The sequence below is a fragment of the Pongo abelii genome, chromosome 1 (genome assembly GCF_028885655.2).
Source record: "Pongo abelii isolate AG06213 chromosome 1, NHGRI_mPonAbe1-v2.0_pri, whole genome shotgun sequence".
Taxonomy (NCBI): Eukaryota; Metazoa; Chordata; class Mammalia; order Primates; family Hominidae; genus Pongo; species Pongo abelii.
The window spans coordinates 97169100-97222894 of NC_071985.2; the positions used below are offsets into that span (position 1 = coordinate 97169100).

General features: G+C 45.6%; 4 protein-coding genes and 1 pseudogene across 8 annotated transcripts in view; 4 read left to right on the forward strand and 1 right to left on the reverse strand.

The window, feature by feature from the left end:
- Window positions 1–8165, reverse strand: part of LOC103889141 (protein S100-A7) — a 15124-nt gene extending 6959 nt beyond the window's left edge. The window contains exons 1-3 of one of the 5 annotated variants that reach the window (XR_008512158.1): window positions 7724–8165; window positions 7531–7635; window positions 4015–5813 (exon numbers count right to left, since the gene is read on the reverse strand). The gene's annotated coding sequence lies outside the window, so the exon portion shown is untranslated. Of the gene's footprint in view, window positions 1–4014; window positions 5814–7405; window positions 7636–7723 lie in introns of those variants that run through there. The other 4 variants (XR_008512151.2, XR_008512163.2, XM_024237413.3 and 1 more) reach the window with 4 other exon arrangements.
- A 12457-nt stretch (window positions 8166–20622) lies between these two features.
- S100A15A (Protein S100-A15A) lies at window positions 20623–23360 on the forward strand. Its single transcript, NM_001135536.1, has 2 exons — window positions 20623–20772; window positions 23184–23360. Exons 1-2 carry the CDS (start codon window positions 20623–20625, stop codon window positions 23358–23360), a joined length of 327 nt encoding a protein of 108 aa, NP_001129008.1.
- A 5416-nt stretch (window positions 23361–28776) lies between these two features.
- On the forward strand, window positions 28777–29917 carry S100A8 (S100 calcium binding protein A8). The gene is made up of 3 exons (XM_002810162.4): window positions 28777–28908; window positions 29392–29554; window positions 29706–29917. Exons 2-3 carry the CDS (start codon window positions 29414–29416, stop codon window positions 29844–29846), a joined length of 282 nt encoding a protein of 93 aa, XP_002810208.1. The 5' UTR covers window positions 28777–28908; window positions 29392–29413; the 3' UTR covers window positions 29847–29917.
- Window positions 29918–32098: 2181 nt separating this feature from the next.
- On the forward strand, window positions 32099–40070 carry LOC100454242 (lysosomal-associated transmembrane protein 4B-like; annotated as a pseudogene).
- Window positions 40071–44264: 4194 nt separating this feature from the next.
- Window positions 44265–46254, forward strand: S100A12 (S100 calcium binding protein A12). The gene is made up of 3 exons (XM_002810164.4): window positions 44265–44402; window positions 45345–45502; window positions 45990–46254. Exons 2-3 carry the CDS (start codon window positions 45365–45367, stop codon window positions 46128–46130), a joined length of 279 nt encoding a protein of 92 aa, XP_002810210.1. The 5' UTR covers window positions 44265–44402; window positions 45345–45364; the 3' UTR covers window positions 46131–46254.
- The last annotated feature ends 7541 nt before the right edge of the window (window positions 46255–53795 follow it).

The following is a 53795-nucleotide window of genomic DNA, read 5'->3' on the forward strand; positions in this document are numbered from 1 at the left end:
AACTCATTGTGGTTTTGATTTGCATTTCTCTGATGGCCAGTGATGATGAGCATTTTTTCATGTGTCTGTTGGCTGCATAAATGCTTCTTTTGAAAAGTGTCTGTTCATATTCTTTGCCCACTTTTTGATGGGGTTGTTTGTTTTTTTCTTGTAAATTTGTTTGCATTATTTGTAGATTCTGGATATTAGCCCTTTGTCAGATTAGTAGATTGCAAAAATTTTCTCCCATTCTGTAGGTTTCCTGTTCAGTCTGATGGTAGTTTCTTTTGCTGTGCACAAGCTCTTTAGTTTAATTAGATCCCATTTGTCAATTTTGGCTTTTGTTGCCATTGCTTTTGGTGTTTTAGACATGAAGTCTTTGCCCATGCCTATGTCCTGAATGGTATTGCCTAGGTTTCCTTCTAGGGTTTTTATGGTTTTAGGTCTAACATTTAAGTCTTTAATCCATCTTGAATTAATTTTTGTATAAGGTGTAAGGAAAGGATCCAATTTCAGCTTTCTACATATGGCTAGCAAGTTTTCCCGGCACCATTTATTAAATAGGGAATCCTTTCCCTGTTTCTTGTTTTTGTCAGGTTTGTCAAAGATCAGATGGTTGTAGATGTGTGGTATTATTTCTGAGGGCTCTGTTCTGTTCCATTGGTCTATATCTGTGTTTTGGTACCAGTACCATGCTGTTTTGGTTACTGTAGCCTTGTAGTATAGTTTGAAGTCAGGTAGTGTGATGCCTCCAGCTTTGTTCTTTTGGCTTAGGATTGTCTTGGCAATGTGGGCTCTTTTTTGGTGCCATATGAACTTTAAAGTAGTTTTTTTTCCCCAATTCTGTGAAGAAAGTCATTGGTAGCTTGATGGGGATGGCATTGAATGTATAAATTACCTTGGGCAGTATGGCCATTTTCACAATATTGATTCTTCCTATCCATGAGCATGGAATGTTCTTCCATTTGTTTGTGTCCTCTTTTATTTCGTTGAACAGTGATTTGTAGTTCTCCTAGAAGAGGTCCTTCACATCCCTCGTAAGTTGGATTCTTAGGTATTTTATTCTCTTTGAAGCAACTGTGAATGGGAATTCACTCATGATTTGGCTCTCTGTTTGTCTGTTGTTGGTGTATAAGAATGCTTGTGATTTTTGTACATTGATTTTGTATCCTGAGACTTTGCTGAAGTTGCTTATCAGCTTAAGGAGATTTTGGGCTGAGACGATGGGGTTTTCTAGATATACAATCATATCATCTGCAAACAGGGACAATTTGACTTCCTCTTTTCCTAATTGAATACCCTTTATTTCTTTCTCCTGCCTGATTGCCCTGGCCAGAACTTCCAACATTATATTGAATAGGAGTGGTGAGAGAGGGCATCCCTGTCTTGTGCCAGTTTTCAAAGGGAATGCTTCCAGTTTTCGCCAATTTAGTATGATATTGGCTGTGGGCTTGTCATAAATAGCTCTTATTATTTTGAGATGCGTCCCATCAATAACTAATTTATTGAGAGTTTTTAGCATGAAGGGCTGTTGAATTTTGTCAAAGGCCTTTTCTGCGTCTATTGAGATAATCATGTGGATTTTGTCTTTGGTTCTGTTTATATGATGGATTACATTTAATGATTTGTGTATGTTGAACCAGCCTTGCATCCCAGGGATGAAGCCCACTTGATTATGGTGGGTAAGCTTTTTGATGTGCTGCTGGATTCGGTTTGCCAGTATTTTATTGAGGATTTTTCCATCGATGTTCATCAGGGATATTGGCCTAATATTCTCCTTTTTTTTTTGTTGTGTCTCTGCCAGGCTTTGGTATCAGGATGATGCTGGCCTCATAAAATGAGTTAGGGAGGATTCCCTCTTTTTCTATTGATTGGAATAGTTTCAGAAGGAATGGTACCAGCTCCTCTTTGTAGCTCTGGTAGAATTCAGTTGTGAATCTGTCTGGTCATGGACTTTTTTTGGTTGGTAGGCTATTAATTATTGCCTCAATTTCAGAGCCTGTTATTGGTCTATTCAGGAATCCACCTTCTTCCTGGTTTAGTCTTGGGAGGCTATATGTGTCCAGGAATTTATCCATTTCTTCTAGATTTTCTAGTTTATTTGCATAGAGGTGTTTATAGTATTCTCTAATGGTAGTTTGTATTTTTGTGGGATCGGTGGTGATATCCCCTTTATCATTTTTTATTGCGTCTATTTGATTCTTCTCTCTTTTCTTCTTCATTAGTCTTGCTAGTGGTCTATCAATTTTGTTGATTTTTTCAAAAAACCAGCTCCTGGATCCATTGATTTTTTGAAGGGTTTTTTGTGTCTCTGTTTCCTTCAGTTCTGCTCTGATCTTAGTTATTTCTTGCCTTCTGCTAGCTTTTGAATGTGTTTGCTCTTGCTTCTCTAGTTCTTTTAATTGTGATGTTAGGGTGTCAATTTTAGAACTTTCCTGCTTTCTCTTCTGGGCATTTAGTGCTCTAAATTTCCCTCTACACACTGCTTTAAATGCGTCCCAGTGATTCTGGTGTGTTGTGTCTTTGTTCTCATTGGTTTCAAAGAACATCTTTATTTCTGCCTTCATTTGATTATGTACCCAGTAGTCATTCAGGAGCAGGTTGTTCAGTTTCCATGTAGTTGAGTGGTTCTGAGTGAGATTGTTAGTCCTGAGTTCTAGTTTGATTGCACTGTGCTCTGAGAGACAGTTTGTTATAATTTCTGTTCTTTTACATTTGCTGAGGAGTGCTTTACTTGCAACTATGTGGTCATTTTTGGAATAAATATGATGTGGTGCTGAGAAGAATGCATATTCTGTTGATGTGGGGTGGAGAGTTCTGTAGATGTCTATTAGGTCCGTTTGGTGCAGAGCTGAGTTCAACTCCTGGATATCCTTGCTAACTTTCTGTCTCATTGATCTGTCTAATGTTGACAGTGGGGTATTAAATCTCCCATTATTATTGTGTGGAAGTCCAAGTCTCTTTGTAGGTCTCTAAGAACTTGCTTTATGAATCTGGGTGCTCCTGTATTGGGTGCATATATATTTAGGATAGTTAGCTCTTCTTGATGAATTGATCCCTTTACCATTATGTAATGGTCTTCTTTTTGGCTTCTGATGTTTGTTGGTTTAAAGTCTGTTTTATCAGAGACTAGGATTGCAACTCCTGCTTTTTTTTGCTTTCCTTTTGCTTGGTAGGTCTTTCTTCATCCCTTTATTTTGAGCCTATATGTATCTCTGCACGTGAGATGGGTCTCCTGAATACAGCACACTGATGGGTCTTGACTCTTTATCCAATTTGCCAGTCTGTGTCTTTTAATTGGAGCATTTAGCCCATTTACATTTAAGGTTAATATTGTTATGTGTGAATTTGATCCTGTCATTATGATGTTAGCTGGTTATGTTGCTCGTTAGTTGATGCAGTTTCTTCCTAGCATTGATGGTCTTTACAATTTGTCATGTTTTTTCAGTGGCTGGTACTGGTTGTTCCTTTCCATGTTTAGTGTGTCCTTTAGGAGGTCTTGTAAGGCAGGCCTGGTGGTGACAAAATCTCTCAGCATTTGCTTGTCTGTAAAGGATTTTATTTCTCCTTCACATATAAAGCTAAGTTTGGCTGGATATGAAATTGTGGGTTGAAAATTCTTTTCTTTAAGAATGTTGAATATTGGTCCCCACTCTCTTCTGGCTTGTAGAGTTTCTGCCAAGAGATCCGCTGTTAGTCTGATGGGCTTCCCTTTGTGGGTACCCTGACCTTTCTCTCTGGCTGCCCTTAAGATATTTTCCTTCATTTCAACTTTGGTGAATCTGACAATTATGTGTCTTGGAGTTGCTCTTTTTGAGGAGTATCTTTGTGGCACTGTCTGTATTTCCTGAATTTGAATGTTGGCCTGCCTTGCTAGGTTGGGGAAGTTCTCCTGGATAATATCCTGCAGAGTGTTTTCCAACTTGGTTCCATTCTCCCCGTCACTTTCATATACACCAATCAGATGTAGATTTGGTCTTTTCACATAGTCCCATATTTCTTGGAGGTTTTGTTTGTTTCTTTTTACTCTTTTTTCTGTAAACTTCTCTTCTCGCTTCATTTCATTCATTTGATCTGCAATCACTGCTACCCTTTCTTCCTGTTGATTGAATTGGCTACTGAAGCTTGTGCATGAGTCATGTGGTTCTCGTGCCATGGTTTTCAGCTCCATCAGGTCATTTAAGGTCTTCTCTATGCTGTTTATTCTAGTAAGCCATTCGTTTAATCTTTTTTCAAAGTTTTTAGCTTCTTTGCAATGGGTTTGAACATCCTCCTTTAGCTCGGAGAAGTTTGTTATTACTGATCATCTGAAGCCTTCTTCTCTCAACTCGTCAAAGTCATTCTCTGTCCAACTTTGTTCCGTTGCTGGTGAGGAGCCGCGTTCCTTTGGAGGAGAAGAGGTGCTCTGATTTTTAGAGTTTTCAGCTTTTCTGCTCCGGTTTCTCCCCATCTTTGTGGTTTTATCTACCTTTGGTCTTTGATGATGGTGACGTACAGATGGAGTTTTGGCGTGGATGTCCTTTCTGTTTGTTAGTTTTCCTTCTAACAGTCAGGACCCTCAGCTGCAGGTCTGTTGGAATTTGCTGGAGGTCCACTCCAGACGCTGTTTGCCTGGGTATCACCAGTGGAGGCTGCAGAACAGCAAATATTGCAGAACGGCAAATGTTGGTGCCTGATTGTTCCTCTGGAAGCTTTGTCTCAGAGGGGCACCTGGCTGTATGAGGTGTCAGTTGGCCCCTGCTGGGAGGTGCCTCCCAGTTAGGCTACTTGGGGGTCAAGGACCCACTTGAGGAGGCAGTCTGTCAGTTCTCAGATCTCAAACTCCGTGCTTGGAGAACCACTACTCTCTTCAAAGCTGGCATACAGAGACGTTTAAGCCTGCAGAAGTTTCTGCTGCCTTTTGTTCAGCTATGCCCTGCGCGCAGAGGTGGAATCTACCGAGGCAGGCAGGACTCCTTGAGCTGTGGTGGGCTCCACCCAGTTCGAGCTTCCCGGCCCCTTTGTTTACCTACTCAAGCCTCAGCAATGGCAGGCGTCCTGCCCTCAGCTTCACTGCCGCCTTGCAGTTCGATATCAGTCTGCTGTGCTAGCAGTGAGCAAGGCTCCGTGGGTGTGGGACTATCCGAGCCAAGCGCAGGATATGATCTCCTGGTGTGCCGTTTGCTAAGACCACTGGAAAAGCACAGTATTAGGGTTGGAGTGACCTGATTTTCCAGGTGCCACCTGTCATGCCTTCCCTTGGCTATGAAAAGTATTCCCCGGCCCCTTGTGCTTCCTGGGTGAGGCGATGCCTCGCCCTGCTTCAGCTCATGCTCCATGGGCTGCACCCACTGTCTTGCTCCCACTGTCTGACAAGCCCCAGTGAGATGAACCAGGTACTTCAGTTGGAAATGCAGAAATCACCTGTCTTCTGCTTCGCTGGGAGCTGTAGACTGGAGCTGTTCCTATTCGGCCATCTTGGAACCTCTCCATAAATTTCAAACATATTTGAGACATCCAAAAAACTGATCATTTGTTTTTGCTAAAATCAAAATCTTAGCAAATTAGCTTTAATAGGGGTCTTATCTTTTGCACCTGCTCATCAGGTTGAACACTGTGAGCCTTTCCCCTGTGTCATGTCTGGAACAAACACTCTCCATAAACCCACCCCATCCTATCACACATCCAACCTCCCAGCCACTGCTGATCCTCTAGGAGAGCTCACAACAGGCTGGTCGTGAACAGGAATTTGGCTGGTTGATATCTTCATCTCCTCCATCTTTTTGGGGAGCTCCCCTCTCCCCAGTCTGAGGTAGAAGCAACGTACTCCTGGGTCTCTAGAAGATCTCAAGTTGCTGGGGGAAGAGGACAGAAAGCAATTTGTTCTTTTTGCTGTATTTTATCCATTCATTTATGCTGTGAGTGCTGACTCTGTTCTGGGTGTGCGGGTGTCAGGGAGGCAGGGAGATGGAGTGGATGTGGACCATGCTTTGAGCAATGCTCTGGCCCCAGGAGAGAACTCCAATATAAGGCACTGGGTGGTGACAGAGTGGAGTGGGACAGAGCCCGGAAGCCCCCAGGTCCCCAAGCAGTTCAGTGGTCACTTTCTCTGTGAAACCTTCTCCAGGCAGAGCCATCATCCCCATGTCCCTGCGTGTCTCAGTGACAGCCCTGGCCACACATATGCTATGTTTGCTGCCGCCTAGCCATGTCTTATATGTGCCCCCAGCCTCCAGTGCAGAGTACTCCATAAACATTGGCCGAACTAGCGAGTGTGGCAGGTGTCTTCAGAAAGGTTCAGGTAAAGTGTGTGGGAATTCGGAAGAGGAGAAATCACTTTTCAGGTGGGGGAACCCGGGGAAGCTTTGTCAGGGCATCCTTTCAATAGGCCATAGAGCACTTCCAGGAGCCACGGTGAGAGGGACAGGGCAGAGGGAGCCACGGGAATGTTCCGACACAGCCAGCTGTTCTGTTTGGGGTCCTTCTGGGTGGTGTTGGCCGGCTGCATCTCTGGACTCGAGCAGCAGTTGGGGGAGTGGGACAGAGAGACAGAGAGTGAGTTCCACAGCATTCACAAGAGATTATTAGGACTCAGTTCTGCTGTGAGCCATCCACACTGGAGGATGAGAACACCCAGCTGCAGCCCAGAGCCTGTGATCCCACTGTTAGATTTTGAAGGGAAGGCAAGGGTTAAAGAAAGACATACAGAGAGTCGGCAGCTCTATGGAAATGCACGTTTTATATCCAGCACAACACCTGAGGAGGTGGGGGACAAGCTTAATGCCAGAGCCCCCTGCCGCTTACAGGCTGGGGTAATTTATAGGTCTAGGTGGGGGTCTGGGCAGTATGGCTAGCTCACTGGGAGCATATTGATAAGATGTTCCTATGATCAGGTGGTTTGGACCTTTTTCCAGCGGGATGTGATAGGCTGTTTCTTGGACCTTTGACCCGCAGGATATGATAGGGATGTTCCTCCAGTTGGGCCTTTGCCTGGCAGGGTATGATAAGGATGCTCTTGTGCCTTGTGGTCAGGTGGTTAGGCAGGATGTTTCTCGTGGCCCGAATCCACATGGAATGTTTCACTTTGACCAGGGTCTGCAAAATGGCAGGGGGCTTACAAAATGGTGCAGTTTGGACTAACGCCCACCATCCTGTCGAATGGGTTTGCTGGGAGGATTTACTGTCAATTCTGTTAGCCTGATAAAGGAGGTTGCTTTCTCGGAGGCCACATACACAGACAGTGCTGGGAAGTGACCCATGCGTACCCTGAGAAATTTATCTGTTCAACCAAATTTCAAGTTGGCAATGATCGTTCCTCATCTCGCCCAATTTTAAGACGAGGCCGGGCAGTGTAGGTTAAAACTGGCAAGCTGGAGAAAGCAGTGCGGGGGAGGGGGGACTCCAGGAAGGCTCCCTGGCCAAGGGGGACTGTAGGATTCTGACTTACAGTCAGGACTGTTCCTGTTACAATTGGCCCCAGTCAGAGGCCCAGGACAAAACTCTGGCCCTGAGCGCAGAGAATTGGTTTTCTGTTTCCCAAGCTTCCACACGGTGGCGCCACCGAGCACCCACCTCGCCCTGTTTGTCGCTGGAGGCAGTACCACGTGGCTGGGTCCTTCGTGGTTCCTGCCCTTCTTCAGGTTGTGAGTCCCACGTCGGGCACCAATCTTGCACCTGCTGAAAAAAGAGATCTTCACCAAAAGCTTCTGAAAGGCAGAGGGCTTTTCTTACTTAATTTGTATTCTTTTCTCTCTCCAATGCTTACCAGAGGACACGGCATAAAATAGTATATTGGGGATACAATTGTTAATCAAGTTGGTAGAAACAGGAACAAATTAAAATAATTAAATTTTTAGTAATGGTGGGTTATGTAAATCTTGATGCCTATACACATGGAATCCCTGTGATGATACGAAATGGACATTTGGTCTTTGTCCCTGTTCCTGACACTGAGCGTCTGAAATCCTTGGAATCTCCTGAACCACAGGGGTGAGGGAGCATCCTTCATTATTCATAACAATCCCCTTCCAGCCATACTGAGTGTGTGCTAATGAGGTGGCTCTTGGTGGACCCCTAGATAGCTTCAGGATGGGGCTGGTTGCCAGAGGAAACAACCATGTGATTAGAGGGTTGGAGCTTTCAGCCCCACGCTGGGCCTCCAGAGAGCTGGGGAAGGACTTCAATTACCAGTGGCCAATTATTTAATCAACCATGACTAAATAAAGTGACTGCCATAGAAACCCCAAACAATGGGGCTCAGAGAGCTGTCAGGCTGCTGAGCGGGTGGGGTGCCAGAAGGGTGGGTGCCTGGAGTGGGCCTGGGAGCTCGGTGCTGCCCCTCATACATGGCCCTGTGTGTCTCTTCCACGTGGCTTTTCCTGAGTTGTATTCTTTGTAATAAACCAGTAATCATGAGTAAAGTGCCTCCTGGAGTCCCGTGAACTCTTGTAGCAGATTATCTAACCTGAGGAGGGGGTTTGTAGGAACCTCCAGTATTAGCCAGTCAGTCAGAAGTATGGGCGGTCAGGTGCTGCGACTGGCATCTGAAGTGGGGGCAGTGTTGTGGGGCTGAGCCTTCACCTTGTGGGGTCTGTGCTAACTCTGGGTAGTTAGGATCAGAATGGAATTGCACGACACCCCAATGGTGTTCAGAGTGTTGGAGAATTGGTTGGTGTGGGGATTTTTAAAAAAAGGAAATATAACCCCCACACATTTGGCGTCAGAAGTGTTGTGAGTCAGAATGGCTCAGGAATTCCATATAATGTAGCTATTTGGAATCAATCACTCAAAAAATATTTAAGAATTGGGGAAATGTTTTAAACATAGTCCTAATTGAAAAAGCAGATGATAAAACAGCTGGGAAAGGGCAGGGCGGTGGCCCACAGGGTGGAGGTGGAGTGGGGGTGGGGAGGGGGTTAATGGGACATGATTACTCCACATGAGACAAGGCCACGGAACTCAGGAAACAAAGCTTGTTTTGAGCAAGAGTCATGTCAGATTTTGACAAGAGGCAGAGCAGAGAGAAGATATCTTTACATGGGTGAAGCTAACAGTTCATGATAAAGTATTCTCAGCCTTCACATTCATAGTCAATTAATTTTCAACAAGCCCACCAAGCCAATTCAATGGAGAAAGAATAGTCTTTCCAACAAATGGTGCTGGGACAAGTGGACAGCCACATGCAAAATAATGAAGCTGGACCCCTTCCTTCCTTCATACACACAAATTAACTCAAAATAGGTCACAGCCCTACACATAAGAGCTAAAACTAAAAATCTTACAAGAAAATATAGAAGTAAATCTTCAAGACTGAAGTCTTGAATATCTTTGCATATGTTATTGAGGCTTTATGACTTTACTTTCCACAGTTAGACCTATAATCCACTTGGAATTGTCATTTTGTCTGCTTGTGTGGTCTAGTTTCATGAGAATGAGCATCCAATTGATCCCATAAAATGTACTGAAAAGCTTGTGCTCAGCAGTGCCACTTTTGTCACCGAATAAATATACCACACATGTGTGTCTTTTTCTCAGGCCTCTATTTAGTTCTGTTGATCTACGTGACTGTCCTTGAACCAGCTTGGCAGTATCTTAGTTACCGGAGCTGTTATGATAAATCTTAACATCTAGTACTGTAGATCCTCCCATGTCTTTTTTTTTCATGATTCTCTTGGCTATTCTTGGCCTGTCTATATACTTTTAGAGTTAATTTGTCAATTTCTACAAAAATTCCAGCAAGGACTTTGGGATTGGGATTGCACTAATCTATAGGTTACGTTTGGGAGAACTCTCAGCTTTACAATAGCATGTAAAGCTGCTATGAACATGGCATATCCCTTACTAAAAACCTTTTAGTGGCTTCCCATCCTGCTTAAAGTCCAAATTTTGCAAAGTCCTTGTTGGCTTGTCCTCTGCTTGCCCCTCAGACCTCATCTCCTGTCTTTCTGGGCTCCATTTACACCACTCCAGCCCTTCTTTCTGCCCCTCTGTCAGCCCAGGATGGCTCCCACCTGAGCACCTCTGTTCCAGCTCTTTCCTCTAACCATGGGGCCCTTCTCCTGCTCTCCCCAAGGTTGGATTCCCTGTTATTTGGGGACAAGGTAATGTAGTGGTTGAGAATGGGTATGTGGGGCCCATGGGCCTGGGTTAGAAATGTGCCTCTGCATTACTAGCTGTGTCCCCAGCATGCTCCTGTAATTGTCATTCCCTGGACTTTTTCAGCAATTGTTAAGAAGATGAGATGAATGGGTGGATGTAAAGCCCATGGAGCAGTGCTCAGCAAAGAGGAAGAACTTAATACCGTTAATCATCTTCTCACTCTCCAGCAGCCTCCTGGTCCTATAGAAGCAGCCTAGGGACTCCCTTTCTTTCTCTTTATCACATTTTCTGTGAGGATTCTAATGCATCTAGCAGTTCCCCTTCAAGCACAGTCCAGCTAACACACATATCAGATATTCTTGAGGCTTTGACTGGGATATCAGGTTGCTCTAATCCTAAAGATAAAAAAGGTCTGGAAAGAAGAAAATAGATATACGCTGGTAAGAACTGGCAAAAATCCCTCAGTATTCCATCAGTATAACCCGATTCATCGTCTCAAGTACCATATGAGATTTCTTTAATTTTTAAGGTAATTACTTGATCCTCTTCACCACCACCTCACCGCCCTCTTAGTCAGAAATTGAATATTATCCTTCTTGAAGTATTTCCAGTCCTTGAGTTGTCTAAAACCCTGGGTGCAGCCGGAGCGGGGATGGGGGTGCTTCAGGGCCAGTTTCGGGTAACCTCCTTTCTCAATTTCACCAGAAAGCGCTACTCCTTTGCTGTACTGGCTTCTGGATGTCACAGGACATTGTTTTCAGTGACTGGTCTGCACACTGGAAAGACATGAAGACTGTGTTTGTCAAGATCACAATCTTAGTTCTGGCTGTGGGTGGTTGGGTTGTGACATGGGAGATGCATACTTGGCACCATGTTTATTGTTCTTTTCTAAGTACAGTACCCTGAAGTTTTGGCTAGATGTCTGCCTCCACCTACAGACTATGAGTTTCTGGAAGGCAGAATGTTATTCAATTCATTTCCATCCCCTTTCTCCACAGCACCTAGCACAGGTGCACCTAGCACCTAACACGTGGCAAAATTCTGATAAACGTTAAGGAAGAGTTGACATTAAAATGTATAAATAAAAGTAATTTAATGTCCAACAATAATGGATTCATAAGACAAAATTTGATAAATGCAAACAGATGATCGCTATGTACTCGCTAAAAATCAGGCTAGCATTGATTAAGCATGTGAGATGTCCACAGCATAACATTAAGCAAAAAGTGCAGTTACAGCGCAGCTGTGCAAGGGATCATCACTGGGTATCGGCATGGTGTAGGGGGTTGTTTTGTCCCAGAGTGAACAAAAGGTAGGGTGAAAAGGAGTGCAGTCTGTCCCTCATCCCCAGCCATAGGTCAGAAATGAAGTTTCTTTTAAACAACAAGCTGTTATCCAGCAATTGTCCAACAGTGAACCATATGGGTATACCAAATTTGTTAATTAGATAGTTTTAAGGTTTTGCTTTTATTTTTGTTTCTTGGTTATGGATATTGCAATGATGGACATTTTCCTGATGATTTTTAAAATATGTTTAATTAATTGTTTTGGGAGAAATTGCCAGGGTGATGATGGCTGAACCAAAGAATTCAATACAATGTTTTGTGGCTCTAGCTTGGCAATGCTGAGAAATTCAAGCCATGTTTTTAGTTTAGAAACAGAAAAATGTATTGATGAACCACTTGTTTGCTGGGGAAATCATTATGTTGAGTAGATGAAGGCTCACCCAGCAAACTGGAAAAGCTGTTGGCTTCAGCATCTACCTATGATTTTCTCTCCAACCTTCAGGGATGCATAGATGGAGTCTCTGGTTTGATGACCTGCCCTTTGGCTCCCCCTTCTGGAAGATTCAGTCATCAGCCTGTGCGGGCCCTCGCAAGGGAGCTGTGTGGGGGTGAAATGGGGCCAAGTAGAAGGGGCCTGCTGGGAGAAATCTTGTGTTGGGGTGAGTTGGCAGAGGGGACCCCACCTGTCATTCACTCAAGGGCCCAGGTAGCATCTATAGGGATGTCGAGCCTGAAGGTCTGGCACTCCTCATAGTAGGGTGACTTCCACATTGCAGTCGGTGATTTACTAATAAACAAATCTGGTTCTACCACTTCTCTTTCACCTCCCATCCATCACCCAACTGATTAAAAAAATCCTCTATTAGCTTCCTCTCTTGTGTGTATATCACAGTCTTGCGCTGGCGATGGGTAGTAGGGGTTGTGAGGTGGGAGATGCATGTTTGGCACCAAGTCTGTGGTGCTTTTCTAAGTAAGGATCTTGGAGTTTTGGCTAGATGTCTGCCTCCACTGACAGACTATGAGCTGGATAGGATAAAGTCACAGCTGTAGCTTGGCACAGGGTCTTCCGGGCTTGTCTCCCTCCTGCCTCTCCAGCCTTGTTTCTTCTAACTTCTCATTGTGCACCCTGTGGACTCCATCCCCTGAACAGGCTGCACTCTTTTACACTCCCAGGCCTTTGCCTGTGCCATATCCTCTGTCTAGAGTGCCTGGTCCTCCTTTCCTCCTTGCAACTCAAAATGTCTCTTCAAGTCGCAGCTGAAATATCACCTCCCTAAGGAAGTCCCCCCTCAACTCCCCAGGCGGAAGGTGTTCCTTTCTGGGTGTCTGGAGCACCTGTCTGTGTCACTTAGTTGGCTTCCACGTGCCTAGTGACAGTGTATGACTGTCCCCTCACACTTCCCCACCCTGTGAGCTGGCCCTGTGTCTGATGCATATTGCCTAGCAGAAGGCCTGGCACACTGTAGGTACTCAAGAATACTTGTTGAATGAGTGAAGGAATGAATGTGCTTCATGACAGTGGAGTTTGGGGGTTCGCTAATGGAGGGAGGACACCCCAGGGAGATGTAGTTAAGTGTGTGTCTGACCCCACCCAAGCCCTGGAGCTGAGAGGACAAGCTCTGAGGCAGGGAGACAGATAATGGGACCTTTTGTGATTCTTAGATGCTTCAGATCCTGCTCCAAGGGATGTGGGCCCCTGAAACTGGTTGAGTTAATCTTAGCAAGTTAAGTGTTGTGATGTCACCTCAGGAATGCAATTAAGGCTCAGTCCTGAAGGACCTGTGAAGCATCACAACACTGGCTGCCATAATTGGAGGCGCTGAGGATGGGTGGGATGTGGGGCTTGGTGGTGGGTTCGCGGCTCACACAGGTGCCTCCTGCCTGAGCGCTGGGGAATCTCTGAGATCAATTACGGACTGGATCTGTGGATTTGGATCCTCACCCCAACAGTGACAGGTCAGTGCCTCTTCCAAGAGAATTGTGGGGGTGAGGGTCTGTGTTGGGTCTGTGCAGATTCTAAAAAGCAGAGTTGGGGACAGCTTACCTGTTTTGGAGAACACGTACAGTGTGGATGGGCATCCCAACAGCACAATCGTGGCCCAAGGTGGGTGTAGGACCTGAACTGAAAGCATGCCTTTGGGCTTGTTCCCAAAGACATGGGTTTGAATGAAGCTCCAGGTGGATCAGTTGTGTGATCTTGGGGAAATTACTTATCCTCTCTGGGTTTCATTTCCCCCTTAGGAAAATGGGGGTAAAGATGCCTGCTTCCTATGGCCCATGTGAGGGTTACTTGGGATATGGGATAATTTGTACAAAGTGCTTACCTGGTGCCTGGCTGGCTCCATGAGTGGTGGAAGCAGCAGTTGTCCTGATTCCTATCTGTAGAGTCCAGGGAGCACCGCTGACCTGACAGGGTGATCTTGTCTCATCTCCAGAGGAAGTGGGGAGTGGGAGGTCACAGGCATCAGAGCACCAGAGAGGAGCTGCACAGAGGCTCTGGGAGGGCCATGGGATGTTAGGGCTGAAGGGATGGTGCTGATGGCATGGGGACTCCCTCTGGAGAGGGTGGCACAGTGTGGTGACAGCAGGAAGAGAGGTGGGATCCATGTGCTGCCTGTGCATTCAACTGGGAAAGAAAACAATAGCTCAGGGGGAGGAGCCAAGATGGCCGAATAGGAACAGCTCCGGTCTACAGCTCCCAGCGCGAGCGACGCAGAAGACGGGTGATTTCTGCATTTCCATCTGAGGTACCGTGTTCATCTCACTAGGGAGTGCCAGACAGTGGGCGCAGGTCAGTGGGTGAGCGCACCGTGCGCCAGCCGAAGCAGGGGCGAGGCATTGCCTCACTCGGGAAGCGCAAGGGGTCAGGGAGTTCCCCTTCCAGGGGTGACAGACGGCACCTGGAAAATCGGGCCACTCCCACCCGAATACTGTGCTTTTCCGACGGGCTTAGGAAACGGTGCCCCAGGAGAGTATAGCCCGCACCTGGCTCAGAGGGTCCTACGCCCACGGAGTCTCGCTGATTGCTAGCACAGCAGTCTGAGATCAAACAGCAAGTCGGCAGCGAGGCTGGGGGAGGGGCGCCCGCCATTGCCCAGGCTCGCTTAGGTAAACAAAGCAGCCTGGAAGCTTGAACTGGGTGGAGCCCACCACAGCTCAAGGAGGCCTGCCTGCCTCTGTAGGCTCCACCTCTGAGGGCAGGGCACAGACAAACAAAAAGACAGCAGTAACCTCTGCAGACTTAAATGTCCCTGTCTGACAGCTGTGAGGAGAGCAGTGGTTCTCCCAGCACGCAGCTGGAGATCTGAGAACCGGCTGACTGCCTCCTCAAGTGGGTTCCTGACCCCTGACCCCCGAGCAGCCTAACTGGGAGGCATCCCCCAGCAGGGGCAGACTGACACCTCACACGGCCGGCCAGGTACTCCAACAGACCTGCAGCTGAGGGTTCTGTCTGTTAGAAGGAAAACTAACAGAAAGGACATCCACACCAAAAACCCATCTGTACATCACCATCATCAAAGACCAAAAGTAGACAAAACCACAAAGATGGGGAAAAAACAGAGCAGAAAAACTGGAAACTCTAAAAACCCGAGTACCTCTCCTCCTCCAAAGGAACGCAGTTCCTCACCAGCAACGGAACAAAGCTGGACGGAGAATGACTTTGACGAGCTGAGAGAAGAAGGCTTCAGACGATCAAATTACTCCGAGCTACGGGAGGATATTCAAACCAAAGGCAAAGAAGTTGAAAACTTTGAAAAAAATTTAGAAGAATGTATAACTAGAATAACCAATACAGAGAAGTGCTTAAAGGAGCTGATGGAGCTGAAAACCAAGGCTCGAGAACTACGTGAAGAATGCAGAAGCCTCAGGAGCCGATGCGATCAAATGGAAGAAAGGGTATCAGCCCTGGAAGATGAAATGAATGAAATGAAGCGAGAAGGGAAGTTTAGAGAAAAAAGAATAAAAAGAAACGAGCAAAGCCTCCAAGAAATGTGGGACTATGTGAAAAGACCAAATCTACGTCTGATTGGTGTACCTGAAAGTGACGGGGAGAATGGAAACAAGTTGGAAAACACTCTGCAGGATATTATCCAGGAGAACTTCCCCAATCTAGCAAGGCAGGCCAACATTCAGATTCAGGAAATACAGAGAACGCCACAAAGATACTCCTCGAGAAGAGCAACTCCAAGACACATAATTGTCAGATTCACCAAAGTTGAAATGAAGGAAAAAATGTTAAGGGCAGCCAGAGAGAAAGGTCGGGTTACCATCAAAGGGAAGCCCATCAGACTAACAGCGGATCTCTCGGCAGAAACCCTACAAGCCAGAAGAGAGTGGGGGCCAATATTCAACATTCTTAAAGAAAAGAATTTTCAACCCAGAATTTCATATCCTGCCAAACTAAGCTTCATAAGTGAAGGAGAAATAAAATACTTTACAGACAAGCAAATGCTGAGAGATTTTGTCACCACCAGGCCTGCCCTAAAAGAGCTCCTGAAGGAAGCGCTAAACATGGAAAGGCACAACCGGTACCAGCCACTGCAAAATCATACCGAAATGTAAAGACCATCGAGACTAGGAAGAGACTGCATCAACTAACGAGAAAAATATCCAGCTAACATCATAATGACAGGATCAGATTCACACATAACAATATTAACTTTAAATGTAAATGGACTAAATGCTCCAATTAAAAGACACAGACTGGCAAATTGGATAAAGACTCAAGACCCATCAGTGTGCTGTATTCAGGAAACCCATCTCACGTGCAGAGACACACATAGGCTCAAAATAAAAGGATGGAGGAAGATCTACCAAGCAAATGGAAAACAAAAAAAGGCAGGGGTTGCAATCCTAGTCTCTGATAAAACAGACTTTAAACCAACAAAGATCAAAAGAGACAAAGAAGGCCATTACATAATGGTAAAGGGATTAATTCAACAAGAAGAGCTAACTATCCTAAATATATATGCACCCAATACAGGAGCACCCAGATTCATAAAGCAAGTCCTGAGTGACCTACAAAGAGACTTAGACTCCCACACATTAATAATGGGAGACTTTAACACCCCACTGTCAACATTAGACAGATCAACGAGACAGAAAGTCAACAAGGATACCCAGGAATTGAACTCAGCTCTGCACCAAGCAGACCTAATAGACATCTACAGAACTCTCCACCCCAAATCAACAGAATATACATTTTTTTCAGCACCACACCACACCTATTCCAAAATTGACCATATACTTGGAAGTAAAGATCTCCTCAATAAATGTAAAAGAACAGAAATTGTAACAAACTGTCTCTCAGATCACAGTGCAATCAAGCTAGAACTCAGGATTAAGAATCTCACTCAAAACCGCTCAACTACGTGGAAACTGAACAACCTGCTCCTGAATGACTACTGGGTACATAACGAAATGAAGGCAGAAATAAAGATGTTCTTTGAAACCAATGAGAACAAAGACACAACATACCAGAATCTCTGGGATGCATTCAAAGCAGTGTGTAGAGGGAAATTTATAGCACTAAATGCCCACAAGAGAAAGCAGGAAAGATCCAAAATTGACACCCTAACATCACAATTAAAAGAACTAGAAAAGCAAGAGCAAACACATTCAAAAGCTAGCAGAAGGCAAGAAATAACTAAAATCAGAGCAGAACTGAAGGAAATAGAGACACAAAAAACCCTTCAAAAAATAAATGAATCCAGGAGCTGGTTTTTTGAAAGGATCAACAAAATTGATAGACCGCTAGCAAGATTAATAAAGAAAAAAAGAGAGAAGAATCAAATAGATGCAATAAAAAATGATAAAGGGGATATCACCACCGATCCCACAGAAATACAAACTACCATCAGAGAATATTACAAACACCTCTATGCAAATAAACTAGAAAATCTAGAAGAAATGGATAAATTCCTCAACACATACACCCTCCCAAGACTAAACCAGGAAGAAGTTGAATCTCTGAATAGACCAATAACAGGAGCTGAAATTGTGGCAATAATCAATAGCTTACCAACCAAAAAAAGTCCAGGACCAGATGGGTTCACAGCCGAATTCTACCAGAGGTACAAGGAGGAGCTGGTACCATTCCTTCTGAAACTATTCCAATCAATAGAAAAAGAGGGAATCCTCCCTAACTCATTTTATGAGGCCAGCATCATCCTGATACCAAAGCCTGGCAGAGACACAACCAAAAAAGAGAATTTTAGACCAATATCCTTGATGAACATTGATGCAAAAATCCTCAATAAGATACTGGCAAACAGAATCCAGCAGCACATCAAAAAGCTTATCCACCATGATCAAGTGGGCTTCATCCCTGGGATGCAAGGCTGGTTCAATATACGCAAATCAATAAATGTAATCCAGCATATAAATAGAACCAAAGACAAAAACCACATGATTATCTCAATAGATGCAGAAAAGGCCTTTGACAAAATTCAACAACCCTTCATGCTAAAAACTCTCAATAAATTAGGAATTGATGGGACGTATCTCAAAATAATAAGAGCAATTTATGACAAACCCACAGCCAATATCGTACTGAATGGGCAAAAACTGGAAGCATTCCCTTTGAAAACTGGCACAAGACAGGGATGCCCTCTCTCGCCACTTCTATTCAACATAGTGTTGGAAGTTCTGGCCAGGGCAATTAGGCAGGAGAAGGAAATCAAGGGTATTCAATTAGGAAAAGAGGAAGTCAAATTGTCCTTGTTTGCAGATGACATGATAGTATATCTAGAAAACCCCATTGTCTCAGCCCAAAATCTCCTTAAGCTGATAAGCAACTTCAGCAAAGTCTCAGGATACAAAATCAATGTGCAAAAATCACAAGCATTCTTATACATCAATAACAGACAAACAGAGAGCCAAATCATGAGTGAACTCCCATTCACAATTGCTTCAAAGAGAATAAAATACCTAGGAATCCAACTTACAAGGGATGTGAAAGACCTCTTCAAGGAGAACTACAAACCACTGCTCAAGGAAATAAAAGAGGATACAAACAAATGGAAGAACATTCCATGCTCATGGGTAGGAAGAATCAATATCATGAAAATGGCCATCCTTCCCAAGGTAATTTACAGATTCAATGCCATCCCCATCAAGCTACCAATGACTTTCTTCACAGAATTGGAAAAAACTACTTTAAAGTTCATATGGAACCAAAAAAGAGCCCGCATCGCCAAGTCAATCCTAAGCCAAAAGAACAAAGCTGGAGGCATCACACTACCTGACTTCAAACTGTACTACAAGGCTACAGTAACCAAAACAGCATGGTACTGGTACCAAAACAGAGATATAGATCAATGGAACAGAACAGAGCCGTCAGAAATAATGCCACATATCTACAAGTATCTGATCTTTGACAAACCTGACAAAAACAAGAAATGGGGAAAGGATTCCCTATTTAATAAATGGTGCTGGGAAAACTGGCTAGCCATATGTAGAAAGCTGAAACTGGATCCCTTCCTTACACCTTATACAAAAATCAATTCAAGATGGATTAAAGACTTAAATGTTAGACCTAAAACCATAAAAACCCTAGAAGAAAACCTAGGCATTACCATTCAGGACATAGGCATGGGCAAGGACTTCATGTCTAAAACACCAAAAGCAATGGCAACAAAAGCCAAAATTGACAAATGGGATCTAATTAAACTAAAGAGCTTCTGCACAGCAAAGGAAACTACCATCAGAGTGAACAGGCAACCTACAAAATGGGAGAAAATTTTCGCAACCTACTCATCTGACAAAGGGCTAATATCCAGAATCTACAATGAACTCCAACAAATTTACAAGAAAAAAACAAACAACCCCATCAAAAAGTGGGCGAAGGACATGAACAGACACTTCTCAAAAGAAGACATTTATGCAGCCAAAAAACACATGAAAAAATGCTCACCATCACTGGCCATCAGAGAAATGCAAATCAAAACCACAATGAGATACCATCTCACACCAGTTAGAATGGCAATCATTAAAAAGTCAGGAAACAACAGGTGCTGGAGAGGATGTGGAGAAATAGGAACACTTTTACACTGTTGGTGGGCGTGTAAACTAGTTCAACCCTTGTGGAAGTCAGTGTGGCGATTCCTCAGGGATCTAGAACTAGAAATTCCATTCGACCCAGCCATCCCATTACTGGGTATATACCCAAAGGACTATAAATCATGCTGCTATAAAGACACATGCACACGTATGTTTATTGCTGCATTATTCACAATAGCAAAGACTTGGAACCAACCCAAATGTCCAGCAATGATAGACTGGATTAAGAAAATGTGGCACATATACACCATGGAATACTATGCAGCCATAAAAAATGATGAGTTCACGTCCTTTGTAGGGACATGGATGAAACTGGAAATCATCATTCTCAGTAAACTATCGCAAGAACAAAAAACCAAACACCGCATATTCTCACTCATAGGTGGGAATTGAACAATGAGAACACATGGACACAGGAAGGGGAACATCACACTTTGGGGACTGTTGTGGGGTGGGGGGAGGGGGGAGGGATAGCATTGGGAGATATACCTAATGCTAGATGACAAGTTGGTGGGTGCAGCGCACCAGCATGGCACATGTATACATATGTAACTTACCTGCACATTGTGCACATGTACCATAAAACCTAAAGTATAATAATAATAATAATAAAAGAAAAAAAAAAAAAAAAAAAAAAAAAAAAAAAAAAAAAAAAAAGAAAACAATAGCTCAAGAGCAGGACCCAGTTTTCTGCATAGTGTGGTTATTCTAATATTCTGTTTGTCGCACAAGACAGTTTACAGTAGTGCAGATTCTGCCTTTTCAAGCGTTTAAAAATATTTCTATTGGAAAGCAACACAAACACTGGCTTGCTTCAGAGTCTTTAGTTTCTCCTTATTCTTGACTTGAGGCATCTGCTAAACTGGGGTAGGTTGGAGGGAGGAGGATGCAGCTCCTGTGCCCAGGAAGCCCTCAGTCCCAGCGAATGGACAGAGTCCTGTCTTGAGAATTTTCAGGAAAGCTTCTTGCAGGGCAGCGACTTTGAGTCACGTTTGCAAAGGGTCAGATGAGTGCAGGGACCCTGGGGGCCTGAGACAGGGTGCAGGAATGTGGGCAGGTACAAGAGGGTGGAAGGTTCTTGGAGGAAGCACCATCTGTGGACTGGCTGGGACAAGGTGCTATTCTCTTCTCCCAGATTCTCCATCCACTGCCCCTGGCTGCTGCACCCCTGCACCTCCAGGTCTGTCTGCCCCCTGCCTGGGGCCAGGGCCCAGCAGTCATGACAGACACCCCAGTGGAGGAATCCCTCTTCCAAATCATCCACTGCTTCCACCAGTATGCAGCCCGGCAAGGCGATATGGAGACCCTGTCCCTGCAGGAGTTGCAGGCCCTGCTCATGGACAACATGCCCCGCTTCATGGACAGCTTGGTGCGCAGGGTCTGGGATCAGGGTAGGGGTTGAAGTGGGGCCAGGGCACCAGTACAGGGTGGATTCTGGGGTGGCAAGTGAGTGTTGAAAGCAAATGCTGAGGTTATTACAGAGGGCGCTGTCTCCCATGAGAATCTTTTTTTTTATTTTGGAGATGGAGCCTGACTCTGTCACCCAGGCTGGAGTGCAATGGCGCAATCTCTGCTCACTGCAACCTCCGCTTCCCAGGTTCAAGTGATTCTCGTGCCTCAGCCTCCTGAGTAGCTGGGATTATAGGCGGACACCATCACGCCTAGCTAATTTTTGTGTTTTTATTAGAGATGGGGTTTCACCATGTTGGCAAGGCTGGTCTCGAACTCCTGGCCTCAAGCAATCCACCCATCTCAGCCTCCCAAAGTGCCAGGATTACAGGTGCCTGGCTCTGAGAATCTTTAATTCATGGGACGGCAGGATCTGTGGCCACAGTGTGGTGGCCCCAGCACAGCTGTGTTTCTTGTCCTTCCCTCTCCCAGAATTCCCTGCCTGGCCTCACTCCAGCCCAAACTTAGCTGATTTCCTGGAACTCAGTCCTAACCCCAAATCTGTTTATGCCTTGGCCCATCCTGCTTCCTGAGTACAGGCCCTCCATCTCCCCTCTGCCCACAGGCCCATCCAGGCAGCACCTCTGCCCCTCACCCCATGCCACCTTCCAAGCCCTTTGAGCTCAGCCCCTTCTCCTGGGCTGCACAAGCCTGGCCCTCCTGCCCCCATGCCTGGGGGAAGGATAGCAGGGGCTGCGGTGGCCCCCCTAACCAGGGGAGGAGTAGGGTGGGGTGGGGTTAGGAAACATTGCTTCCCCTTCCACCTCTTATCCCCAGAGTCTCTCAGACCTGGACAGGCCCAGCTCCCAAATCCGGGCTTAGACAGCCCTCAGGCCTTGCCCATCTTCTTTGTCATCAGACCTAGACCCATGATTACTGGGCTCCTTGGGGCCTGCAAGGGTGTCTGTGGGGTGCTGCTCTCTATCCATGCCCCGGGGTGTCTGGACTGTCATCTCCAGAGGACTTCTGGTCCATCCTGACTCAAGGCCACTCCATCCAGGAAAAGGCTCTTCTTCAGTCACTTCCCATCTCCCCAGCCTTGCCTCTGCTTACTGGAGTGTTACTCTGAGGGTTGTAGAGAGGGACGGAGCGAGGGGGAAGTGATTGTGGGTGGTCCTGTTTCCAGGAAACCTTGTCCTTTCCAGGGCAAACTGTACCAGCATGGCCCAGACCCTGTACTTATGGGGGTCACAGCCCCACCCGGGTACGGGGCCCTTGCGGGGATAGAACCTGGACACAGAAGGCAGCCCTGGGGAAGGTGGGCCGAGGTGAGGGAAGCTGGGAGAGCCTGTCCCGGGCAGGAAGCCTCCAGCTCCTCTCTGGGTAACCAGCTTTGTGGAACAGTTAAGATCACAGGAACAGGTGGTGGGGGTGGGCCCTGAGGGGAGAGAGAGGCTGCAAACCTGTCCACAGCTGCTTCCCCAAGATGGTTTCTAGGGCTTCACACTGGTCCTCATGCCCACCAGCCAAATCTTGCTGAAGCTGCCTCACCCGCCCTGCCCAGTGTTCCCGATGCCCACCTTGTCTCTTTCCGCTCTGTCCCCGTGCTGTGCTCTGGCCCCTGACTTTCTTCATGCTGTTCCTTCCACTTCAAATGCCTCTTTCCTCTCCTCTACCATCCCCATTTCTCAGCCCTCAGGGCCATATCTGGGCCACCTGCCTCGGAACAACCTGGACAGCTCCAGGGCTCCTGGTTTGTCCTTTCCCTTGTTCTGCGCTCTATGTGGGCCCAGCACCCAGGGCGTCAGAGGTTCGCATGCTGTGCATCTGCCTGGGAATTGCTCCTGATGCAGGCAAATGCACAGGCATGCAAACCTCTGACCCCCTGGGCACCAGCCTTGCAGCAGCGCTGGGGACGCAGACTCGAGAGCCAGGTCAACTCTGCTCTTGGGGAGCTCCCAGTGTGGAGGAGGAAGGCACTGCCCTGCCTTGAGGAAGCCCTGGCTGGGGTGTTCCTCCAGAGGAGCCTCCAGTTCAGCTGTGAAGAGAAGTATAAACAGCTGCTGCCGGTGGATGCGAAGTCGTCTGGGATGCCAGTGCTTCTTGGGCACTGCAGACAGTAAACCATCAATGGTGCCCAGTTTATCTCCTTTGTCTGCACACATGCAGCTAGCTCCAGGCTTGGTTATCGGGGCACCCACTATGCCCCTGTCTCTTGAGCCTGACTTTGCAGCATTCAGAGTCCTAGTCACTAACTATTGGAGTGAGGAGTCATTTCCTTGCAGGCAAGGCTAGACCACAGTTACCCTATCCCCTCCCAGTGGGCAGTGGGGAGCCTGGCAGGTGGGCTGCATGCCTGGGTGGGTGGTTGACGCTCTGCCCACTTCTCAGGGCCGGAAGGAGCCATACTATATCACAGAGTTGTTCCAGGCCGCAGACAAGAACAAGGATAACCAGATCTGCTTCGATGAGTTCCTCTACATCTTGGGCAAGCTGGTGAAGGACTACCACCTGCAGTACCACCGGCAGCTGTGTGCCCGCTACTGTGCCCAACACAGCCTCTACTAGAGGGAGCTCAGGCAGCCTCCTGCCCATCGGAGCCAGACCCAGGAGGAGGCGTGACCTGGCTATCAAGAGCTGAATGGAGAACCCAGCTGTGTGTGTCTGTGTGTGTCCCTGTGTGTGTGTGCACATGTGTGTACATGTCTGTGGAAAGGACAGCAGTGTGAGAGAGAATAAAGGAATTTCATACATATTTCCAAGGATTTGTCAGTATATGGTTCTGGGCTTCCCCTACAATCCAGAAAAAGAAGTTTCGGTCCCAACCTGGGAAAGATCCATTTTAGAAGAATGAAATAGCCCTTGCCTCCAGGGAGCCCCTGTCAGAGGGGAAGAAACAGCTTCTATCTCCAGGGAGCCCCTTTCTGAGGGGGAGACACAGCTCCTATCTCCAGGGAGCCCCTGTCTGAGGAGGAGACACAGCTTATTCCTCTAGGGAGTTTATATCAGATGGGAGAGACACCACCTCTGATTCCAGGGGGCCCTATCTGATGGGGAGACAGTCCCCACCCGTAGTGTTCAGACTAAGAAGGAAGAGTCTCCTCTCTTGGGGAGATAGAGAGTGAGGCCTCGCCCGTGGTCACTCAGTCACCCACCACACAGGTGGTAGCACGGGGGTGAGGGTAGGGGTGAACTAACATGCCGCTCTGACAGCATCCCTGCTCTGAAAGAGAGCCCCAAGAATCAGTGAGCAAGGGTGGGGCTGAGCCTGGGAAGAGACCAGGATCGGGAGGCAGGTGCATTTCTAGCAGAGGGAACAACAGTAGAAAATCAAAAAGTATGTCTGGGAGCAACAGAAAGTTTGCTTGGAAATTAGTGTTTATGGAGAAAACAGTAGGAAGTCAGCTTGAATTGGTGAGTTAGGACCAGAGTCTGGAAGTCTGTGAAAACTGAGCATTGGAATTTGGACTTTATCCTTTTGGTAAGAGATCCTGAGTTGTTAAGTGTGAGGAAGGGGCGAGGGCCCTGGGACCAGCTCTGCGCTTTAGGAAACTAGTGGTAGGGGTTTGGGGTGGAGGAAGACAGATCAGACCTGCACAGCATGGCTGGAGGCTGTGAAGAGGAGGTAAACAGCTTCATGGGGACGGAAGGGAAGGAGGAGGCATCAGAAAAGGCAAAACGTCAAAGCCCAGACCTGGGTGCAGACTGAGGGAGAGGAGGCTCCAGAATGAGGTGGAGGTTTCAGGTGCTGGCGATTGGCATGGGACCTCGGTGCCTGGGTGGGAGCCAGTCTGCAGGGAATATTGTGTGCTGGGTTTGCACACGCTGAGTCAGACACTGACAGGAGCTGAGCCAACAATCCAGCCTGGCAGAACCACAGACACCTGTTAAGGGAAGAGCAATGAGTAGAACCTGGGTGACAGTCAACTCAGGAAGGTTTCCTGGAGGAGAGAAGGGTTGGGTCTGTTTTTTTCTACAACATGATGATGGATGTGAGGGTTACTCCTGACCCGGGGCTATTCATGAACCACTGATCTGAGTCCTCTGGTGTCCCTGATCCCACCCACCTGAGACCTGTCCCTGCCCTTGCTCTGTTTCTTTTTCCTCTTCCTCTCCCCTGGGACTCTAGGAATCTAATGCAGAATCCCTTAGGGAGGGTCTCCTCTGCCTTCAGGAAATGCCAGAGCCCACTTTAGAGGGTTGTCTTTTCTGAGGGTTGGTCTGGGAACCGGTGTCCTGAGCTTACTGAGATGGAAATCATGGATTTTGAAAGAGTGATGGGAGGTGATATACCACCTGTGCACAGGACTGCAGGGTCACTTCAGAAACTTGGTCTGGTTCCCTCCCCACCAGGTCCTTTGCGCCAAACATGGTGGGTTGTCCCTGGAGCTGAGCTGGAGACCTTGTTTCTCATCAGTCAGGCTCTGGGGCAGAATTTGCCCCTGCTGCTCCGGGCCTGGACTGCTGTCCCTCCCACACTTGCCATCAGCTTAGTTTGCCTTTCAGGACCTAGCTGGGCCCTTCCCTCCTCAGGAGATGTCTGCACCCCATTCCCCTTTGCATTCTTTCCTGTGGAGGGGCATCTTCTACCACACTGTGCTTGTTTCGTACTCTCCACTGAGACAGGACCTCAGCGTCCCCATAAATGCTCAGCAGGTGTTTGGGGAAGGAATGCAGAATTGGGGCCTATGGGGCTGGAATTGATGACCTAGATCTGTGCTCCTTCCCGCAGGCCCCTGGCTGTGTCTAGAGGCATGAAGACGATCGCCTGAGTTACTTGGGCCGCTCTTCTTGCAGGCGCAGGGGAGAAATACCTGTCTCACCTGAGAAGTGCTGGGCTCCACAGGCATTAAGTACGAAGCGGGGGTGCCCAGCCTGAGCCCTCCCTGCCCCTCTCCTGACCCCTTCTGGGGGTTTCTTCACTAGCTCTGCCTGCTCTGTCCTCATTTCCTTGGCCTCGGGGATGGGCCTGTCAGGTCTGTTGGGACACACCCAGGGACTGAGCCCTTTCCTGTAAACATGACCAGGTTCTGCTCCCTCTAGGTTGCCCCATGTCCGCCAGGCTGCTTACAGCCTCTGCCTTTCCCCGGATGTGCTTACCCAAGTCCTGATACCTTTTGCTGCAAGTTCAGTTCAGCCTGACTCCTGCTGTCCCCAAAGCACCCAAGGCTGTCCAGGGGTGCAGTTTCTGGGGAGGGGGCGACATTTCACCATCTTGCCGGTCAGCCTGTACATTATGTGGGAAGGAGGTCACCACTCAGGACTCCCTCACTGGACCTGGGGAAGGACCTGAAGTAATGCCCTGTGCCTCAGTTTCCCCATCTGTCAAATAGGGATAATTATACTTGTAATGTCCACATCACAAGGTTGCTGGGAATATCAAATGAGTCAGTGGATGCAAAATACTTTGAAAATATGATGTGGTGCTTTGAGGCAGGTGCTGTTATGCCGGTCACATAGGATAGTACGTGGTGAATAATAGGTATTAACCAAGGGTGGATCCTTGGTTGAAAACTTGTCATGTCAGAAATGGCGTTGTTTTCCTAGATGGAGCTTGATTCATCTTTTGTCAAGGAAGTTAGACTGCATTTGTTTGATGAATTTATACCCTGCCTTCTTCCAGAAATGATTTAAGATGGCTAAGTGTGATAAAGAGAATTTCTGCCTTGGATAAGGGAAGGGCCAAACTTAATTTTGTATTCATTTATCCCCTCAATAAGTATTAATTGAACACATAGTAGGTGCCAGGCCCTAGGGTTGTGAAAAGAAATGTGATTTCTTTTCTAAATGGTCTCCTGGTCCCAAAGAAAAGACAGACAATAAACAAGTGAATCATAACATAGCAGGGCAAATGCTGTGACGGGTAAGGATTTGGGTAGCGTGGAGGAGAGAAGAATTAACTCTGCCTTGATGGGGTGAGGGCAGGTGGATCAGGGATGGACTTGGAGCAGATGATGCCTGAGCTGGATCAGGAATGGTGAGGAGGACATTAGAGGGACAAAAGGCATTACAGGCAGGACTAGGAAGTGGATGCTGTCACATCACATCATGAGTCACTCAATCATTTGATATGCTGAATTACTATGTCTCTCTGTGGGGCTCAGTTTCCTCATCTGCACAATGGGCATTATAATAGTACATATGTCACTGGATTAGTGTGAGAATTAAATGATCGATGCAAATAAAGCACTTAGAATAGTTCCCGGACATGGGAAAAGCTCAGTGAGTGTTAACTAGTATTTTGCCATGATTTGCTCTGATCAGTGATTGTGGCTGCTGTTATTGTGTGTGCTGGGTCCCCAATGGCTCACATCCAGAGAGAGCTGGATTTATTCTGGAGGGTGAAAGGCTCCCTGCTATGTTTATGCAATGGCTCAGGCCATTGTGCAATGCAGAGGGACCCCAAGCAGCCTCCATCTCCCAGGGCATGGTGGATCCCCAGCTTCACAGAACAGGAGAGCTGTGGAGGAGTGTGGGCAGCAGGGCAGGAATGGATTTAGCCCTTGGCAACAACACATGTCCCCACAAAACATTTTCTTCATCCATTCATGTGTTGAGGGACACTTGGGTTGCTTCCACCTTTTGGCTCTTGTAAATAATGCTGCTATGAACATGAATGTACAAACATCTGTTTGAGTCCCTGCATTCAATTCTTTTGCATATATACCCAGGAGCAGAATGATGGATCATGTGGTAATTCTGTGTTTATTTATTTGAGGAACAAACTTGCAGTTTTCCATAACAGCTGCACAATTTTACTTTCCCACTAACAGTGCATTAGGCTTCCAATTCTCTATGCCCTCACCAACACTTGTTGTTTTCTGGGTTTTAAAAGAAGTAGTAGTGATCCTTGTGGGTGTCAGGTGGTATCTCATTGTCGTTTTGCTTCATGTTTTCCTAAAGCTTAGTAATTTTCATGTGCTTATTGACCATTTGTATATGTTCTTCAGAGAAGTGTCTATTCGAGTCTTTTCCCCATTTTTTGATTGGTTTGTTTGTTTTTTGTTGTTGAGTTGTAGGGATTCTTTTATATTCTGGATATTAATCCCTTATCAGATATTTGTTTTACAAATATTTTCTTTGTAACAACAGAAACACACCACAGTCTTCAGGGTTGGAAGCCAGTTAATCTGAGTAGCATTTTGTTAGTGGTGGGGAGAGGATTTGTTCCTCCTGAAATCCTGGGGAACTGGCCACCTCCTCTTCTCCTCTTAGGCATGAAGCACGTCTGGCTTCTCCAAAGAACTCTTCCCCTCCACTACCTCAGAGTTAGCTTCCTCTCTTCAGCCAGTGATCCTGGGGTCCCAGACACAATAATTAACCAAGAGAGGGTGAAAGGCTCCCTGCTGTGTTTATGCAATGGCTCAGGCCCTTGTGCAGTGCCGAGCGACCCCAAGCAGCCTCCATCTCCCAGGGCATTGTCCATCCCCAGCTTCACAGAACAGGAGAGCTGTGGAGGAGTATGGGCAGCAGGGCAGGAATGGATATAGCCCTTGGCAACAACACATTTCCCCACAAAGCACCCACCCACCCAAAAGAACAACAACGATAGTTTCAGTTTTTAGTAATGAGAACAATAGTTTTCATTACTAAAAGCCATCAGCCAGGACAAGTGTTCTCAACCCTTTTGCAGTCTTTGGGCCCTTTGAAACTCTGATAGAAGCCATGGAGGAATGTTCTCATTGAGTGCATGCACTCAAAATGATGCATTCAACTTCAATTCAATTTCAGGGATGTATAGCCTGACCACCAATGCAGGGGATTAGCAGTGGCAATAGTGGAGACGGCATGGGAGTGGGAATCTGGCTGGATCAAGCAAGTGGATGCCAGCAGCCCAGAAAAAGAGCCCCCCGACCTGCTTTTTCCTTCTGGGCACTATTGCCCAACAAATGCCTTCCTCTTTCCGCTTCTCCTACCTCCCCACCCAAAATTTTCATTCTGCACAGTGATTGCCACATTCACCTGATTGAGAAACCAGAGACTGTAGCAACTCTGGCAGGGAGCAGCTGTCTCTGATGGCCTGAAGCTGTGGGCAGCTGGCCAAGCCTAACCGCTATAAAAAGGAGCTGCCTCTCAGCCCTGCATGTCTCTTGTCAGCTGTCTTTCAGAAGACCTGGTAAGTGGGACTGTCTGGGTTGGCCCCACATTTTGGGCTTCTCTTGGGGAGGGTCAGGGAAGTGGAGCAGCCTTCCCGAGAGAGGAGAGAGAAAGCTCAGGGAGGTCTGGAGCAAAGATACTCCTGGAGGTGGGGAGTGAGGCAGGGATAAGGAAGGAGAGCATCCCCCAGCACCCTCCAGTGGGTAAGGGCACATTGTCTCCTAGGCTGGACCTTTCTTGAGCAGAGGGTGGGGTGGTAAGGAAAGTCTACAGGCCCCGTGTGTGTGCACATGCCTCTGTGTGAATGGACCCTTCCCCTTCCCACACCTGTATCCCTATCATCCCACCCTTCCCACCAGAGCCATAGCCATCTGCTGGTTTGGTTATTTGGAGAGTGCAGGCCAGGACAAGGCCATCGCTTGGGGCATGAATCCTCTGCGTACTGCCCTGGGCAGGTGCAAGTTCCCTGCCATGGGATTCCCCTGAGGGTTCTGTTTTTCAGGTGGGGCAAGTCCGTGGGCATCATGTTGACCGAGCTGGAGAAAGCCTTGAACTCTATCATCGAAGTGTACCACAAGTACTCCCTGATAAAGGGGAATTACCATGCCGTCTACAGGGATGACCTGAAGAAATTGCTAGAGACAGAGTGTCCTCTGTATATCAGGGTGAGGAGGGGCTGCGTGTGGCGGGGGCTCTCTGCCTGGACCTGGGGCTGCCCTGGGCCAGCGGTCCTCCCTGCCGCCCTTCATAGATGGCTATGCCTCGGCTCTCTCTGAGATCTTTAAACTCTGGCTTCTTCCTCCTCAATCTTGACAGAAAAAGGGTGCAGACGCCTGGTTCAAAGAGTTGGATATCAACACTGATGGTGCAGTTAACTTCCAGGAGTTTCTCATTCTGGTGATAAAGATGGGCGTGGCAGCCCACAAAAAAAGCCACGAAGAAGGCCACAAAGAGTAGCTGAGTTACTGGGCCCAGAGGCTGGGCCCCTGGACATGTACCTGCAGAATAATAAAGTCATCAATACCTCACGCCTCTCTCGTTCATGCTTTTGTGGAATGAGGTTCCTCGGTGTGGAGGGAGGGTTGGAAAACCCAAAGGAAGAAAAATAAATCTATGTTATCCCACCCTACCTCTCACAAGCCTTTCCTGCTTTACCCTCACCTGGCCTCTGCCCCACATTCCCTTCCAGCCCCTCCATCTTGAGCCGCTGGATTTGAGGCTTAAGGATTCCAAAAAGTCCATGACACTATAGCTGATGATTTTACTAGTGGTTCTGAAATGGGTCGGGGATTTGAGAACAGGGTGGTAGTATAAGAACAACTGATACTGTTCTCTAAGCCAAATTTTAGCTCCCAGCTAAATGTCTTAGATGTGGCTCTTGGGAAATTAGGGTGATAGCTACATAGAAGTGTGTGTGTGTGTGTGTGTGTGTGTGTGTGTCTGTGTGTGTGTGTGTGTGTGTGAGAGAGAGAGAGACAGACAGAAAGAGAGAGCGAGAGAGGGAGAGAGGGAGAGGCTGATTCTGTGTGGTGTGATGTAGGTGGACAATGTTCAGAGTCCTCCATTAATAGGATAATCCCCACACCTGTCCCCATACCTGTAGTTTGTCCTTGGGGATTTTGAAAATTTTTCCTCCCTCTCCACTCCCAAACTCCCAACTCAATTAAATGATAAAGGAATAGGCAAATAGGAAAATAAATTAGTAAAACTTAAGTCAAAGAATAGGTTATTCATATGCTGCCCTATGGGATTCTATGCTTTGGTGATCAGAGAATTATCTAAAAAATACTTCCCAAGAGCTGGTACAAGGGGAAGGCCAGAAGATGAATGGTTCTTCTCTGAGATGGGCATTAAAAAAAAGAAGAAAATGAAGGGGAACCTTTTGACAAGAATGTCATCCCAAACGGGATTTTCATGCTGTGGTGTGGGGAATTTTCTGTTGTCCTCACTTAGGTGCTGGGACAATGGTGTTAGCGATGGGTAAAAATGTAGGAAGCTGTCACCAGAATCACTAAACCAGGGTTCTTAACCTGTCTGTCTATACATCTCTGAAATTGGGTTGAAGTTTTGTGCATCATTTTGAGTGACGCACTGAGAACATTCCTCCACGGCTTCCATCAGAGTCTCAAAAAGGCCCAACATCTCAAAAAGGTTAAGAACACTTGTCCTGCTTACTGGTTTTTAGTAACAAAAGGCAGAGTTTTTCTCTTTGTCTGTCTCTCTCTCTCTTTTTTTTTTTTTTTTGAGACACAGGGTCTTGCTCTGTCACCTGGACTAGAGTACAATGGCATGATCATGGCTCACTGTAGCCTCGAACACCTGGGCTCAAGTAATCCTCCCACCTCAGCCTCTTTAGTAGCTGAGACTACAGGCATGAGCCACTGCCCTTGGCTAATTTTTAAATTATTTTGTTGTAGAGATGAAGACTTGCTATGTTGCCCAGGCTAGTCTCAAACTCCTGGACTTAAGCAAACCTCCTACCTTGGCCTCCCAAAGTGCTGAGATTACAGGTGTGATCCACACCACACCTGGCCAAAAGTTGGAGTGTTTTTATTGCTATTGTTGTGTTGGGTGGGTGGGTGGATGCTTTGTGGGAACATGTGTTGTTGCCAAGGGCTAAATCAGTTCCTACCCTGCTGCCCACAGTCCTCCACAACTTTCCTGCTCTGTGAAGCTGAGGATACACCCAGGCCTGGAAGATGGAAGCTGCTTGGTGTCCCTCTGCACTGCACAAGGGCCCCAGCCATTGCCTAAGCACAGTATACAGTGGCTGAACAAAAGACCTTATTTCAATGGAAAATATTTTCCTGTTTATTCCTCCGCTAGGGAACCAGAACAATTTTGATTGGGTCCAGAACCCAGCCCATTTTCTGCCCTCCTGCCTGGGGGAATTCAGTCTAAATTCAAATGGGCTGAAGAGGGGAGAAAAAGCTACCAACACTTATGGTGGGGTATGGTGGGGTCTGTGCACGTGTGTGTGTGTGTCAGGGCGGGAGTGCAACCTATCCCAGTGCTTTTGATTCCCCTTGGAAGTGCACTGTTGAACTTGCTGTCAATTGATTCTTTGCGGGGAGAGTTACTAAATACAGCAGGGGGCCTTCCACCATCTCTGGGATAATTACTGTGCTTGGAACCCCAGGATCATGGGCTGAAGAGAGGAAGCTAACTCTGGGGTAGTGGAGGGGAGGGGTTCTTTGGAGAAGCTAGACATGCTTCATGCTCAAGAGGAGAAGAGGAGGTGACCTATTCCCTAGGATTTCAGGAGGAGCAAACCCTTTCCTACCATTAGCAAAATGCCACTCAGATTAACTGGTTTCCAGTGCTGAAGATTACTCAGTTCAGGTCACTGGGCTTTTTCTTGTAGTAGGCCTTAATCATAGAAAGTGTAAATGAACAGGGAAAGGTAATAGTTTAAGCCCTTATTCACCAATGTTTTTAATTAACAAATAAAACAATTTTATTTGTTATCAGCTAACCTATTAGTGAAAATGGTTGGCAGCCAGCTGAAAGTTAAGATTGGCATCTAAGATGGGATGGGAAAATCTAGTCATCAGAATATGGAGATGGGCTTCTGCTGGGGCAAGGAGGAAGGCCTAGGCATTAAATTACTTTCTTCTCAGCTTTGCTGAAGGATATCTATCCATCCCCCCAAGCCAGTGCTTCTGCTTAAGTCAGGAGTGTGGAATAACTCCGCATTGCAGAAACGGAGATTATGGAGCTCTGAGAGACACCACAGTGATCTTGCTATAATTTTCTCCAATATATAGTGCAAAGGTGAGCAGCTGACCCGAATGTGGCCTAGGCTAAAAAAGGTGGGAAAGTTTCCAGGGTTCACCAAGCCACATCTCAGGTCAACTCAACATTTAGGGGACCTCACAAGAGAAAAGATAGTAACAGGAGTACAAAAAAGGAGCGAGCACCCCGATTCTGCCTTTCAGCTATCCACATTGGTGGTGGTGGTAGTGGTGGTGGTGGGGTGTGTGTGTGTGTCAGGGTGGTGAGGGGCAACCTATCTCAGCACCTTTGATTCCCCTTGAAAGTGTGCTACTGGACTTGCTGTCAATGGATTCTTTTGGGGAGAGTTACTATTCTCAGTTGTCTGCCATTACTTGGAAGTCCAATAAGTCTTCTTTTTCTGAGCCCACCAGAAGAGGAAGGTGGCCCACAGTGCCCTTTGGAGTTTCACCATAAGTGATGGGTACTGGTTGTGAAGAATTGGGTCAACAGTTGATTCTTGAGTGCACAGTTGGGCAGGGGAGGTGGCCCAGCTGTCACTGGCCGTCTGGAGAAGAGAAGTGAGAGAGGCAGGCCTTGGAAGCTTCCCAGAGGACGCAGGCTTGGAGATGATGATTTACAAACAAGACCGTGCCCATTACCGAAACCACTGACTGGGCAGAATCAGACAGGACTTGTGGCCCAGAGCAAGGTGATTTTGTTTCCTGTTTACCCAGCTGCAAAAGAAGAACAAGGGAGTGGGAAGTTTAGAAATAAGTAGTTTAGCAGGAAATCGCATGCAACATTTGAGCCCACAAAGGAGAGCTCGGCTCACCAATTGAAGCAGATCTGGCCACTGTGATTTCTGGGTCCTATAAGGATGACCTGTTTGAAGTCTTGCTTCTCCTTCCAAGTTCTTTGCCAAAGTGTCCTGACTTCAGGTGTGTTCCTGGTGATTGTGACAAAAGTCTTAAAGGGCATGGAGAGAATCTGGACTTGGGCAGTCGGTCTACAGTGGCTGAGCAAAAGGCCTTGTTCCAATGGAAAAGATTTTCCTGTTTATCCCTCCACTTGGGAACCAGAACAATTTTGATTGGGTCCAGAACCCAGCCCATTTTATGCCCTCCTGCCTGGGGGCATTCAGTCTAAATTCAAATGGGCTGAAGAGGGGAGGGAAAGCTACCAACACTTACTGGGCTCCAGCTATGTGTCAGTGTGAAAGAAAAGAAAAATCATCTCAAACCTGGAAAAAGGCAAACTGGTGATTGCTTATATTTTTGATCTCATGCTAGAGTCTGTCTGAATAAAAGCAGGTCCTTGCTACTAGACCTCATCTGACACTTTTTAGAAAACTGATCGGCAAAGCATGTTTGATAGCAATTCATAACAGATGATGTAGACAGTTTACCTCTGCTGGATAGGGCAATATGGCTTTATAGGCTGGTCAAGACGTTAAACCCAAAACTGTTATGGTTTGTTTTTGTCTCCCTATGAAAAGTCAAAAGACTTGTATCTAGTCTTGTGTCTAAATTAAGAATCTTAGACATTACTTTCTAACTGTCTTTCATATTCTTAATATCTTTCAAACCAGTTCAAAAAAGTCTTCCTTGCTGGTTCTCTCATTAATGAATTGAAACAAAAATTTTGACACAGGCCAATGATTTTGTTAATGATTTTGCTTTTTAGCTCAAGACATTGTGGTAACTTATCTCATTTCTCATAACAATCCTATGAGAGAGGTAACTACTATTTCCATTTTGTACATGAGTAGACTCAGAAACTTGACAAAGCTTATGAATCTGGCAAGTGGCAGAGGTAGAATCAGATCTCTACTGTCTCCAAGCAAGAGACCCTAATTAAAACATGAAGGTGCTCTCTTGTAGCCGTTTTCCACCCTGGGTGTGGAAGGGACAGCCATTCCTTGCCTGCCTGCCTGGCCTCTTTCTCCTCATCCCCTATAGGGTCTCTGCTGTCCAGAGTGAGGAGTAGGGAGAGGAGGTACCAGATGAGCTTCTCTCTTGGGCCACTCTTTCTTGCCCAGGACTTTACCTGGCACACCTCGGGGCCTGAAGGACTGGTAGTTTTTTCCTGGTGTGAGCAATCCTCTAGGCAAAGATAATCTCCCTATGTATAGAGCAAGAGGATTGGCATTTTGATTGCCCTAAACTCTTAGGGGTTGCCCCAGTAACAATTCTGTCTTCTTCCCTGGGCGGAGGAGCTTTCCTTCCAGTCTTAGGAGATTTGGAAATTCCTCTGTGATCTAAAACACTGCTGAATCAGCCACCCATGTACTCAGGGCATCTCCATGCTGGAATAGTCCATCTGTGGCCTGTTGCCAATTTGACTGGGGCCCCAACAGCCAGAGGTGGTTCTGATTGGAGAGTGATGGCCTCAGTGCAGGTTACCTAGAACATAGACATAAAATCAGACAGATTCTAAACATTGTCAACGGTATGGGAAAGCAGGCACATCATACAATTTACCTTGCCACCTAACTCATGGCTAAATCTGACACAGGCTTTGTACACTTCAACTAGAGACTTTTATAATGACAGCTCCCTGACCGGAGTTACATGTGCTCCCCTGGCTTGTATATTCCTTTGTGGGATATAGTGCAGAATACCTGTCACCCTTAGATAGAGCACGCTGTTTTGGAATTTGGGGTCCTCAAGTGTTTGTGCAAAATGACACTCTAAGCTGGAAGAGCTTCCGACATTGCAGGGTTGCCTGACATTCTCTGCCAGGAAGGCATTCTGATAGCTGATTCCATTTTGCTGTCTGTGTCCTCCTACCTGGCATAGGTGTACATGCCCTGGGAAAAATGGTACCCAACTTGTCATTGACTACATCAGTGATAACTAATGCTACCACCTGGACTATTTAGGACAAGTGAGACTCACTGAACTCATTAGCTAAGCTGGTGATGAACACCTGAACAGCCTCTGATCATCTGCTGGCAGAGCAGAGTGGCCTTTGGTTGTTGCCAACACCTCCTGCTGTACCTGAGTAAACACCTTGGGGATTGTACAGACACAGGGGAAGGGATCCACAGGCCGACCCAGCCCATTAGTTTCAAACAGTGAGGCCATCTGAAGGATCCTTCTTTGGCCTCTTTGTAAAAAAAATTATTTTAGATTCAGGGTATACATGTGCAGGTTTGTTACATGGGTATATTGCATGATGCTGAGGCTTGGGCTGCTAATGATCTCATTGCCCAAATAGTGAACATAGTACCTGTTAGGTAGCTTTTCAACCCTGGTGCCCCTCCTGCCCTCCCTCCTTTTGGAATCCCCAGTGTCCACCGCTCCCATCTTTTTGTCTGTGTGTACTCAGTGTTTAGTTCTCACTTATAAGTGAGAAATTCTGGTATTTGGTTTTCTGTTTCTACATTAATTCACTTAGCATAATGGCCTCCAGGTGCATCCATGTTGCTGCAAAGGACATGATCGTGTTCTTTTTTATGGCTTCATAGTATTGACATATATGACATATATGTACTACATTTTCTTTATCCAACCCACCATTGATAGGTACCTGGGTAGATTCCATGTCTTTGCTAATGTGAATAGTGCTTTGATAAACATACTAGTGCAGGTGTCTTTTCCTTTGGGTATATACTCAGTAACGGGATTGATGGGTTGAATGGCAATTCTGTTTTTAGTTCTTTGAGAAATCTCCAAACTGCTGAACTAATCTGCGTTTCTACCAACAGTGTATAATCATTCCTTTTTCTCTCCAACCTTGCCAACATCTGTTATTTTTTTGACTTTTAAATAATAGTCATCCTGACTGATATGAGATGATATTTCTTGTGCTTTTGATTTGCATCTCTCTGATGATTAGTTTTTGCATATGTTTGTTGGCTATTTGTGTTTCTTTTTGAGAAATGTCTGTTCATGTCCTATGCCCACTTTTTAATGGGGTTATTTGTTTTCTTCTTGTTAAGTTGTTTGAGTTCCTTATAGATTCTGGGTATCAGCCCTTTGTCAGATGCATAGTTTGTGAATATTGTCTCCCATTCTGTAGACTGTCTATTTACTCTGTTATTAGTTTCTTTCACTGTGTGGAAGCTTTTTAGTTTAATTAGTTCCCATATCAATTTTCATTTTTGTTGCATTGTTTTTGAGGACTTAATCATAAATTCTTTGCCTAAAACATGTCTAGAAGAGTATTTCCTAGGTTTTCTTCCAGGATTTTAATAGTTTAAGGTCTTAACATTTAAGTCTTTAATCCATCTTGAGTTAATTTTTGTATACGGTGAGAGGTAGGGGTCCAGTTTCATTCTTCTGCATATGGTTAGCCAGTTTCCCCAGCACCATTTATTGAATAAGATGTCCTTTCCCCATTGTTTATTTTTGCCAGCCTTGTTCAAGGTCAGTTGGTTGTAGGTATGTGGCTTTATTTCAGTGGTCTCCATGCTGTTCCATTGGTCTATGTGTCTATTTTTGTACCAATACCATGCCGTTTTGGTTACTGTAGCCTTGTAGTGTAGTTTGAAATTGGGTAATGTGGTACCTCTGGTTATATTCTTTTTTGCTTAAGATTGCTTTGGCTATTTGTGCTCTTTTTACTTCTATATGAATTTTAGACTAGTTTTGTAAAGTTGTGTGAAAAATGACCTTGGTAATTTGATAGGAATAGCATTGAATCTATAGATTGCTTTGGGCAATGTGGACTTATTAACTATATCAATTCTTCCAATCCATGAGCATGGCATGCTTTTTCATTTGTTTGTGTCATCTATGATTTCTTGTAGCAGTGTTTTGTAGTTCTTTTTGTAGAGGTCTTTCACCTTGCTGGTTAAATGTTTTCTTAGGTATTTTATTTTTTGTGTGTGGCTGTTTTAAATGGAATTGCATCTTTGATTTGGTTCTCAGCTTGAATATTATTGATGTATAGAAATGCTACTGATTTTTCTATGTTGATTTTGTTTTCTGAGATTTGCTGAAGTTGTTTATCAAGTCTAGGAGTCTTTTGGCAGAATCTTTAGAGTTTTCTGGACATAGAATCATATTATCAGTGAAGAGAGGTAATTTGCTCTTTTTCAATTTGGGTTCCTTTTATCTCTTTCTCATGTCTAATTGCTCTGGCTAGGACTTTTAGTACTATGTTGAATAGGAATAGTGAGAGTAGACATCCTTGTCTTGTTCTAGTTCTTAGGCAGAATGCACCCAACTTATGCTTATTCAGTATGATGTCAACTGTGGGTTTGTCATAGATGGCTCTTATTATTTTGAGGTATGTTTCTTTGATATCTAGTTTATTGAGAGCTTTTATTATGAAGAAATGTTGAATTTTTATTGAATGCTTTTCTGCATTGATTGAGATGATCATATAGTTTTTGTTTTAAATTCTGTTTATGTGGTGAATCACATGTATTTATTTACATATGTTGAACCATCCCTGCATTCCAGAAATAAAGCCCACTTATTTGGGAAATCAGCTTTTTGGTATGCTGCTGTATTTGGTTTTCTAGTATTTTGTTGAAGAGTTTTACGTCTATGCTCATCAGGCATATTGGTCTGTAGTTTTCTTTTTTTTGTTGTGCCTTTGCCAAATTTTGGTGTCATGAGGATATTGGTTTCATAGAATGAGTTAGGGAAGAGCCCCTCCTTGATTTTTTGCAATAGTTTCTTTAGGATTGATATCAGCTCTTCTTTGTAGATCTAGTAGAATTTGACTATGAATCCATCTGATACAGGTTTTTTTTTTGTTGTTGTTGTTGTTATTGTTGGTAGGTGTTTTATTACTGATTCAATTTCATTACTTGTTATTGGTCTGTGCAGAAATTCTATTTCTTCTTGACTCAGTCTTGGGAGGTTGTGTGTTTCCAGGAATGTATTGATTTTCTCTAGATTTTCTAGTTTGTACACATAAAGAGGTTCCTATCTCTGAGGATCTCTTGTATTTCTGTGGAATCGGTTGTAACGTCACCTTTGTCATTTCTGATTGTGTTTATTTTGATCTTCTCTCGTTTTCTTTGTTAATCTAGCTAATGGTCTATCAATCTTGTTTATCCTTTCAAAAAAGCAAGTTTTCTTTTCACTGATCCTTTGTATGGCTTTTTGGGTCTCAATTCATTTAGTTCTGCTCTTATTTTAGTTACTTCTTTTCTTCTGCTAGCTTTGAGCTTAGTTGTTCTTGTTTTTCTAACAAGGTGGAGGTTGGGTTGTTAATTTGAGATCTTTCTCTTAATATCTTCTTTATATATATATTTTTATTATACTTTAAGTTCTAGGGTACATGTGCACAACGTGCAGGTTTGTTACATATGTATACATGTGCCATGTTGGTGTGCTGCACCCATTAACTCGTTGTTTACATTAGGTATATCTCCTAATGTTATCTCTTCCCCCTCCTCCCACTCCACTTGATATAGGCATTTAGTGCTATAAAATTCCCTCTTGGGAGGATAGAGGAGCGAGGCTGGCGGGCACACCGGTGAGCGGGCCAGAAGCCGGAGCAGCCGAGGAGTCTGCAGCAGCAGTGCGGTGGACCCCGGGCGAGGAGGTCAACGCTCCTGGAAACTTGGGTGCGCCCTTGCGCCTCTGCGCCAGGAGCGATGAGGATGGTCGCTCCCTGGTCGCGCCCTGGATGCGGTTCTACTCCAACAGCTGCTGCCTGTGCCGCCATGTCCGCACCGGCACGATCCTGCTAGGTGTCTGGTACCTGATCATCAATGCTGTGGTGCTCTTGATTTTGTTGAGTGCACTGGCCGATCTGGATCAGTATCACTTTTCAAGTTCTGAACTGGGAGGTGATTTTGAGTTCATGGATGATGCCAATACGTGCATTGCCATTGCGATTTCTCTGCTCATGATACTGATATGTGCTACGGCTAATTACGAAGCATGCAGGCAACACGCATTCTGGATCATCCCATTCTTCTGTTACCAGATTTTTTTTTTTTTTTTTTTTTTTTTTCCGAGACGGAGTCTCGGTCTGACGCCTAGGCTGGAGTGCAGTGGCGCGATCTCGGTTCACTGCAAGCTCGACCTCCCGGGTTCACGCCATTCTCCCGCCTCAGCCTCTCCGAGTAACTGGGACTACAGGCGCCAGCCACCACGCCCGGCTAATTTTTTGTATTTTTAGTAGAGACGGGGTTTCACCGTGGTCTCCATCTCCTGACCTCGTGATCCGCCCACCTCGGCTTCCCAAAGTGCTGGGATTACAAGCGTGAGCCACCGCGCCCGGCCCTGTTACCAGATCTTTGATTTTGCTCTGAACACCTTGGTTGCAATCACTGTGCTTGTTTATCCAAACTCCATTCAGGAATACGTACAACAACTGCCTCCTAATTTTCCCTACAGAGATGATGTCATGTCAGTGAATCCTACCTGTTTGGTCCTTATTATTCTTCTGTTTATTAGCATTATCTTAACTTTTAAGGGTTACTTGATTAGCTGTGTTTGGAACTGCTATAGATAGATCAATGGCAGGAACTCCTCCGATGTCCTGTTTTATGTTACCAGCAATGACACTAAGGTGCTCCTACCCCAGTATGATGATACCACTGTGAATGGTGCTGCCAAGGAGCCGCCGCCACCCTAGGTGTCTGCCTAAGCCTTTGAGTGGGCGGAGCTGGGGGCAGCAGCTTGACTTTTCAGATATCTGAGCAATAGTTCTGTTATTTCACTTTTCAGGTGAGCTCTCTGCGCTTGTTTGTTGCCAAAATGCTACTTTTAAAAATTTAGATGTTAGGTTGAAACCTGTAGTTTTCCTCAACATACGCTTTGCTAGAACACTGTGATAGATTGGCTGTAGAATACTTTCTGTAGGATTGGGGGTGTAAGAGGCTTCACTAACCCTCCCTAGGAATGGAAACTTCCCCCAAATCTAGATGTACCTAGAGTCAGAGAAGTCTGCTTTCGTACCTGTGGGACCCCAAAGTTGGGCAGTTAGTCACACGTTTCTCTCTGTTCCCTCTCTTTTGAAAGTGTAAAATAAAACCAAAAATAGACAACTTTTCTTAAACCTTTCCAATGTAGAGAACAAAATCTTATGAAAACAGGAATGCCAATTCTGTAATCATTGTTCTAATTAGGTAAATAGAAGTCCTTACGTATGTGTTTTAAGAATTTCCCCCATAACATCCTTTATGACTTAAGTTCAATGACAGTTTGCGTTTGGTGGTAAAGGATTTTCTCCATGACCTGACTTAAAACCATTGGAAAGCACCAGGCAGTGGGAGCAGTAACCACCTGATGTCTGTTCTCCTGCATCCTGTGTCCAGGGTCATGGGGTGGCATGCCTCACCTATGTTAGAGGATGAAACGGATGTGTTTGGTGCTGCATGGGATCTGGTGCTCCTCTTCTAGATTCACATCCCCACCCAGGGCCTGCTTACACTGAGTGTTCTGCCCTAGCCTGGTTCAAGGAAGTCATGCAACTGACTTTATCAAGTGGAATTGGGATATATTTGTCATATATTTGCCTAAAAACATGGAAAGGGTTTTCCTCCTTCTTCCCCTGCAAGGTACATTCTACTGCTTTGAACTTCCAAGTATGCCTAGTCACCTTTTAAAATGTAAAAGTTTTCAGAAAAATGAGGATTGCTTTCCTTTTATGCACTTATTATCTTGACTACCTAAATTGCAAGGGATTTTTATATATTCATATGTTTAAAAGTCAGCAACTCTCCTGTTGGTTCATTACTGAATGTGCTGTGAATGAAGTCTTTTGCAATTAAAATGAGATTCGCCCACACCCAAGATGAAAAAAAAAATTCCTTCTTAACACTACTTTTGCTACATTCCAGATGTTTTGGTATGTTGTGTTGTGTCTCTATTTTTGTATGTTTCAAAGAATTTTTTGATTTCTGCCTTAATTTTGTTGTTTGACCAAAAGTCAGGAACAAGTTGTTTAGTTTCCATTTATTTGTGTGGTTTTGAGAGTTCCTCTTGGTATTGATTTCTATTTTTATTCCACTGTGGTCCAAGATTCTTGGTATGATTTTGATTTTTTTGAATTCATTGAGATTTGCCTTATGACTGAGCATGTGGTTGATCTTAGAGTATGTTCCATGTGCAGATGAAAATAATATATATTCTATGGTTGTTGGGCGCATTGTTCTATAGATGTCTATTAAGTCTAATTGGTCAAGTGTCAAATTTAAGTCCATAATTTCTTTGTTAGTTTTCTGCCTTGATGATTTGTCTACTGATGTCAGTGGGGTGTTGTCCCCTGCTATTATTGTGTGGCTGCCAAAATCTTTTCTTAGATCCAGAAGCACTTATTTTATAAATCTGGGTGCTCCAATGTTGTGTGTGTATTTATTTAGGATGGTTAAATTTTCTTGTTAAATCGAACCATTTATCACTATGTAATGCCCTTCTTTATCCTTTTTTACTGTTGTTGGCTTACAGTCTATCGGATCTGATTCAAGAATAGCAACCTCTGCTCTTTTTTGTTTTCTGTTTGCATGATAGATCTTTTTCTATCTCTTTACTTTGAACCTACAGGTGTCATTACACGGGAGACAGGTGTCTTGAAGACAGCAGAAGGATGGGTCTTGTTTTTAAATCGAATTTGCCACTGTATGTGTTTTAAGTGCAGTGTTTAGGCCATTCACACTGGAGATTAATATTTGTATGTGAGGCTGTGTTCCTGCTTTTTTGATTTCTTTTTTTTTTTTTTTTTGAGACAGAGTCTCACTCTGTCGCCCAGGCTGGAGTGCAGTGGCGTGATCTCGGTTCACTGCAAGCTCCGCCTTGTGGGTTCACGCCATTCTCCTGCCTCAGCCTCCTGAGTAGCTGGGACTACAGGTGCCTGCCACCATGCCTGGCTAATTTTTTGTATTTTTAGTAGAGATGGGGTTTCACCGTCTTAGCCAGGATGGTCTCTATCTCCTGACCTCGTGATCTGCCTTTAGCAACCTCTTGCCTGGATGGCTGGGATCCTGGGCTAGTCCCTTCTCCAGGCCGATGTGAAAAAAAAAAAAAAAATCTCAGGATCCCAAACTTACTAAGCCAGAGGGAAAAGTCAGGCTGGGAAATGGGTCATGCAAACCTGCCCCCACCCCGCCAGGTTGGTTTCTAAATAAGATAGCTACAAAGATAAAAAGCCATACACCAACCTCACAACTTGCCCACAAGGAAATTCTTTGTGAGCCTCAAGATCTTTACCCTAAAACAGTTCTATTGAATTTCACCCTGGCAGTGTAATTGACAGCTTATCCTCACAGGTATGGTACAAAGGGCAGAACATAAAGTCATCCCTCTGCTCACCCGAGACAAATCCATATCTGATTGCTTCCTCTGCCCTATTTTTATTATCTTATGTAAAAATGCAGATTCACTGAGCCAGATGAATGCATAAGTGACTATTTCCTCTAATCCCCTCCCACATTAAAATTGTGTATTCAGTGAAAGATTGATCAAAGACTCAAAAGGATGCAATCACTTGTCTCTTATCTACTGACACATTTAAAAAATATTTCTTCCTCTTCCCCCAATATCCACTGTTTCTCCTTCAAATATTGAAGCCCTCAAAATCGTCTTTGGAGAAAGGCGTAGACCTACCTCCTGGGCACGCATCCTTAACTTTGGCCAAATAAACCTCCTAAAATGATTGAGACTCGCCTTGGTCATTTTCATTGATTTACACAAGCCTGATCATCCTGCTGTGGTGGTATCCTCCTGGGCCTAGTGAAACAAATACTGTCAATGGCGTAAGAATGTTGCTCTGAGATTGTGTCAGTCAAGGTGACACATGGATCTGAGAGACAGAATTTGCCTCCAGATCCAGGGAGGTCGGTGGGCACATGAAATGAACTAGCTTTGCTAAGGGGGATATCTGTATTGTGGGGTAGATGGCAGCACAGGTTCTGGCATAGCCTTGGTTGCTCAGCAATCCCATTGACCTCTAGGCATAAACCAAGGGCAGAGTGCTTTTGGATGTCCCTCAGCTTTGGTGCGACATGGGGAATGTACAGATGAGACTTAATCCATTTTGGGCAGGTTTCTGAGTCTTGAAGGACCACCTCTCCATGAATCCTGGGCATCTGTTGTCCCTTGCTGCCTCTCTGTGAGTAATAAAGTTGCTTTACTAAAACTCACGTGAATGCTCTGTCTTACTGAACTCATGCACGTGGTAAAGTAACCTAGGCATGGTGAACTTGCTTCACACACAATGATTACCCTACTCCAGCTTTCTAGGTCTTTGTAACAGCCAAGTTAGAAAGTTGGGAAAGCAAAGAGGAGGCATAATAGTATTGCTCTCTCCTTTTTTGAAAACCTTGGAATCTATTTTGAAAACTGATCCTCTGCTCCAGTGATGAACTTTGCATCCTAGAACGACTTAGGAGGAGGTCTCCCTTCCTGTCTCCTTAGCTGCATAAAGATCTCTAAGTTGATATTCCATTTGCCAAAACTGAGGAGCTGGTAACCTCATCTGTTAAAACAAGAAACTCAGGCTGTAAAGTTTTTTCTCCTAGTCTTTTATTAGGGAGCAGTGGAGTAGAGCTAAACCTGAAATCTGGGCCCTGGCTCAGGGCTAAAAAATGTGCAGGGCACCCCTGTGTGAGTGGGTGGGCTGGGGGTGATTTTGTTTCAGGCTGAGCAGGAGGGTAAAATTCGGGCTGGGTACAATCTGGGCTGCTCCTGTGGCAGCCTAAGCCACAGGTTTGAAGCTTCTATTGAGCAACAGAGTACTTTACATAAATTGCCTCAAGATGAATCAGAGATTTCTTCACCCAAGGGCTAAGATGAAGCCTGAACTGATTATAAAACCTTCCTTGGCTCGGTGCCCTTCACCACTGCTGGCTTTTTGCTGTAGCTCCACATTCCTGTGCATTGAGGGGTAAGTGCATTTTCCTTGGATGGGTTCTTAGGTGGTCCACAGGGTAGTGACTGCAGGTGGCCACTTTGAAATCACAGGGTGTTGGAAACCACAACCCTCCACTTGCCTGAGCACCTCTGGGGTGATATTGCATTTTGGACCCAAGTAGATCAGCTCTTGTTGCACTATGTAGACTCAGCCCCATGATTTAAGAATGGCTAAGCAGGCCGGGCGCGGTGGCTCACGCCTGTAATCCCAGCACTTTGGGAGGCCGAGGTGGGCGGATCACAAGGTCAGGAGATCGAGACCATCCTGGCTAACACGGTGAAACCCCCCCTCTACTAAAAAAAAAAATACAAAAAATTAGCCAGGCGTGGTGGCAGGCGCCTGTAGTCCCAGCTACTTGGGAGGCTGGGGCAGGAGAATGGCGTGAACCCAGGAGGCAGAGCTTGCAGCGAGCCGAAATTGCGCTACTGCACTCCAGCCTGGGCGGCAGAGCGAGACTCCGTCTCAAAAAACAAACAAACAAAAAAGAACCCCAAAACAACAACAACAACAAAAGAATGGCTAAGCAGGGGTGGGCTATGGACCATTTGTAGGGGACATGTGGCCATAGTGCCATCACCTGAGGAAAGCAAACAGTCTGGCCAATCACAGAACCCTTCCCAAGGGACCTTGAGTAAGCAATACCTTCCAAGTTATGCACCCGGGTGGATGAGGTGGTATGGAACATGGGCAACTGAGGCTGATTCTTTTAGACGTTAGACAGTATTATATGTTTTCTCCTCCCCATCCTATCCACAAATGAGAAGTTCACCATGGATCAAACAGAGCAGAGAGACCACAAAATAGATATGGAGGATATTATGCTTTCTTTAGGCCCTTGATTCAGAAAGAGAGGAGAGAGTGGAGGTTGAGGGGTGGGGGAGAAACTGGCGCTAGATCTCCCTTGTTTCCTTGAAGGTTAACATTAGGCTGGGAAGATGACACAACTTGAAGAGTATCTGGAGGGAATTGTCAATATCTTCCACCAATACTCAGTTCGGAATGGGCATTTTGACACCCTCTCTAAGGGTGAGCTGAAGCAGCTGCTTAAAAAGGAGCTTGCAAACACCATCAAGGTAGGTGATGCCCCTCTCACTGCAAACTTGCCCATGACCCTGCACTGAGGGGAGTGGCAAGGCCTGGCGGAGGATGGTGGGACAAGGACTGGGGTGGGGTTGGCCCCTGTTTGAGCTCCCAAAGGATGCTCTCCCCGCTGCTGTGGGAGAGGGCCTTTGCTTCTCTCTCTCAATAACTCACTTAAGGCTCTACTCAGTTCCTCTCTCTGAGTCTGTTTCCTCATATGTAAAATGGAGAGAGGCAGGGCACGGGAGGGGTTGAATGAGTGAGCAGAAGAGTACCTTCCAGGTCAAGCCTTGTTAATTCCAGGGTGGTTCATGACCATTGTGTTCTCTGTTTTGTTACATTGGATTCTCCAACACAGTGTTGGCTAATGAGTTAATGTGCCTGGGCCTCCATAACCCGAGCTTTGAGGTATAAGAGGCCTAAGAAAGGGTCTTGTGTGGAGGTTCTGAACTCAAGGTCTCTGTTGTCCTTTTTTCCTAGAATATCAAAGACAAAGCTGTCATTAACGAAATATTCCAAGGCCTGGATGCTAATCAAGATGAACAGGTCGACTTTCAAGAATTCATATCCCTGGTAGCCATTGCGCTGAAGGCTGCCCATTACCACACCCACAAAGAGTAGGTAGCTCTCTGAAGGCTTTTTACCCAGCAATGTCCTCAACGAGGGTCTTTTCTTTCCCTCACCAAAACCCAGGCTTGCCTGTGGGGAGTAAGTGTTAATAAACACACTCATGAAAAGTTCTGAATAGTGTCTGTGAACTTTTTTCTTTCCATGCCTGTGGTTCCCAAACTTGATCACACCTCACCCCTGCTCTTCTGGCAGTCTAATTTAGATCCCTTAGAACTCCTGCCCCATTTGTTCATTTGATCACCAATTATTTATTTATTGAATTATTTATTGAATGTCCACCATTCATTCATTCATTCACTCACTCAACAAATGTTCACTGAGCATCAGAGACCAAAGACACAAAGTCCTTGACCTCTTAGAGCTTGCATATTATTGGGGAGAGGATAGAAAATAAATAAATAGACAAACAAATAAAAATATATTGTATGGCTGGCCATCGTGGCATATGCCTGTAGTTCCAGTACTCAGGAGGCTGGGGCGAGAGGATTGCTTGAGTCCAAGAGTTTGAGGCTGTAGTGTGCTATGATTGCGCTTGTGAATAGCTATTGCATTCCAGCCTGGGCAACACAGCAAGAACCTGTCTTTAAACATATATATATATATATACATATATATGTATATATATGATATGAGATGATATGATATGACATGATGTGATCATATTGATACAATAGTAGTTAATGATAAGTTATATGAAGAAAACTAAAGTAGAGAAGTAGAGTTGGGGTGGAAAGGGAAGGAAGGTGATGTTGGTTTAGATGGAGTGGTCAGGGTATACATTTGAGCAGAAATCCGAAAGAAATGAAGAAGAGTGACTTGCAGCTATCTAGGGGCCAGGAGTTCCTGGCAGTGAGTAGCCAAGGCTCTTGGTGGGCATATACGTGACCTGCTCAAAGAGTAGCACAGAAGCCAGTATACCTGGAGTACAGTGACTGAAATGGGGAGTGGTGGGGAATATGAGCCTATAGGTATCAGGAAGCAGATAACAGCAGCTTGCAGACCATGGGGAGGACTTTGGACTTTATTCTAAATGTGCTAAGGGGACACTAGGGGGTTTTGACCAGGGGAACGGAATGATTCTATTTATGCTTTGAAGGATTACTTTGGCTGCTTTTGTGGAGAACAGATTGTAGAGCACAGGCAAGCATGGAAGCTAAGAGATCAGCTAAGAAGAGATTCCCCAGGGCAATCCTGTCCAAGAGAAATATAATATGTGTAACTTAAAATTTACTAGAAACCATATTTAAAAAAGTAAAAATAAAGGGGAATTAATTTTAATAACATATTTTGTTAACCTAATAGATCTAAAATATTATCACTTCAGCTGTAATATTATTGTTGAGATAGTTTACATTCTTTTCTTTCATTTTAAGACTTTGAAATCCAAAGATTCACATATGACCACGTTTCAAGTGCTCAGTAGTCATGTATAGATTGTGGCAACCATATTAGACCCTGAAGCCCTAGATCGTTTCAGAGATGGAATGAGGCTGGACTAGGGTGGTGGTAATGGTGGTGACAAGGGGTGGTCAGATTATCAATACATTTTGAAGGTTGAAATTGAAAAATCAAGGATTACTCCAAAGGTTTTCCCCTAAGACACTGGGCTGGATGCTAGGGATACAGAGATGAAAGAACAAGTCCTTGGCTTAGATGTTCATCTCTGGCTGGGGAAGGCCTGAATCAGGAGGAATCCCTATGCCATGTCATATATGTTTTGGCAGAAGTAACTATAGGATGTTGTGGGAGAATAGAGAGTGACCCAGCTTTGGGGGTGGGCTGGGGCCAGTTAGGATACCTGAAAGAGTGGACACATGGTCATAAAATTTGGGGCAGAACTTTGAAAGGGGGGAAATGATATAGAATTTGCATGTCTGTGGGCATGGGATAGTAAGAAACACTCTCTGTGGTTTTCTTAAAGAAGGAAAGGGATGGAAAGGAGCTGGGAAAAACAAAGAGCAAGGGACCAGGGAGAAGAGTATTATTCCCTGTCCAACAAAGGGTCAGGGGAGACTTCCCTGACTAGACTCTCCACACTAGTCCAGGCCAGGTTCTTTGTTTAACACTACTGTAGGACTATGCTGCTCTCCTTTGGTGCTCTTGTCTTCTTTTGTGGTTCTGGATCCATGGCCATGATTATTTGTTAATATTCATCTTCTCTGATGGACTAGGTTGTTAAAGAGCAGGTGCTGAATCACTGTGAATCACTAGCACAAGCACAGTGCCTGGCAAGAGGTGGTTGTTCGCTATGGATTGAATATTTGTGTTCCTGTTGAGATTCATGTTGAAACTTAATCCCCAATGCAAGTATTAAGAGGTCGGGGTTTAGGAGGTGATTAGGCCATGACGCCTCCACCCTTTTGAATGGGTTGGTGCATTATGAAAGGGCTTGAGGAAGCAAGTTTTCCCCTTTTAAACCTTCCACCATGTGAGGACACAGTGCTCCTCCCCTCTGGAGGAAGCAGCAACAAGGCACCATTTTGGAAGCAGAGAGCAGCCCTCACCAGGCACCTGAACCTGCCAGCACCTTGATCTTGGACTTCCCAGCCTCCAGAACTGTGGGAAATAAATTTGTGTTGTTTATAAATTATCTGTTCTATGATATTTTGTTATAGTGGCATGAGGACACTAGGACAATGTTTGATAAACATTTCTTAAATGAATAAATGTGTGGAAATCAATAAGTTTGTTGGCTTGACTGTCTATAACGGGCCCCAGGGAAAATATGAAGAAGCATGGCCTCAGGGACAGCTGTTGGGCCCTGATGAGAAGTGCAATTCAATCTGATCAGCGGAAGTCACTGGAAACCTCCCTGTCCTCCAACCCCTGACTCCTCCAACCAACCATTAAAGTCAGGTCAGGTCTGGCACTGATGGGGAGCATGAAATCAGAAGTCAGCCCCAGTCCCTGTTTAGTGGGACCATCAAGATACACACAGAAGAGGCAGCAGGGGCACAGCCTTGGGCTCTGGCAGACCCTCCCGTGGCTGCTTCCTCTGTAGCGGGATATTTTAAAAAATAAGAGAGACTGATGGGGTTGAGGAGGATATTTATTAATTATTTAGGTGCACTGGTCCAGTCGGATTAACATCCAAAGGACTGAGCCCTGAACTATGAAATCAGCAGAAGTCAGTGGAAAGTCATTTCCACCTTCAAAATGTATTGATAATCTGACCACCCCTTGTCACCACCATTATCATCACCCTAGTCCAGCCCCATTCCATTTCTGAAATGATCTAGGGCTTCAGAGTCCAGTATGGTTGTCATGATCTATACATGACTACTGAGGACTTGAAACATGGTCATATGTGTGAGACGTACTAGAACTGTAATATACTGGATTTCAATTAATTGAGACATGCGTTACATCATTTCTTACTTTTCAAGGAAAAACATGTTTTATGACTTGAGTTTATTTGTCTAGTGACCTTGCAGCTGCGTAGCTAGAGAAACAGGTCTTCATTATGCCTGGGAAATGAGGAGAGATAAGGCTCACTAGCTACAGAAAAACAGGCAGTTAATTTTTAAAGGACTCCAGCTCTTTCTCCTTCTCAGGGGGAATTGGGTTTTCTTACATACAACTGAGTTTCTGCTTACACATTCTTTAATTTCTTTTAATTCCTGTTGCACCTCTGGATCTTCTTCAGCAGCAGCGGCAGGCCAGGGGGCAAAATTAAAGAATTTTAGAAAGCTTAGATACCCTGCTGGAGGTCAGGCAAGACAGATATGAGGAAAGTGGGAAGGGGAGCTTTTTACTGCAGGAGAGTGGGTTTGGCTTTTGGCTTATTTACTGTGAAGCCATGCAGAGACAGTGTATGGGAAGCTGGGATTCAGGACAAGTGACAAATGATGAGTCCTGGGCACACGGTCTTGGGGTGAAGGTTTGCTGACCACCCCCACCAGAGGAAACAACTGCATCTGTGAGATGCAGTTGTGTGGAAAGTGTGTGAGAAAGCAGAAGCCTGTAGATGGGGTTGAGGGGAGAGTCTGAAGATGGGGGAGAAGTGGGATTGGCAGAAGAGGAAGAAATGTGTGATCCAGGGAAGGGAGTCCTGGAATGGCCCAAGCCTGGAAGGCTTCCATCACCAAATGTGAATGAGAATGTGAGAGCATTTGGGGAAAGCCTTCCCTCACTGCATGACCTTGGCCAAATCACTTTGCCTCTCTGGGTCTTTGTTTTCTTTATTTTTGAAGAATTCAAAGGGATTTTAAATATCTATTTTGGAAAGTTTTAGACTAGGTGAATACTCAGGTGTCAGCCAGTGTTAGTGCTCTGAGAGATTTCAGTTGGATAGAGAGGAACTTTGTGCAGGGTCTAGAAGGAGAACATCACTTAGTGAGAGGGTAGGAAGGAGGATGTCCCTTGGTGCTAAAAAGTAGCAGTCGAGAGTGTGAGGCTAGAAGTTATGCTTCTGTGTTCAAATCTTAGCATTGCCACTTACTAACTGTGAGACCTTGAACAAGTTACTTAGAATCTTTAAACCTCAATTTTCACATCAGTAGCATGGGGATAACCACAGCACCCCTCTCCCAGAGTTGGTGAGAGGATTAGGTCATCTCCTTTTTTTCCTTTTTTTCTTTTTTCTTTTTTGAGATGGAGTCTTGCTCTGTTGCCCAGGCTGAAGTGCAGTGGCGTGATCTCAGCTCACTGCAAGCTCCGCCTCCCGGATTCACACCATTCTCCTGCCTCAGCCTCCTGAGTAGATGGGACTACAGGTGCCCGCCACCACGCCAGGCTAATTTTTTTTGTATTTTTAGTAGAGACGGGGTTTCACCATGTTAGCCAGGATGGTCTCGATCTCCTGACCTCATGATCCACCCGCCTCGGCCTCCCAAAGTGCTGGGATTACAGGCATGAGCCACGCGACTGGCCAGGATTAGGTCATCTCATAGCACATGGAAAGCACTTGGCACAGTATCTGATGCAGAGTAAGCACTCAACAAACATTAGCAATAACAGTAAGATAATAATTTAGACAGGAGGTAACGGTTGTAGCTGACCCACCCTCTGCCACAGCACAATAGGTATAGATTATTTTAAACCAAAGCAGATTGAGGTTATATTTAGGGGTGGCTTGGATAGTTAAAGTTGACCAGTGTAAGATAAGGAACAAAGGGAAGTTATGCAATATCTTCCTCTAAAGGCCTTTGAACTAGACCAAGCTGTTCTGCAAACTAGGCCACTCCCTTGATGCACTCACCTTGATTTGGGACCACTTCTGATATATACAGTAGTATTAGAATCTGTTAAAAAAAAACACAAAAAAACCAACAACTAACCGATGAGAACAAAAGCCCAGCACATTTCCTGTTGTGAAAACATTCACCAGCTGTAATTTTGTTTCAAAATAGCCCACTGAACCACAAATTGAACTTAAATCATGGCTAGAAAAATTTTAAGGGCTGCTAACCTTGGTCAAAATCCATCAGTCAGCGGCACCTAAGGACAATAAGGGCCCTTGACTTGGAATCAAATGAGCTTGGTTAGACTCCCAGCTCAACTGTTTGGCTCTGTGAGTTTGGGCGAATGGCTTCCCTTCGCTGAGCCTCAGTTTTTTCATGTATATAGTGTGCTGTTTGCACAAGTGATCTCCAGTCCCTTCATGAATACATAGAGACTAGACCCTGTGACCGTGGCTGGTGTCGTGGAACACGCAAACGAACACAAGCACTGTTACATCCACAGAGCCCAGGGACTGGACCTTCTCTGGATCTAGAACACTTGCTTATACACCATGGCCCGACTCAACCGTCACATCCTCCAGGGAGCTCACCTGTTTGTATCTTCCTCATGTATTTCCATCAAGAGTAGACTTTAGGCCCCTTCCAATTTGGGGCTGACCTCCCTCTTCCGCTCTCTGGCTGCTGCTGGAATGATGAGCCTGACAAAGCTGTCTGGGCAAAGGCATTACTGAGTGATAAAGGACACCAATAACACTCTTTTGGGTGCTATATGGGCAATACTTTGCCCTCAGGAGGATATTTCAGGCAGGCTTCCAGTCCACCACAAGCCAAGCCATGCCAGCTTGTGCATCAGGCTCTTGGAGCTCAGGAGAAGGATCTGGGCTCAACAAAATGGCTGTCAGAAGCCCCTGATGTGAGAATGGCTAGGTCTCATCATTTTGACTTGGCCAACACAAGAAGCCTTTCAAGTTAAGATAAAGCAAACTAAAAATCTGGAGGGCAAGAGCCCTTACTTCCTGTGTTTCTCTGATTTCTCTTATTGCCTAACACAGCACTGGGCACACAGAAGTGCAATTCTTGCCCTTTCAAAACTCGGCTTGGGCATTAGTCCAAGCAAGCTTTCCTTCTCCCTCCTTCCCTCTACCCCTGCCCCCCGGCTCCCCTCTACCCCCCTCCCCCACACCACAGCCAATAAGACGGCAAAAAGTGCCTCCTCTGTACTCTCAGGGCATCTTGTACTTATCATCTGCCTTTGCTTGTCTTTTGCCCACAACATTGTATTGTAGAGAAAATATCTGTTTGGTAATTGTGCCGCCACTGGACTGAGGGCTCTGTGAAGGCAGGGAATCTAGCACAGTATTTGACATAAGACCAGGCTCAGCAGCCTCCTAACTGGTCCTCATGCTTCTACTCTGGGGTTCTCCAGGCTACCCTCCACACAGCCGCCGAATATTCTCCTCCAGATACATCATATCACATCACCTGCCTGATTAAACCCCTCCAAAGGCTCTCCAATGTGTCTGGGGTGAAATCTTTGTGGAGATGGCTTCTTGTCATCCAGGCCTCATTTCCAGCGTTGCTTCCTTGCCTGGCTACCGGCCCACAAAGCAGTCCTATTAGCACGCCCCCTTTATTTTCTTTGCGCAACTCGTCACCATCTAAAATGATCTGGGCTATCTATTTCTTGACTTGCCTCTTGTCTGACTCTCCCCTAGACGCAGTTTTGTTGACCCAGCACCTATAACAGTGCTCTGCACTCAATGAGTATTTGCAGACTGAACAGCTGATGAATGTTGGCTTCTTTGCATGGAGCTGTTTCCTACCAGAGGGAATGAACACCTGGAGTAGAACGCGAGGGCAATGCTTGAGGCAGTGCTGGGAGAGTGGGAGCGCCTGGCAGCAAATGAGCCATACCACAGCGGGTTTTGGAGGCCTTGCCCCCCGGGGTGGGCTCCTCTCCCTGGACCTTGGCGATATTTGAAGGCAGTTGTCATGGCTCCCTTGCTTATATTTTCCAGACTTGATTCCCCAAAACCTTCAACAATTTTCCCTTGTGATTATCTCCTTTTGTTATTAGAAGTAGACTCAAAATTGGGACTTCTTGTGTTTTGAGGGAGCCATTTCTGGTTAGATATGACCCCTAGTTACTTCACAAAATTAGATATGACCCCTAGTTGCTTCCCTGAAAGCACCCAGCCACATAGAACTGCATTTTACCACAGAGAACAGGAGGGCAGAAGGCAGTAAGTGAGAAAAAGCTCGGGGAGAGGATGTAGAAAAGGTAGAGAGAGAAAGAGAGGGGGCAAATCAAGAGGGAAAAGGTTGGGGGAGAGGCAGGGGAGAGGAGGGAGGATCAGACTCCAAGTCAAGGCGGGGGCTGCTGAAGGTGCGGGCTGCATGCTGGAACCCTGCCGCCCCTGCCGCCCCTGCCGGTGGCCACCCTCCTCTTCCTCTTCACCTCTGGTCTTGGCAA

Bases quoted from the DNA above. Each gene is read 5' to 3' on its own strand.
- S100A15A (NM_001135536.1), top strand. From the start codon at position 20,623: ATGACAGACACCCCAGTGGAGGAATCCCTCTTCCAAATCATCCACTGC. The intron at 20,773-23,183 runs GTGCGCAGGGTC...CCCACTTCTCAG, and splicing joins CCCGCTTCATGGACAGCTTG to GGCCGGAAGGAGCCATACTA.
- S100A8 (XM_002810162.4), top strand. From the start codon at position 29,414: ATGTTGACCGAGCTGGAGAAAGCCTTGAACTCTATCATCGAAGTGTAC. The intron at 29,555-29,705 runs GTGAGGAGGGGC...CAATCTTGACAG, and splicing joins AGTGTCCTCTGTATATCAGG to AAAAAGGGTGCAGACGCCTG.
- S100A12 (XM_002810164.4), top strand. From the start codon at position 45,365: ATGACACAACTTGAAGAGTATCTGGAGGGAATTGTCAATATCTTCCAC. The intron at 45,503-45,989 runs GTAGGTGATGCC...CTTTTTTCCTAG, and splicing joins AGCTTGCAAACACCATCAAG to AATATCAAAGACAAAGCTGT.